The sequence below is a fragment of the Neovison vison genome, chromosome 2, assembly GCF_020171115.1.
Source record: "Neovison vison isolate M4711 chromosome 2, ASM_NN_V1, whole genome shotgun sequence".
Taxonomy (NCBI): Eukaryota; Metazoa; Chordata; class Mammalia; order Carnivora; family Mustelidae; genus Neogale; species Neogale vison.
In genome coordinates, this window is record NC_058092.1 from 195,530,178 (window position 1) to 195,602,266 (window position 72,089).

The following is a 72,089-nucleotide window of genomic DNA, read 5'->3' on the forward strand; positions in this document are numbered from 1 at the left end:
AGGTTGGCTGCCTCTGGATGGAAGGATGCTCTACCTTCTCTTCAAGAGACATCCACCCAGTCTTTTCAGAAGGAAGGCTCTCCACAAGGGAAACTGCTGTTAGAGAGATCTAGATAATATCTTCACTTCTGAAAATACTAGGCATCTTGACTAGCTTGTTTTTCTTCTCAAAAGTCAGAAGGCTAGAGAAAGCACACATTGGGAAACAGGATGGGAGCCAATGAGTATTCAGCTCCCACTTGAGGTCAGACACTGCTCTGTCTACTTGTTTCACATCAACCATGCAAAGTGTCATTAACCCTATTCTGCAGGTACCAAAATCAGGATCACAGGGTTAAAGTGAATTGCCCAGTTACTTCTCAGGTAAATAGTAAGATCAGATTCAAGTGCCTGACTCCCTGAATAAAAAAAAAAAAAAAAAATACTCATAACATTTTCCATCCTACCACACTTTAGCTCTCAATAGGCCAGGCTCCTACTGTTATTCACTCTGTTGCTCTTACTTTCCCTTCCCATGTCCTTCTGTCTCTCTTTGCTTCCTCTCCCTCTTTTTCTGTATGTTCTTCCCTCACTCTTGGCTATATCTAAGTGGCAAAGAAGTCACACTTGCTTCTCATTGCCTGTTATTTTAAATACAGCCAAATTTCTTTTGGGGGACCAAGCTCTCCAAGGAAAGTCAGAAGACAACATTGTGCCTTTCTGTCAAATTACAAGGATCATTAACTTTCTGATGTTCTTCTTTATCTATTTTTATTTATTTTTGGAGTCATTTATCACATAAGACACCAGTTTGTCAAGTGACACTTCAGTCATTGCTCCTAAAACATATATGGTAGTAAAGGGGCCATATGCTTGCAGGCAGTAGAAAATTGTTAAGGGAAGATTAAGTCTTTTACCACAATTTAATTCTATAGAAAATTTCTATTATATTCAAATCTGTTGATTTAGTCATGATTCATTTACAATGGCTGATAAGCATTGTGGCTGCCTTTCATTTGCCGACCACGTCCAAGACAGTATTTTATTATGATGACATGAAAGACAAGGTTAATACTAGCCAACAGGTCACATGCACCATTTGCTTTCCACCATCAAGAACTATGATTAAGATTTTAAACAACAGGCTGTCAGCAAAGAAAGTACATTGCTTTTTTTTAAAGGCACAACTTTGGTTTCATTGAAGAGCCTGAATGGTTGCAATCCCCATTAACAACACTATTTATTTTGGAGACTGGCAGTTTTTTAAACAGCTGTTGGAGCACAAATGTAGGTCAATGTAAGGAAATTATGCCGAAGAATTTGCTCCATACTTCAGAACTGGGCCATGCCTTGAGGTCAGCACAAACAGAATAAGGCCAACAACGTCACTCTTCATGGACCCGCTTTGCCTCCTGGCTAGCCTTGCGCCCAACTCCTATAAGCAGCCATGTCCAACTTTATAGATGCACCGAACACACAGAAAAAAAAAAAAAAAACCTACAAATCATCCTGGCTCTCAAATGTTCAACCTTGTCCTGGTGTTCAAGCCTGGATCTCCTTGGTCCTGACTTTCCTGGCCATAATCTTCTGTTCCTATCTTGTCTTCTCATCAGACTCTGGGCAGACCAGGACTGGATTCCCCAGGATTATGAGTATGGAGTTTCATGTGGCTCAGTGCTTCAAGACCTGCATGAGGATCTGTCTTCCTCCTTCTTACAAGTTAACAGATGAGCATGCAGGAAGTCAGAATGCAAGTTACTACAGTAGCAAGCAGATTGTCCCAGTTAACCAATAGGAAATGGCAAACCACTCCAAAACTTAGTGGCTTACAATCACTACATGTATCTTGCTCCCTGATCTGCAGTTTGGGAAACTGCAAGGGAAGAGGCAGCTAATCTCTGGTCCACTTGGGGTTAACCATTTAAAGACACTGATGCAGTCTATACAGGGGAGGCCTGGACCTCAGAGAAGGGCAGGGATGGACAATAGAACTGGAAGGGAAAATGTACAGATTCAAAGTCATTGATATAGAAGAGGGCAGGAAGGGGAGTAAGAGAAAATATTCACTGAACAGGTAAGCAAGTATAGTGTAAAGTGATTATAGATCCAAATGTGAATGTGAATATGTAAGTACACATTTTATCTATACATCTATATTCTACCTATATATCTATATCTATGTATCCAAAGCATCTGGCAAAGTTTATGATGGATAAGGACTTATTAAGGGCTATTTGGACAGCCAACAATAGAGCAAGAAAGTCCTTGCTGGAGTCCAGCTAGACATATCATGTCTCTATGACATGAATTTGAGAGAGAGAGTGCACTTTATCCTTGGGACAGTCCTTGAGACTGTCCTCTGACAGTCTCTTAGCTCTTTACTCTTAGTTAATAATACATCTAAAAACCATTTATAAATCATGCAATCATTTTGATTTTGTGTTTTAAACACCGTTTTCTCTTAATAAGAGGAACATTCTGTAATCATCTAGTTCTAATAAGTTTTGTTGAAACTTCAAAATGTGGGAAGAATAACTTTTGGGGAAAATATACATATATAGGGAAATATATATATGTATACACACACACACACATGGATACATATTTACATATATACACTTATAGTTTATATCCTTATATATGGAAAATTTTCTTTTGGCACAGAATTGTAGACAACAATCTGTACTTACTAGACCTTTTCCCCCAAAAGTTGTTCTCCTTATATTGTGTATACACACACACACACACACACACACACATGCTGGAGTGATAAAATCTTAGTCTCAATTTGAGGTCTCTACTACCTGCTTTCTCTGGAGTAGTGTCTATATGGTAATTTAGCTTGGGGGAGGGCAGGGGAGATATTTACTCCATGAGATGCACCATGTCATCTCTTAGGAGGTCTTTTGTTGACAAGCCATATATATCCCTGAAGAGGTGATCCGTGTTTTGATATTCAAGGATCTTTTAGTTACAGTGACATTTTCTAATACTTTTGTATTCTCTGGAGCACATATAAACATTCCAAGATGCCTGTACCACCTTGTAGTAATAAAAAAATGTCCCGAGGTTTCTAAGATCCCCCATACTTAGGGTCAGCCACACTGCTATTATTTCCTAGGAACGCTGTATTTTTCTCACACGTGTTTAGCTTAGTCCCTAACTGTAGTCCATCTCCTTAGAGGCTAGAAAGAGTGAGCAAAAAGTTCAATGCAGTGGTCCAGAAAACTAAGGATGGAAAGCATTTAAAAATTCACAAGAAAAAATAAGACGATAAGTGACTTCTCAAAAGAAGCGATGGAAGCAGAAGACAATGGAAAGATATGTATGAAGAACTAGAGAAATACAACTGCCAGATCTCTCTTTAAACTGAAAGTGAAGTATTTGTAGAGAGAGAAAGAGAGGGAATTAATTTCTAGAAAACTACCATTTTAAAAATACTAGGGAGAGTTTTCATGGAAGAAGGAAAATAATCCCAGATGAAAATCACTAAGAAATGATGGATGGTTTCATAGGAGAGTAACTCTTAATGAATATTAATCTTATAAAACTATAATAACAATATTTTAGAGATCTTAAATGATAGAATAAACAAATGTGACAACAGTAACACAGAATGGTGGGGGCTATAAATTAAATAAAAATGTTTTAACAAGGGGCCCCTGGGTGGCTCAGTGGGTTAAAGCCTCTACCTTCAGCTCGGGTCATGATCCCAGGGTCCTGGGATTGAACCCCATATCAGGCTCTCTGCTTGGCGGATCCTGCCTCCCCCTCTCTCTCTGCCTGCCTCTCTGCCTATTTGTGATCTCTGTCTGTCACATAAATAAATAAAATCTTTTAAAAAAAATTTTTAACAAGTTTCCATTATCTGGGAAGTGGTAAAAAGAAACTAATTTTTATTAGGCTCAAGTAAATCAAAGTATTGTACCATCTAAGCTAACTACTAACAAGACAGTAAATGCCTATTTAACAAGAGTATCTAAAGGGAAAGAAAAAATAACTTGATCACTAAAAAAAAGTAGACTAGCTGTAACAAGTTGAAAGCACATATAAAAATGATAGATTTAAAACCTAACATACCATGAATTTAAATAATTGAACGAAAAAAATGGTGAGATGATTAAAAACTTATCTTGAAAGAGATAAATTTTATTTTTTTAAAGATTTTATTTGACAGAGAGATATAGAGAGAACATGAGCAGGGAGAGAAGACAGAGGGAGAGGGAGAAGCAGACTCCCCACTGAGCAGGGAACCAAATACAGGGCTTGATCCAAGGACTCCAAGATCATGACCTGAGCAGAAAGGAGACACTTAACCAACTGAGCCACCTAGGTGCCCCAAAGGAGATAAATTTCAAATGTTGGACAAAAATGGGAGTAACTGATTAAAAATGTATAAATGCAAAAAACAAAGAATATCAGATAGAACTAATTTTATAAAACTTGATATTAAAACAAAAACCATTACTAGATTTGAAGAGAAGTCAGTTTCATAATGATAAAAGGGTCAAATACACAAAAATAATTTCTCAATTCCAAATCTGTGGATGCCTAACAATATAGACTCCAATTCCTTAAAGCACAAATTAACTATAATAAAAGGATCAATAAGCAAATCTCTGATTATTGTGGAGGACATAAACAGGTCCCCTTCAGAAAGTGATCTAATAAGTAGACAAAATATTTAAAAGCCTATGGAAAAGAATACAGAAAATTCTTTTGAACTTGACCTAATTGATATGCACAACACATAGCAAAAAGCAATATTCAAGTATGAATATTTACTAATATGGACTAATGCATGATCATAAGGAAATTTTAAAAATTTTAAATCATTCATAATATGTTCATAGCATATTCTCCAAACACAGTGGGATTAAGCTAGACACTGATAACAAAAAAATCTGTGGAGTCTCCATATATCTGGAAATTAAGGAAGAAGAATAAAATTAGAGAAACTATACTTCTGTCTATCAAGATTTTTGTAAAGGCATAAAGCTTCAGATAGTATGGTATTGGTATCACAGAGAAAAAAACTAAAACAGAGTAAAAGCTCAGAAAGAGATCCAGAGGGGACGCCTGGGTGGCTCAGTTGGTTGGACGACTGCCTTCGGCTCAGGGCGTGATCCTGGAGTCCCGGGATCAAGTCCCACATCAGGCTCCCAGCTCCATGGGGAGTCTGCTTCGCTCTCTGACCTTCTCCTCGCTCATGCTCTCTCTCACTGTCTCTCTCAAATAAATAAATAAAATATTTAAAAAAAAAAAAAAAAAAGAGATCCAGAATGAGATGTTCACTTGATTTATGGCAATGATGACTTCACAGCAAAGGAGAAAGGATATTCTCTGTCAATAAGGATTTCGTTGGCTAACAATATAAAAATCTTTATCCCTAATTCACATCATATGGAAAAATTAATTACAGGTAGACTACAGATCCAAATGTGAAAGGTAAAACAGTAAAGAAAATATATTCATGAACTTGATATAAGAAAGATTTCTTTAAAAAGATACAAAAAATAAATAGAAGAGTGTTAAATTGCACTACATTAAGCTTTATATTCATCAATAAGCACACTTAAAAGAGTCAGAAGCCAAATCATAGCATGAGAGAAGATATTTGCTATGTACACAGAGGAAAAAATATTTATGTGCAAAGGGCTTGCCAAAACAATAAGACCCCAATGGAAAACTGAACCAACTACTTGAACTGGAATATTATAGTTAAGAACCAAATGCCCAATAAATATTGGAAAAAGTTTTCAGTCATCAAACACATAAATTTTTAAAAAGCAATATAACATACCACAATTGGCAATTTAAAAAATACTAAAAATAACATTTGTTGGGGAAGCATGGGACCAATGGAAACTTTCATAGATTTCTGCTGGCAACATATATTAGTACAACCACTGAAGTATACTGATACTATCTACTAAAGCTCATCTCATGTACACATGCTGACATTGCAATTCTACTCCTCAATATATTCTATATGTATTTTCTTCACAGAAAGACATTTGCAAGAACATTTGTAGCAGCATTTTTTTATAATAATCTCATAATGCCAACAATGCAAATAACCATCAACATTTGAATGCATCAATACGTTGTGTCTTATTCATATAGTGCGGTCTTATACAGAATTGAAAATAAACTTTGAACACCAAATACGTGAACATGGGTAAGTCCTGGAAAATTCGAGCAAAAGAAACCAGGCGTAAGAGGGTACCTACTGCCTGAATTTCAGCAACACACAAAACCATCCAATGGTGTTAGAAGTCAAGATAGTGATTACTTATAGAGGGAAAATGATGGAGAGGAGCACAGAAGCTTTAATTTATGAAAATTAATCTAGCTGACCTTAATTTTTATATCACTTTAACCCTTCACTCTTATGATAAATCAAAAACTAAATTTAAAAAGAAAATTAATCTAGCTTTACCTGTGTGCCTTGTGCATTCTTCTGGGTATGTATGTATGTGTATATTTTTTTCTAGTTTCTTTAAAGGAAAAATAATTATAGCTAAAATTTATTTACTTTTAAAGATTTATTTAGTTAGTTAGTTATTTGAGAGTTAGTGTGCAGGAGCAGTAGGGTCAGAGGGAGTGGGAGAGAATCTCAAGCACACTCCATGGTGAGCCCAATGTGGAGCTGGATCCCGGGACCCTGAGATCATGACCTGAGCCCAAACCAAGAGTTGGATGCTCAACTGACTGTCTGCCCAGGCACTCCAAGCCAAAATTTAAAAGGTTCACTCTAATTTTGCTGTTAAATTTTATGTAGTTCTAAATTATTTGTTCAAGTTATATTTTGATAAACAGCAGGAGATCTGGGTTTAGGTAATTTTAAACTACCTCCCTTCCCACTCTTTCCTTTCCTCTTGGTTCTTGCTCTGCTGAATGTTAGCCACCATGTGCAGAACAACAAAGTCCTTCTTTTCTCTGAAAGTTGGTCAGCCCTTGCTTTTTTCCCTCAGGGATATCTTCACAGGATTACAGGGTGAAAGGATTAAGTGAGGGGCCACGGGACTCTAAAAGCTCTCCTCCCCTCTACATTGCCTGCTAGGGCAGTCAGACATGAGGGGGGCTTCAGCTGGTGCAGGGGTACATTTTATTTGGGAGGCACCTTTGCCCACTGAAAATTCATGGAAGCCCAAGGTAAGCCCTGAGGAAAGGGAGCAAGGCTAGTTGCTTAGGAGTGATCCTACATCTGGGACTGATAAGAAAACACTTGGGTCAGATCGTTAAGATTTCAACTTCCTGGGGCAAGAAAGTAAAGAGTTAGTGCATCCCACGGTCACAGATCCTGATGCCCAGATGGTGAAGAGTGATCATTTGGAAAGCTACGAACACAGATGAGGAAGGCAGACACCCACCAGCAGACTCCAAGAGTTACAGGAAGAGTAACTATAGAGACTTGGGCCTCACCACACTGTACTTCTCTGGAGAGATGCCTTCCCACATCTAAGTCATTTCTCCAGATGACCTGGAGGCCTGAATGTTAAAATCTGGAAAATCTGCCTGAGGCTCATTTTTCTCATGCCAGAATAAAATGAACCAAATACCAACAGAGAGAGTTGAAAGTACTTGTAAAACCTCTTCTTGACGTCATCAGGTCTAACTTTATAAATTACTTGATTTAACAAACTGTTGATAGGATATTAGTTGAGCGTCTGTGTTTTCTAGTGTGGTTGCAGCAGATGACTGTTGGAGCACCTTCCTAGCTCAGTGATGTCACTTTAATCCCATCACTACATCGGGGCATCACAATAAAGAATTCACAATCATGAGAGACTATGGACTCTGAAAAACAACCTGAGGGTTTTGAAGGGGTGGGGGGTGGGAGGTTGGGGGAACCAGGTGGTGGGTATTAGGGAGGGCAGGTATTGCATGGAGCACTGGGTGTGGTGCAAAAACAATGAATTCTGTTATGCTGAAAATAAAAAAAAAAAATTCACAATAAAGAATTCCTATTATGCATTTTGCACAATATGATCATACCCCCACTCTTGCCCCATCTACAGTTGACTGAGCCACATGACCCAAGGTGGACCAATCAGAATTTTAAGTATTAAAGGTTAGAGCTGAATAAAAAGCTACACTTCTTTGGATACCCAACGTGTAAAATTAAAAATGTAAGCCATTTTTTTTTTAATTATGTAGGTTTGGAAATAGAGAAAACTGGTCTGCAGTGGAGAAAAATAAGATATAATGAGAGAAACTATCAAGTCTCCCCACCAGGACTGAATACTTGCCCTCAGGTTTCAAAAAACACCCCTCTCTCCTCTCAAGAAATGTAGCCACTTATGGTGAGTGGTGAAGTGTAAGATCTTCTATCTGCTGTGAAGGAGTCCTAACATGCAGGTACTGTCACACTGAAGAGCAAAGGGTAGGAATTCCATCTTCGCACGAGCGCCGTTCACTCAGAATGTCTGCCCCTTCCAATCTATGGCTTGTCTTCAGGTGGGTTTTCTTGTCTGCCTTCTCTCAAAGACCTCTTTTATCCCACATGAAAAAGCTGAAACTTGCTTGCCCTCTGTTTTGCAGTTTCCCTCTAGAACCAAATGAGATCAAGGCAGTTATTTTGTTTCGTTTCATAATTGCCTTTCAAGATGATGAAAACTGTAATTTTTTTGTTTATTGGATTTTTTTCTTCTTGCAATTTGTTAATGTTTTCATTTGACAGCACCTTACCCTGCAGATGAGGGGGAAGAACAGCACCAACTTGTTTTCTAGTATCGTGCGTGGAGAGCTGCCGGTAATTCTCACTCCCCAAAGGGCAGGCACTCGAGGCTACCTTCCCCGGGCAGAGGAAAGAGAAGCAGCTTTCACGGGCATCCCAGACAGCAACAGAGGAAGTGTACGTATTACGTGCAGACTTGCCTTCCCGAACCGCGCTTATGTGATCAAGATCGATCTTGTAGGCAGCAATTACAGAATCACCAGGGAATCAATGTGGCTCAATTTACACTGACCTCAGCAGACTAGTTTATAGTGGAGTAAGTACCTTCAGGCTCTTGTCTGGGGAGATTCAAATAGAAGCAGACATGGATGTTCCTCAGACGGTCTTTTTCTGGGAACACATGGTGGGTCAGCAGGATAAAGATAGATCCTGGGCCATGAGGCATCTGCCAGGCCTTAATTTTTGTGGTTTAGTTTAGGCAGGGAAAGAGAGAGTATTGTGAAGTAATATTAATAACAGGCTAGCATTTATTGGGTCTTTCACATGTGCCTGGCATGGTTCTAATAATATTTTATGGTGCTACATGTTATTTTATAAGCACGAGAACATGGGGTAATATTTTCCTCGTATTTCACAACGACATGGGGGCTATTATTTTCCTCGCATTTCACAATAAGAGGAAAATATTGTTAGCCCACATGTTATTGATGAGCAAACTGCAGCTTAGAAAAGTTAGGTCACAGCCCCTGAGTATCAGAGCTGGGATTCAGGACAGGTAATCTGACTTCAGTGTTCGTGCTGAGACCTCCAGGTGAGCCATTCTCTCATCCATCTTCAGACTACAGCACATCTGCTAGTTTCTCCTCCCAAGGTCTAGGCAAGGGCTGACGAAGAATCCCTGGGCTGAGTGTTATCTGGAAAGCACAGAGAAGCCGGGCACAAGGGCCTGGAGAATCTTGCTGGAAGCTGAGTGCAGGAACAGCAAGTAGCCAAACATGGTCAGTGGCCAGGAGGGACGCAGAATGCATTTCAGTTCACCATCAGTTAAGATCATGAGTAGCAAGTGTGTCCAAACCCCTTTGAATTAGTGCGGGGGCCAGGAGTTGCTGCGTAACAAAGTCTTCACTGCTGGGGGTGCAGGGAAGGTGCTCAGGCACCCGGTCTCCTAGACAACGGAAGGAAGCAAGCATCCTCCTGCAATCACCCGTCCATTCCACTAAGCAGGGAGCTACTGCCTCGGAGGCAGAGCCCACGGCACAGTTCTGGCTGTGTCTTTCTGTCCCAATCCAGGTCACATGGCTTCCTATGAGAGACGGCAGAATCCTTACCTCCACGGCATTGATAGCCAAGTCACACAAGGAGAAAGAGTAGTATTAAGTAGAAGTAAGTAGAAGGGCTTTGCCTCTCCTATGTATCTTTTAGCCCACTTTGGTCTCAGAGCAGACGGCTCTATGGCTTCTTCCTGATTTCTTCTCTTGTCCCTTACCTTAGCATCCCTCCCACACACCTCAGCAGCTGGTTTCTCCCAGTCCAGTCTCACTGAGGAAACTCTTAGCATAGAGCAGATAGTCTGGTATTTTCACAGGATTTTCTTGGATTTGAACATTGATCAATAAGAATAAAGAAGTGCCGTAAGACTCTGGCTCATCATACAAAACTTCCTTGGCCCTATCTGCTTCCTCCTATCCAAGGCTCACGGGCCCTGCATGATCACATCTACCTCCTAAGATGCAAACTCATATCCCCCAAATCATCTTTACTTCTTTTGTTCCTTCCTCTAGGGTTCCAGCTCCACTGCCATACGCAGAGCCCCAGCTAACATGAGAGCTTTTCCTCCAGCACCCTTTCTCACATGGCCAAGAGAACATTCCAACCCTGATATCCACTTTACATTTAGCGCCTACCCACTCAAAACCCATTTCTGCCTGGAAAGACCTACAGGGGGACAGATTCTTTGAGTGAGCTTTCTCTGTAGGTAGGACTTATCCCTCACCCAGGGCATGGGCTGTCCTTTGCAGAGCCTTCTAAGATAGGAGTGTCATTATTGTGCCTCCTTTACCAATTAATGCTCGGAGGAACAAATAAATGATTTTTCCAAAGTCACATGACTCCCCAGTGGTAGGGTTGGGGTTTGAATCCATATAAATCTGCCTGCTAAGCCACAGTTATTCCCTGCTGGCATCAGTGGTCTCAAGTCCCTAATGCACATCTTATATTTTATGAAAACAAACGGTCATAATGAACTCCAGAGCTGCACTGGTAGGTTTTGAAGCAGCCAACTTTTATTTATTAAGATCTCTGGGTAAACCTGTTTAGGCTCACTATTTATTATTGCTATTCTTGCTCTGAAACGGACCTGGCTGGGAACTTGAAAAATGGATGGAGAATTGTATCATTGCATTCCAACTGGTAAAAATCCCTCCTTCCAGGCGGAACGCTATCAGTTCTTCTCAACATTCATCCTGGAATTACAGTGCAGACCATGAAGCTTGGGGGTATTCTCCATTCCTTGCAATTTTGAAAGCTGTGGAGGTCCCACTGAGCACACAAGGCTGAGAACTGAATATGTATTGTTAGTGGAATGCTTTGTGCTTCAAGACTCCCCATAGAGAAAAGCAAGGGGAGGGAGAATGTTAAACTTGGTTCAGACCAAAAATGATCTGTGAACCCTCTTGTTTGCCTTTACGAGATCCATCAATGCCTCCTCTCTTCCAGAGCAGCTATCAGCTGTGCCCTAAAACCCCTAAGCGAATGCCTTGTTCTCCAAGACCTCCTGGGTGGTGCTTCGGTCCCTTATACCTCACCAGGTCCTTCTAAGACCTCAGCTTAGCTGCTTGTTTCATGGTGACCTTTGGCTCCCTGTCTTCCGCTGCAGTGCCTTCAGACTTGTCCTTCAATTTACCTTCTCTCTCCCTGTGGCTGGACTTTCTGGCATCCATTTGTGGCATGCTCAATACTGACAGGAAGCTGGCCCTTTGCCTTCTATCGCTTAGCTCCCTCCTATCAAGCTGATATCCCTGAATCTCTCTTTCCCCATTTGGTATCCAGCGTGATTGATTGCCAACGTTGGTAAGATGTACAGACTACCCTGCAGCTCACTGGCTATGAGGACCACGATGGCGGGGCCATTCCTAGAGACTAGGGTTTTAACCATTACAGTCCTCTTCAAACCAATCATTCTGCCAACATGTCCACAATGTGCATACGTGTGTGCATGTAAATGCATGTGTGGGGAAGTGGGAAAGGCAGAGAGAGTGGACCCTTAACTAACTTTTCCTTAACATTACTGGATCCAGCATATAATTCTAGATAGGAAACCAGGGTCCTAGTGTGACACTGTGAATCCTCATGCGTGATTCTATAATTAGTTTTCACCCCCTTTGTCATATTGAGATGCTCCTTGTGAGCACTGAGATGCTTCTACTCCCTGAAATGCACAGGAAGCTGGTGAAGGAAGGTGGGGAAGGGGGGTCAAGCCTGGAGGCCTGAGGGCATGGATAAACCTTGCCAGGAAGTGCTTGTGGGCCAGAAATTAACATATCAGAAGCAGTTGGTAGCAGACACAAGAGATGATAGGATATTAGGAAATCACCAGTGTCCAGAATCCAGAAATGTGTGAGGGTCAACATATGACAGCGAATTGAAAAAAAAAAAAAAAATTAGCCACTCTTTATCACACATGCAGATCGACAAGGGGAAAGAAGGAAAGTGACCTCATAGATCCACACTCTGCACACTCCTTGTCCCCTCTAAGATCCATTTCAGCTCCTTAGGGGCCGTAGGTGCAGTGACGGTCCTTCACATCCTAATTCTGGAGATACTCTCAAAACACATCATGAGTTTCCTCAGTTCAGCATGAATGTCACATTAAAAAGCAATGGATGTGTCCAAGAAAAGCAAACTGAAGTATCAAATCAGCCAGAAAATTAGAAATTGTCTCTGTTTAAATGTATACAAAATCTACTTGCTTGTTCTTTTTAATAAAATTCAAATGTCTGGCCATGGACAACTGTAAACTTGAGCTCTGGCACACTAGCTCTCTGCCAGGAGCACTGACATCATCACACCCTTCCGGCCTCCCCTCTCAACCCTGCACACTCAGAGGCACACATTCACACCTGGCACTGCCTGTTCTCCCTCTGGAACACACTGGCCTTCTTCCCTCTCCTTACCTGTGCCCTGTGCCATCCTCCCCAGGGACCTATGCTTACTCTCTATCCACCTAGAATGGTCTTTGCTCTCTTCCTTGCTTCAATGAGTCTCTACCTCTGCTCACTTCTTCAAGACATACGCTCCTAAGTGCTTTCTCATGTCTGATACTAACCAGAGACAGTCACAGTGACATCAGATCTCTGGAAAGCCACACAGATGTATACACTACACCGTGAGCTACATTATTTTCTTGTGCTGAAGATCTCACGGCAACTGATAAAAAGTGGGGTTTGGGATGTGATTAAAGTTGTTTCAGTTCCTTTACAGTTCAGAACATTTTCTTTTTGATAAACTAAGTTGAAATTTCCTAATCCCCTATTGGGTCCTTCTCTCCTCTCTGAAATGTATTCCCCCTACCCCACCCATTCCCAAGGTCTTTTGGAGGTAAGATGAGGTTTACGCATGCCCAGGGCACAAGGAAGACCAAAAAGGTCACTTGTCCCCTGCTGCCCTCAAGGGCCTCACTAACCCCTTGACTATCTGCCTGCTGACCAGGCTCAGGGGAATCTAAGCCTTCCCAGGTTGTTGGGTGCTATGCTACACCCCCTGCCAAGGACCACACACTTGTCCTTACCTTCAGCCTGATGACCCTCTACACTCATGGCCTTTCTGTCCATCCCTAGGTTTTTCTGGTCCACTCTCTGGTCTCTTTGGTCAGTGGTGCTGTACCATTGAGCACTGGAGCCAATATGGGGATGAAGCTTTCAGATGAGGAGTTCTCCAGCCAGAGGCAGGCAGGGGAGTCTGCATTCTGACTTTGAGAGAAAGAATCACCAAACTTGGTTCTTTGGGCATGACCACTTTCCAATGCCATGGTGGTGCAGGATCACAGGAATGTCTTCAGACTGGCCAGATTTCTGGTCCGGCAGTGACAGTGGTCTCCTAGAGTTCCTGGCAGCAACAGCACCATATTGGCATAATTCCGAACTCCACTTTATCTACTAGCTGTGCTCTAATTAACCAGCATCCAAAGAGTACTTCTGAGTGCTGACTTAACATCATGAGAGCAACTGAACACTAACCACTTGGGGTCTAGGTCTTATGATAGGAATATGGACCTGAGAAACAAAGAAAGAAATTCTCATCATTTAACAAAAAGTTAAATTTTAAAAAAATTCTCATCATTTAACAAAAAATGTCTTCCAGGATGATTAACCCCAGGTGGAGTATTTCTCTAAGATATCCCTAAATATGTTGAAGAGAAAGGTGTGGGGCTCTGGACACACAGCTGGACAATGAAAGGGAAAAGGGCACTCCTTACACCTATACTTGGATGGGGGGAGGGGTCCCCTGAACCAAGACAGTATAAAACATACCCTCATAGTCATGTGTCTCTAAATTTACTAAATGTTCTGTCAGAATACAGATATTTTGGCAGATGATTTCCTCTTGCTGTAGATTCAAAGCCAAGGGCCTGGCATTGAGGAGCTCACATAGCAATGGAGGAGAGAAAAGGCAACCCAAATGTGATAGATATATTCACAGAGTATTCTGGAAGAATTGGATTTGGGGGATGAAAGCTCTTTACGTAGGCCCTCCAGAGGTGTAATTACTATGCACTGTTTTGTTGATATTTTGATTCAGACAAACTTTTAATTATGCCACTTTCATGAAATAAAATTTGGGCTTACGTAAACATAGACTTTATTCCAAATGATTGTTGCAGGAGGGATTACTGCAATAATGGGGAGGGACTACTCAGTAGGAAGAAGGCTCCCACCCTGAGACCTGCAAATAGCTCCCACCTCAGGCAGGAAAGGGCTTTTCTTATACAAGGAGGAGTCAAGTGGGACAGGAAGCACTGAGGGTGGAAAAGTGAGATGTGGATGGAGGTGGCAGGTGGCATGATCTGAGAAACGATCAGAGCGTTTTACCAAGAGAATCCATTCCGGGGAGGGGTCATTAAGGAGAGGCTGCATGCTGGCTCAGTGGGAAGGCAGGTCAAACTTCAGGGGTGTGATGGGGCAGGAACATTAACTAGGTTTGTTAACTAGGTATTGGAACAATACTGGCCAGTGAGTATAAACAATTCAGCTAGCTAATCATTTATAGGATAAAGAATGGGCATCTGGGCAGGCCACCTCTGGCCTTCTCATAGGTAAACAGGAAGGATAGCGGAGAGTCTTAGCTAAGTCACAAGGCAGTAAACCATTTTGCAGTAAACCACTCCCCGGAACACAAAAAGAGCAGGGAGATTTCTTTTCTTTTCTTTTTTTTTTTTTTAAAGATTTTATTTATTTATTTGACAGAGAGAGATCACAAGCAGGCAGAGAGGCAGGCAGAGAGAAAGAGGAGGAAGCAGGCTCCCTGCGGAGCAGAGAGCCCGTTGCGGGACTCGATCCCAGGTCTCTGAGATCATGACCTGAGCTGAAGGCAGTGGCCCAACCCACTGAGCCACCCAGGCACCCCGAGCAGGGAGATTTCTTAATTGTTGCTGTTTTTCAGGACTACAGGTCTCAGATAAAATTCAAGTACTTTCTATGTGATTTTGAGCCTCAGTCTTCTCAGGGACAAACCGGGATAAAAATGGTTGCCATATCATTGTGAGGACCTAGATAGAAACTTACATAAAAGAAGTTACCGTAGTACCACGCACATTTTTCAGAGTTCAATAAGAGTAATCATTATTATTCAGACCTTTTTTGTTGTTATTTTTACTGCATCCTGGGCTTTGTTTTTTTTTTTTTTGTTTTTTTTTTTAAAGATTTTACCCACTCATTTGACAGAGAGAGATCACAAGTAGGCAGAGAGGCAGGCAGAGAGAGAGAGGAGGAAGCAGGCTCCCCGCTGAGCAGGGAGCCCGATGCGGGACTCGATCCCAGGACCATGAGATCATGACCTGAGCCGAAGGCAGCGGCCTAACCCACTGAGCCACCCAGGCGCCCCGGGCTTTGTTTTTATTAAAGCAATTTTTATCATTTATTTTTAAATTGAATGCAAGTAACCAGTCTATAGCAAAGCATTTAACAAAAAGTGAGTATGTGATTAATCTTAATATGACCCCATTACCATCCAGGAGAGAGTAGATGGCACCAAAAGCATTTGACCAAAAAAGGACATAATAGTAAGGTCTTGTTAAACTGAATTTTAAGTATGATTTCATTCAACTCATTCCCCAGAACCCATGCAACATGCTGTTTACAATCTAAATGAGCCCAGGCCTCTGCGGTGCAGAGGCTGGAGATTTCTTTGCTAGCCTAAGGAGAGGCCAACTCTCCAGGGGTTATTCCCCTGGGTCTTCATGTGTACTCAAATTCATGCCAATGTGGCCCCAGCAGCTCTTTCTATGAACATTCAGATTCTTCCAGATCTTTCTTACACCAGGGATGGAGCTTCTCCTAACATCTTACTGGTTTAGAAAGGATTCCTTAAAGACTTTACACAGGAGCCTTAAATATTTCATGGGCTCATCTGCCTGTTTAATTATGTCTACATGCAAAAAAGGCTTCCTGGCTAGGCATACATTTTGCAATACTGTTATATAAATATTTAAACAGCTGGGCTTCTTTGTATCCTCAAGAAAAGCACTCAGTCTTTGCCTGGGAAGAGAGGCTCAAAGTGAAGAAGCTGTGGAAAGGTATACATAAGTAGATGTCCACATAGAAGTAGGGTGACTAGTTTTTCTTTTTAAAGCTGATTGAACAAAAAAGAATGTGCCCTTTGCCTTGACTATTTGCCAAGGTCGCTTCTAAGTATGCTATAGGGGGACCTTGGAGCAAGAGGCAGAAATTAGAGTCCTGGTTTTATGATCTTCCAAGTAGACAAAACTTTGCAAGTCATTTAACCTCTCTGAGCCTTATCTTCCTCATTTAAAAAATAAAAGGACTAATGGTGCAGTCACTGTGGAAAGCACTATGGCTGTTCATCAAAAAATTAAACATAGGCTCACCATGTGATCTAATAATTCCACCTCTGACTATACACACAGAAGAACTGAACGGAAGGACTCATATTCATTACACCCATGTTCGTAGCAACATTATTCACAATAGCTAAAATGTGAAAGCAACTACAATGTCCACTAACAGATGGGTAAACAAAATGTGACGTGTGTCTTCACACACACACACACACACATGCACACGGTGAATTATTATTTGGCCTTCAAAAGGGAGGAGATTCTGATATACGCCACAACATAGATGGACCTTGAAGACATTGTAAAAGGATACCTCAAAATGGAATAAGCAAGCCTAGGTAAGAGAGTCTGTTTTTTAATAAAGGTCAGGAGGCAATGAGGGAGGAAAAATTCATACATGTCTTCATTAGGGAAACCATGTTTTGTTTTGTTCCGTTTTGTTCAAACCTTTCGCCCAGCTCAGCCGGGACTTACCTTCCTCATCATGACAACTGAATCTTCCACATTCATCGCTTCAATTAGAAAGAGGTCGATGCATCTTAACAAGTTGCAACCCTGTATTTGCATATTACCTCAACCAATGGTCGTGAACTTGGTTTCAACCCCTGCTTTGCATGGAGGACCTGAATGAGAACTACACTCATAGCCTTCCACCTTTGTAACCCTTCCCCTCTTTGTCTTCCTTAGAACCCAATTCAGGTTTCTACCTGAATCCGTGTCTCCCATGTTGCAATTCTAATTGCCCAAAGAAATGTCTATTTGCTTAAATTTTAAGTTCTTTCTTGGTCAACAACATTATGCTAAGTGAAATAAGCCAGACCCCAAAGGACTTATACTGTGTGATTCCACCTCCATGAGGTAACTAGGTAGTCAAATTCTTATAGACATAGAATGATGGTTGCCAAGGACTGGGAGGGAAGAGGACTTTTAGTTTGGGAAGATGAAAAAGTTCTGGAGGTAGACAGTACTGGTGGCTATGCATCAACATGAGTGTACTCAGTGCCACTGAACCATGCACTTAAAAATGCTTAAAACAGTAAATTTTGTGTTGTGTGTAATTCACCACAATAAAACAATGGGAAAAAATAGATTTACCTTAAGGAAACATTTCAAGTGCTAAGTCAATCATTCATATATATATATTTTTTAAAGATTTTATTTATTTATTTGACAAAGAGAGAGACAGCGAGAGAGGAAACAAAAGGAGGGGGAGAGGGAGAATGAGAAGCAGGCTTCCCACTGAGCAGGGAGCCCATTGAGGGGCTCTATCCCAGGACCCTGGGATCATGACCTGAGCCTAAGGCAGACGCTTAACTGACTGAGCCACCCAGACACCCCAGTAAATCACATTTACTAATATGTGAAATACTTTGTTCAGTAGATGGTACTTCGAAGTTAACCAAAAGATAACAATGCCTTTGTTATCCAGGATTCAGGATGGTCTGGGTGAGTGCTTTGGAGCTTCCTACATTGCTTGTGCCGAGGAGGGCCAGTAAGGAGACCTGATCACAGGGAAACAATGATTATTCCATCATAGATGGCTTCACGATCTCAAAAGTAAAACTTTTCATGTATATTTCAGGTAAAGCAAACAAATTTTAAAAACCTAACCTTGGGCGCCTGGGTGGCTCAGTCAGTTAAGTGTCTGCCTTCATCTCAGATCATGATCCCAGGGTCCTGGGATTAAGTCCCACACCAGACTCCCTGATCACTAGGGAGCCTGCTTCTCTCTCTATGCCCCTCCGCCCTGCTCACCCTCACTCTCCCCCCACCTCGAAAATAAATAAAAATACTTTTTAAAAAACGAATCTTTTCCATGTGCCCATACATGCCTTTTAATTAAACTTTCAAGACGATTGTGGATTCACATACATTTATCAGAAATAATGCAGAGATCTTATGCATTTTTTACCCAGCCTTCCCCAGCTGGTAGCATCTTGCAAAACTTTAGTACACTCTCATTAGTAGGATATTAGCATCGATATAGGCAAGACCAGAACACTGCCATCCCCACAAGGATCCTTTTTGCTGCCCTTTAATAGCCACACCCAGCTCCATGTCATTCCCCTTGCCATATACACACCACCATCCCTAACTCCAGGCAATTACTAATCTGTTCTCCATTTTTACAATTTTGTCATTTTAAGACTGTCATATAAATGGAATCATACAGTGTGTAACCTTTGGGGGTTGGCCCTTTTCACTCAGCAAAATCCCTCAAGATTCATGCAAGGTTGGCACTAATAATTTAAAATAAAAGTATAACTGATTAAAGCACCAGAGGTCCTACTAGAGACTTCTTTCTCTCCAGATGGTCATACAAAGCAAACTTAATGAAGGCATTAGTGCTGGAGGCATGAGCAGCAATAAAGGAGCCAACAAGGATGTCGACACCCTTAGGACAAGTGCCAGTGAGGGTGCATGGCCACCCCCAAAACTGAAGCAGAGAAGGAGGAAATCACATTACCAGATCCCAGTGAGAAGGGGAGCAGTGGAGGAGGAAGAATGCCTGGCCGGGGAAGGGATCAGAAAAAGACGTAGCTACTATAGACCACAGCTAGAAAGACATGCCCTCAGATCCCCTAACTTTAAACTGGGCCCAGCAGGAAGCCAGTGGGCCAGGAAACCGAGGAAAAACAGCTTTTAGAAGCAAGCCTCCTTGTGCTTAGATTGGGGGTGGGGGGGGTCACAGGTGGATTTTTTTAATTTATTTATTTTCAGAAAAACAGTATTCATTATTTTTTCACCACACCCAGTGCTCCATGCAATTCATGCCCTCTATAATACCCACCACCTGGTACCCCAACCTCCCCCCCCCGCCACTTCAAACCCCTCAGATTGTTTCTCAGAGTCCATAGTCTCTCATGGTTCACCTCCCCTTCCAATTTCCCCTAATTCCCTACTCCTCTCTAACACCCCTTGTCCTCCATGCTATTTGTTATGCTTCACAAATAAGTGAAACCATACGATAATTCACTCTCTCTGCTTGACTTATTTCACTCAGCATAATCTCTTCCAGTCCCGTCCATGTTGCTAGAAAAGTTGGGTCACAGGTGGATTTAAGGCCAAACAATAAATAACCAGTACACCAAATAATGATAAAGTCGTGTCCATTCAACAAAAATTGCCTCAATATTGACTATTGCAAAGCTTTGTTTGTAACATTGGAGAAGCATAGTCAACAAGAACAATAAAAGTCTTTGTCTTTAATTTCAAGAAGGAATAGACAACCAGTATTTTCCTGAAATGATGCTTTTGAGTCGGGAAGAGCTGATGGAATCTAGTGCCTAAGAGGCAGGCTGGCCTTACAGGCCTGAGCAGTGCCTCTGTGATACTAGCTGGGCACACAGAATAAACGGGCCCAGATAACTATACATTTGTACAGACACAACTGCAGGATATAGAAATTCTCTTCTATTGGTTTCTATTTTCTCAGTGAAAAATGAAGCAAGCAGAGAGGGAGGATAATTAAGAAGGAGTCTGAGCTTGGAGGAAAGAAACCAAAAAAAGTCATCTAGGACAGTTGGAGTGTAAATGCATAAGATCACAGGTATCTTTTCAAAAATCCCGTCCAGACCACATCCCCAAACAATTAAATCACAACTGTTGGGAGTGGGGCATGGGCAGGAATGTTTTCTGAAGTTGCACAGTCGATATCAGTGTGCAGATAAGTTTGGTGAGTGTTGGGCTAGGAAAATGAGGCATGGCTGCTGGACAGCACTGAGGTCAAGGTCAGAGGTCATGCTATTAACAAAAAGTCCAGTTGTCAGGGTCAGTCTCCACGCCAGCTTCAGCGGCATGTGTGTACTTAAGGAGAGGGTTATAGGTTAGATTGAACCAAGGTTGGGTTCAATGAGATGAATATAATGGAGGGAAAGAAAGACCAGAAAGCTGAAATGTAGGGGAAAAGGTGATTAATATGATGGAGGCTGAGCTCTCAGCTCAGTAAGGACGGACTTAAGGGCTCAATGGGGGTAATAACAGTGAAAAGTCAATAGGGTAACAAGACTATAGGCTCCTCTGTGGTCACATTTTGGAAGATCACGATAGGAGTGAGCTAGAAAAGTAGAAGGTGGTGGTCAGGTTACAAGACACTTAGCACAGAGATTGCAAAGAGGATATGCTTACTGGTAATACTAAATTCTAGAGAATCACCATGGGAATGAGTGACTGATGAAAGTTTAAAGAGAAAATATCAGTGAGATCACCTTAGAGAACCATATGTTGAATATACTATAAAGGTCCTATATGTGAATGGTGTAGTCACCAAGAAATACGGCACAGATGGTATCAGAGTGACATTAAGACAGATACAAAAAATAATTCTATTTAAATGTACTGAAACAAATCTGAAGGGGGTGGGGGGAGAGAATACCAGGAGCGAATCCTGGCTCCACCATTTCTCCATATGTATTACTGGACTGATGACTTCCCCTCTCTCTGACCCACTTTTCTCACCTATCAATGCGGAGGATGATAACATCTTCTCAATAGTTCTGTTACAAGTTTACTGATGCAGAACTTTAACGTGCTTACAACACTGCCTGGCATTACCACACCTCTCCGTGATCTTTGTTCTCATTATGAAGTGGTCTCAGTCTCATGGCTTACTCTAGTAGAGAAGTTCTCAATCTTGAGCATGCATCAGAATCATCCCGAGTGCTAGAAAACATACTGGGCCCCTACCCCAAAGTTTCTACATAAAGTATGGCCTGAGAATTTGCCTTTCTAAAAAGTTCCCAGGGGAAGCTGATTCTGGTGGTCTGGGTCCCCAGGTGTTAAGAAAAACAGCTGGGGATGGAGACCAGAATCTGTGGTGGGTTTTTTTTGTTTTGTTTTGTTTTTTGTTTTTTAATTTCTTTTCAACAAAACAGTATTCATTGTTTTTGCACCACACCCAGTGCTCCATGCAATACGTGCCCCCCCCCCAGTACCCACCACCCTTCTCCCCCAGGTTATAGTTGGCATGGGCACTGAGAACTATTCTAAGGCTTATACACACACAATCTTTGTCTGGTTCACCTTAGCATATCTGTAAGTCCCCAGGCCGTGGTGGCATCAAAACTCTCCTTTTGCTCAGTAAAAACTGATTAATCTATTTCTGCTCAGGATCTTCCTTGCTCAGTTGCATAAATAATTTTCCACATGACTTGGTAAGAATTGGATAAGAATATTTATCACCAAATGGGTTGAAATGATTTTTGACTTTCAAAGGAAACATGCTCTTACCAGCAATCATCTTTCTAGCACTAGAACTGGTAAGGTTTAATCATCGAAGGCTTTACCATGACGTCCTCACCACTGTTTAGGAAGCTTTTCATTATCAGAGAAAACTCTCTAAAACTTGAAAATAAAAATGTGGGTCTCACATCCTTCCAATATCACATAGAGGCCAAGACCAAAGGATTGTTTAGGAGAATATACTTAGTTCATCTCATTGTTTAAGACAACTTAAAAGTTACCACCTTAATGAAGTTACTTGTTAACATATGTACTTTTGTTCAGTAGTGATGCAGATAATTTGTCAACCAGATTACCCTCACAAACTGATGGTCTCTTAGACACTAAACAGTTTATATCCAACTTAGCAATGGTGTCTTAACATTTCTTTGTTCAACTACCTATTAACACTTTGGCTTCTTAAATGCTTTTGAACCAGTCACAACGTTTACTGGTTCCCTCATTAATTAATGAGTTAAAATCCCTGACATATGCTCATTTTATATTTGCCTGAGAGTCATGATTTTTTTTAGTCCTGAAAATTATACTTTAACATTGTTCATTGAAGAACACGTTCAAAAAATTCTTTCAGGGGGACTGGGCTTGAACCTTGGTGAAAATGACCACCCTGTGGCATAAACTCATGACTAGTAATTAGCTCAAAGATACTTTGCAACAAAGGATATTCAAGAGTGTCAGGATGGGAGAGCTAAAGAGCTCTTTTTGTTGTTGTTATCATTCCAGTTTCCTTGTCAAGAGGTACTACAGTGGTGGCTGGTCAGGTTGCTACCTTTTTAGAGGAAAGTCTTGCCACGTGTGGTCACACTGTAACCATGTAATAACGACCAGTTGGGGCATAAACTAGAATCTCCTGCATTCTGAGGCAGGGAGGAACAGAGCCCTGTGGGCCTGGCCGCATCGTATTTATTCAATCTTCTCTTAATTAAATCCAAGCTTCCCAGATGGAAGGAACATTTTTAAAACAAAGATATGAAATTATTTTTCCGAGAATGGAGGATGTTCACTGAAACCTCATTTTCTGAAATGCAAATTAGCAAAGATTTCAGAAGATGAGAAAAAAGCAATCCCAAGAAAATATGAAGGAATGAAATAATACATGGAAATGCAGAAAAAATGCAGAACTAAGTAAAACTGATGAGTAAATTCAAAATACAGTAGCTTTAAAAGTCTTAAAAATAGAAAAATGAGTTTATTAAAATAAGATCAGTATTAGAAAAGTATCATGGTAGACAGGATGATTAAATTATAATGAATTACTATCACAATTTTGTGATAAAATGTCACTGAAAGACCTTTTTTCTATAAAATAGACTAACAAGTACTACAATAAAAGCACAACAAATCACCAAAATTAACACAAGAAGTAGTAGAAAGCCTAAAGAGAGCAAAAGAGGAAACAGAGAAAATTATTAAAAATTATCCACAGCACTGAAGGTTACCATTGTGAGAGGGATTTTCCAAATAATTCTTTAAAGATCTCATACTATCATCTATGCCAAGACACGGATCAGGAGGAAGTTTATCCAAGATAACTTTACAAGGTAATGAACACCTCAATCCCTAAAGCCGATAACGTTTCCACAAAACGAGAAATGAATTGATCAGCTATTTATATGAAAATTTAAATAACCTACCAGAAATGGACACTAATAAATCAAATTGGGGATTCAAGCCTGATGTAATATGAAAAAAAATTCATGTATATCATATGGTAAATAAGAGTAGTTTAAAGAAAATAGATATTAATTTTATAGGTATAGAAAAGAAACTGGATTATTTCCAAATGCATGTCAAGAGGTAAATAATTCTTTAAAAGATAGGATTCTTCCTTTTCAAGTTAATTTTTTTCAAAATGGAAATGTCTTTAACTTTCTGAATAAAACCACAGAACCATTGTTTAGTCCAACTATACTGATACAGATGCACAAATGGAACAGATCTACAACTTATGGGTCTTCTGGCTGGTGTCTGAAGCTCTGCAAGTGTGGATGCCTGTCCATCAGCTCCTTGGATCAAGTGGTTTAATTACCAGGGAAAACTATGCAGTTAGAGGCAGAAGCTCATGGAAGAGACTGTGGAAATAAGAAGAGCCCAGAAGAATAAGCAGATGCTGAAAGGAGAAAGATAAGTTTTTTGTTTGTTTGTTTAATGGTACCATTTTGCCACAGCAAGAAAGTAAATGAATGAAGGCAACTGGTCTCTTGGTCTGTTAAGGATCTTGTAGGAAGAGGCGCCTGGGTGGCTCAGATGGTTAACTATCTGCCTTTGGCTCAGGTCATGATCTTGAGGCCCTGGAATTGAGCCTCACATCCCTCACCCTCTTCTACTCTCTCTGCTTGTGCTCTCTTGCTCTCTCTCTGCCAAATATATAAATAAAATCTTAAAAAAAAAAAAAAAAAAGAATCTTGTAGGAAGAATAAACAGTAGCAACTGGCAAAGCCAACTGCAAGCTACCCAAACTGCTAGTAAACTTCTTCCAAAGAAAAATAACCACCCTCTCCACTGATGGAATAAACTAGACTGGGCTGATTCCAAAATGGGCTGTGTGTGCGCCTGTGTGTGTGTGTGTGTGTGTGTTGTAGACAGGATCATACTATTATTTCATTTACATTCACTCAGGCACTAAGCAAGGCTGCTGTGGATCATTAGACCCAAACAAGGCTTAGAGGATGATCTGACAGCATTGTTTTGTGGGCATCTCCTCAAGCTCACATCAGTGAGTAAGTACCCTGGACTCTAGGGAACACTGCAGGTAATGGCTAAGATTCTGACTTGGTCTTCAAGTCTGGATCAATAGATCCCTTATCAGCTTCACTTGTGTATCCTTATACATCGTCTTAAAAATGGGCTTATGGTCTTACCTGGATAATTTTAAATGTCTGTTGCAACAAAATCACTCATCTCTCATTACAAACTCTTGAGCAATTTCCTTTTTAATTTTCCTGTTTTTAAAAATAGTTTTTAAATTTTTTTTTGCAAATACATATCCAGTAATTTCCACATTAATGATGGTCTAAACAAATCAATTGAAATAGGTCTGAAAACAAAAGTTGTTTCAAAATCAGTGGGTTCCAGAGGTCTACAGAACATCTGAGTCCTAGGAAACAGTGCCACTGAGACCAATGACCAAATTCAGGTCATGTTAGATATATGAGAAACTAAAGTATTTCCTAGCCAATTAACAATTAAACTAACATCCAGAAGGAAGCTGGATATCACAGGGAGATAATATCACAGCTGGCTGTCGAGACAGATCCAGCCAGTTGTCAGTTACGATCTCACTACTCAACAGTGTTCAAGAAGAAACTTTAAGAATGATATTAATTTTCAAGTGGAAAGAACATTTGAATAAACTATGTGTTTTGTCTATAGATGTACGGTTATGCACTATTGATAAACCTTCTAAGAAAAATACCAAATTGCTCTGATTTTTAAGGACATCATTTGAAAAATCTTTCAAGCTGCTGAGAAAATAGGTGAAATTGAGAAACTGGGTGCTATGATTGAAGAGTGTGAAAGACTAGACAAAATTGAAGCCCTTCAATCTATGAGAGAAAATCTGTAGGGAGGACTATGTAACTGATTGAAAGTGTTTTTCTACAGAGGGGGAAGACAATCAGAACAACATGCCTACAAACTAAGATTTTTACAACTAAAGCATAAAGTCTTCCTAGATATAAAATTGTTTAAGATTTAATTAATTTGGAAAAAAGCAAAGAATGAAGGAATAAAGAAAAGTAGCTTATAAGAAAAAAATACTAATACAGAAATTTTAAAGTAGAAAATAAAAGTATGTCAACTTTATCCTCTCTGCACTTCAAGAATGCAATTTTGTAATAATTTGATATTTATGCTTCATTTACATGGTATATATCTTTATACACTATAACTAATATATTTCCTATATGTAATATGGGAAATTTATTTGGGTTTTTTCTCTACAAAAAATAGGCACATACCATACATATTATTCTCTAATATCAGTGTATAAAATTTATTTTGTTATTATTGTTATTGTTGTTTTAAGATTTTATTTATTCATTTGAGAGAGAGAGAGCAGGCAAGTACAAGCAGAGGAAGAGACAAAGAGAGAGGGAGAAGCAGACTTCCCACTGAGCTGGGAGCCCATCATGGTGTTCCATCCCAGGACCTGGAGGTCATGACCTGAGCTGGCCCTTAACCATCTGAGTCACTCAGGCACCCCTAATGTATATATTTTAAAAATATATCACAGACTTCTGCTGGTGGGAAGCTGGAATAGATAGACTTTTCTCTATTCCTCTCACTAAATACAACTAAAATCCCTGAACATTATATGTAAAACAATGCAAAATGCTCTAAAAGATGGAAGAATGCTGACTGCCTAGGGACCCCAGGATCCTAAGAACAGTAAGGTGGTTTTATGTGGTTTGTTTTGCTTTTTTGTCTGGCTTGGCTTTTGGTTTTGGGAGTGGAGGGCAGGAGTTGTTGTTGTTGTTGTTGTTGTTGTTGTTTGTTGCTTCATGTAGCCTAGACTTGAAGCCAGGCAACCTAGAGGTCCCAACAAAGCCTACTCCCTAGCTAAAGGACCAGGAAAGGAACAGCATAACAAGATAAAAAAACCTTTTAATCAATAACTCCTCTACTTTGGCTACCACACACCACAGAAAAGTCAGTAGCCTTACTCCTACTCTTGGCAACAAAGGCTGAGTTGGGAGCCTAGATATCTGCTCTTGCAAGGCTGCAGCAAAACACCTCCATACCACCTCTACACAGGTTAATTTTAAAAATAGAAACAGAAGGAAGCCAGCATTACCTTGATCCCCAAACCAGGCAAAGACCTCACCAAAAAGGAGAATTTCAGACTAATATCCCTGATGAAGATGGATGCCAAGATTCTCAACAAGATCCTAGCTAATAGGATCCAACACTATGTTAAAAAGATTATCCACCATGACCAGGTGGGATTTATCCATGAGATGCAAGCATGATTCAACATTTGCAAATCAATCAATTGTGATAGAACAAATCAATAAGAGAAGAGGGAAGAACAACATGGTCCTCTCGACTGACGCAGAAATAGCACTTGACAAGATACAACATCCATTCCTGATTAAAATGATTCAAAGTACAGGGATAGAGGGAACATTCCTCAACTTCATAAAATCTATGAAAAACCCACAGCAAATATCATCCTCAATAGAAAAGCTGACAGCCCTCCTTTTGAGATCAGGAACACGAAAAGATGCCCACTCTTGCCACTGTTAATTTGACAGCTTAGAAAAATGGACTAACTCCTTGAAAAACATAAGCTACCACAACTCACCTCATACCCAACACATCATTTTAATAGCTCTCTGACAGTTAGAAAATCAAATTTGTTATTAGAAATTTCCCAAAAAAGAAATCCCCAAGATCAGATGGTTTCATTGCAGGACTCTACCAAATGTTTAAAGAATAGTTAACACCAATTCTATATAATCTCTTTCATAAGGAGAGAAAACATCCCCATTTATTTTATGTAGCATTACTCTGATATTGAAACAGACAAGGACAGTAGAAAAAAGAGAGAGAGAGAGAGAGAGAGAGAGAAAACTCAGACCCATAACTCATGAATACAGATAAACAAACAAACAAACAAAACCTTAACATAGTATTAGCAAATAGAATTCAGCAATATACAGAGGGACAAAACAGGGTTCATTCCAAGGATGCAATTTTGGTTCAATATTCAAAATCTAATCAATTTAATCCACCACACCGATAGGCTAAAGAAGAAAAAAAAATCACAATAATATTAGTCAATGCAGAAGAAGCATCTGACAAACTTTAACACCACTTCATGATAAAATCTTTCAGAAAAATAAAAATATAATTTCCCCAACTTCATAAAGACCATCTTTTAAAAAGCTGAAGTTAACATTATGCCTAATGTTGACAGATTGAATGCTTGGCCCCTAATATTGAGAAAAAGGCAAGGATACCTGTTTTCCCCAAACTTATTCAACTTAGTGCTTGAATTTATAGCCAGTGCAATAAGATAAGAAAGGAAATGAAAGCAAGTTGGGAAGGAAGAAATAAAGCTGTTTTTATTAGTAGACGACATGACTGTCTACATAGAAATCTACAAAAAACTTTGAAAAATAAGTGAGCTCACTAAGGTCACAGGATACAAGGTATACATACAAACAAAGAGTACAGAGAAATACTAACATTGAACATGTGGACACTGAAATTTAAAAGTTAAAATGCTATTTGAAATCTTTAAAAATATGAAATACTAAAATACTTTTCTAAGAAAACATCTGTAGGATTTGTGCGCTAAAAACCACAAAAAACTGATAAAAAAATATACCTACTGTCTAAATAAATAGATACACATACTACATTAATGGGTTGGAAAATTTCACATACTAAAGATGTTAATTCTCCCTCAAACTAATATACAGGTTTGGTACAATCCTATAAAATTGTCAACAAAGTGTTTTTTTCTGACACACAATAATTATCCTAAAACTTGAAAGGCTCAAAAACCAGAATACTAAAACAATTTTAGAAAATAATAATAAAATGAAGGGGGCCAATCTACACAATTTCAAGACTTATTTTACAACTATAGTAGCAACACTATGTGGTTTTCTCAGAGGCGCAGACACATAGATCAATAAAAAAAAAAAAATACAGAACCCAGAAATACACCTACACACAGATGTCTGGTTTTGAAAAAAAGTACAAATCAGTTTGATGAAAAGAAGATGGGCTTTTCAACCAATGGCGTTAGACTGAGTGGACAAGCATATACAAAAAATAAATGTCACCTTAAACCTCACACCTTACAAAAATTAACTCAAAATGGATCATGTATTTATATTGAAATCTAAAATTATAAAACTCTTAGGGAAAAAAGAGAAACTGAGATCTAGGGCTATACTATTCTTTTACTTGGAGACAATATCATGACTCATAAAATTGAAATTGCACTTCATCAAAATTAAAAACTTTTAAATTATAAAAGATCTTATCAGGACAATGAAAAGTTAAAGAGTGGGGGAAAATATTTGCAACACATATAGTCAACAAAAGACTTGTGTCTAGAGTATATAAAGAACTCTCAAAACACCACAGTAAGAAATAAAAAGAACAAAACAAACAAAACAAAAAAACAAATAATGCAATTAAAACATGGGCAAAAGATATCAAGAGACATTCCATTGGAAAAGATAAAAAAAAATAAGCCCATGAACAGATACTCAACATAACTGACCATTAAGGAAATGAAAATGAAAACCAAATTGAGATACCACTATATACTCCTCTCAGAATAACTAAAATAAAAAATAGTGACAATACCAAATACCAGCAAGGATGTGGTTATGATAGAAAATGAGTGGTACAGCCACTCTGGAAAACAGTTTGGTAATTTCTTATCAAACGACCTCGCAGCCCAGCAAGTGCCCTCCTGGGCATTTATCTTACAGAAATGAAAGCTTGTGGTCACAGAAAGATCTGTACCTGAATGTCTATAGCAGCTTTATTTTTAATACCCCAAGATTAAAAATGCCCCAGATACCTTCCAACAGGTGAATGGTTCAACTGTAGTAAATTCATCCATGAAATGATTTCTCAGCAATAAAAAGGAACTACTGATGCATATAATAACCCAGAAAAATCACCAGAAAACTGCTGAGTGGAGAAAAAAAGACAATTCAAAAAAAATCACATATTCAGTGATCAGATATACATATATGAACTGGATGGATATATCCATACTATCTAACTACATATATATATATATATATAAACTTGAAATCACAGAACTATAGAAATGAGGAACAGCTCAGTGGTTGCCATGGGTTAAGGATGGGGTGGGAATGAGAGAGGAAGTCGGTGGCCATAAAAGGGAAACATGAGGGATACCTGTGATGATGGAAATGCTCTGAATACTGACTGTTTCAATTGCAATATCCTGGTTGTGATATTGGACTCCAGTTTTGCAAGATGTCATCTTTTTTGGAAACTAGGTTAAGGATATAAATGAGCTGCCTAGATTATTCTATAACTGTATGTGAATATAAAATTATTTTAAAATGAAAGTTTAACTTAAACCCTCAATTGACAGAAAGTCATAATCAAGAGATAAATTGTAATACTAAGTCTTCCATTCCTTTCTGGGACCCAGACATGGGTCATGTAAGAACTACAACAATATGTTTTATCCCAAGTTTTCCTATTGTCTGTTTTACCTTTTGTATTTATTACACACACACACACACACACACACACATACACACACACACATGTCAATATAGATAAATTGTGTGTGTGTGTGTGTGTGTGTGTGTGTTATATACATATAGATGCCTGGTTTTGGAAAAAAGTACAAATCAGTTATATAACACACACACACATATCATACATATTATATATTATAATATACTACATTTTCCTTTCCATTTCTCCTTATAACCCAGTGCTGACTAAAAGAATATGAACTCTCTCGGTTCACAGATACCAGTATTTCATGTCAGCTGGTTCCACAAATCTTTCTCTGAATTTCTCTATCTCTAGTGATCTCCAAACTCTCAGAAACCCCCCCAAAAGTATTATGATATTTTCTAAGAATTGCTTCCTAAGAGCATTCCTCAGTATTAATTCTTTAACATGTACCATCTTAATGAAAACACCACAACAATTATTTTCCATGATTTACTTTCTTGATGCAATTGGGCTTAACTGTTATGAATTTGGAATGAGTATTAGTACCTAATCTCTTATATCTCCTCTTTAGAAATTTTGTGGAAGATACTCACAAATAATAATAGCCAATGAGAAACAAAGCACTACTTTATTCAGTATTGAAAAAGCACTTCATACATTAAAGCAATGTTCTGCTATAAAAGCTTTTTGGTAAAATATGGTAGAGACTAAAATCTTCAGCCATGCTTCTGTTTCTTCCCAGCTAGGTCTTCAGAAAGAATATGACCCTACAAATCCATTTACCAGATATGGATAAGCCATTACTAAGAAGCAATGAATTGGGCTTGACATGGAAACAATCATATTTCATCTACAGAGACCATTGACTTTTTATTTTAGCTGTTAATTTTTTCTCAATGCTAGATTATCTTTCTTCCTCATTATGTAAAAGTAACTAAATGAACAACCTAGGACTATTAATATATTTCTCCCAAGAATTGGAGGTGATACCTGTTAGCACTTTACCTGGGTTATTACTCAGTCTATAGTTAGCAATAATTAAGCATTTTGAAAATTCAAATGGATAACATTAGAGATGATAGATTAAAAAATTATAATCCTATGTAAAAATACAGCAAAAAATTTTAGAGAACATTTTCAACATCATGTAAAACAAAATGTCCACTTTGACTAGTACTCTTCAACACTGTACAGGGAAGGAATGAAATATATCAGAATTAAAAATAAATAGTCTTCAGCGCTTTCAAATATTGTTCCATTTAATTCTGAATAACTAAAACAATCATTAGTGTACAAAATTCTGGTGTGAAACACTATATCGTGAAACATCTCTCTCCTATTCCTATCTCTGTTCTGTTTCTCTCCCTGGAGGAATTTATATTAATAGGCTCTTCTACATCTTAACAGATATAATTTACATACACATATTCAGGATAGAAGATTATTTAAGGATGAACTTTATATCTGAACAATACATTTTCTCTCTGTAGCCAGTTTCAATTCAATGAGAGCTGGTGCTTAGAATTACTCTAAGGAGGTATTTCAAGTAATACCAGGTCTCAGTTGGGAGAAACAATTTATCTGATTAACAATGTCTGCTATGGGCAAGACACCCAATATGTGGCAACCTGCAGTGTATTCCTGAATTGTCATTCTTTAGTGGTCAAGGGGAACTAAACAAAAATACAACTCCAAGAGAACAGCCCACATAAAAAAATAGTTAAGAAAAACTTAAAACCATAACATAACCAGTGATAAAGCCAGATAAACCTCCATACCTAAATAACTTCTCCCTTCTGTTACAAAAGCTAGGAAAGGGAGAGAGATCAGAAATCACTGGGGGAGAAAATTGTCTCATATCTAAAGAAAGAGAATAATGAGAGAGTATGGAGTATTCCCCTGCCCAGGATTTCTTAGTGTTTATAGTTAGTAACAGATAAAGTAGTGCTCTTCCCCAGCTTCAGGACTTTTGCCTTTTGAAGCTGCATCTCCAATATTTATCAATGCGCCTTGGGTCTTCAGTGAAAGGCACAGTTTAGCTATTGTCCACAAAAGTCTCTAAAGTAAATTGAAATTAAAAATTAATTAAATTTACTTCAAGGTCACATGTATCCTTGAATCGAAGGGAACTTAAATAGCCAAAACTTACTACAAAGTTATCCAAGTATAAAAACAAACATAGAGACCAAGGAACTAGAACAGGAACCCCAGAAGTAAATCCTCACATATATAGTGCCAAGACCTTTTAATGGGAAAAGGCAGTCCTTTTTATGGTGCTATGAAAACCGGATATCCACATGCAGAAGAATGAAGTTATATCTTTACCTTATACCATATACAAAAATTAACTCAAAATGAATCAAAGGTCTTAATCCATTTGAATGTATTTTTGTGTATGGTATAAGAAAGTGGTCATTTAATCCTTTTACATGTTGCTATCCAGACCTAAATGTGAGACAGGAAACCATTAAGATCCTGGAGGAGAACAGAGACATCAGCCTCTTTGTCATCAGCCATAGCAACTTTTTACTAGATATGTCTTCTAAAGCAAGGGAGACAAAAGCAAAGAGAAACTGTTGGTCTTCATGAAAATAAAAAGCTTCTGCACAGCAAAGAAGACAACCAAGAAAACTAAAAGACAACCTATGGAATTGGAGAAGATATTTGCAAATGACATATCTGATAAAGGGTTAGTATCCAAAATCTATAAAGAACTTATCAACTCAATATCCAAAATATAAATAATCCAGTTAAGAAATGGGCAGAAGACATAAACAGACATTTCTCAGAAGAAATGGAGGAAATGGAGACTTAGAGAAGGCCAACAGACCCATGAAAAAAGTTGTTCAATGTCACTCATCATCAGGGAAATGCAAATCAAAATTACAACGAGGTATCATCTCACACTTGTCAGAATGTATAAAATTAACAAGACAAGAAACAACAGATGTTGGTGAGGATGTGAGGAAATGGGAACCTGCTCCCACTGTTGGTGGGAATGCACACTGGTGCAGCTAGCTATTTGGGAAAACAGTATGCAGGGTCCTCAAAAAGTTAAAAATAGAACTACGCTCTGATGCAGAAATTGTATTATTAGGTATTTGCCCAACGATACAAAAATACAAATCAAAGGGGCACGTGCACTCTAATGTTTATAGCAGCATTATCAACAATAGTCAAATTATGAACACAGTCCAAATGTCCATCAACTGATGAGTAGATAAAGAAGATGTGGGGGATGTGTGTGTGTGTGTGTGTGTGTAACTATGAAATGCTCAGAAAAGAACATAAGGGAAAAGTTTCATGACACTGGGTATAATAACGACTTCTTGGATATGACACCAAAGGCAAAAGCAGCCAAAGGAAAAAATAAATAAATAAATTGGACTACAGCAAACTTTGAAACCTTTGCCCATCAAAAGACTTTTATCAACAGAGTAAAAAGTCAACCTACATAATAGGAGAAAATACCTTCAAATCATGTATCCAAGAAGGAATTAATATCCAGAATATATAAAGAACTCCTAAAGGTCAACAAAAAAACCTAAACAATTAAATTTAAAAATGAGCAGAAGACCTGAATAGAATGAATTTCTAAATCATTCATTAGAAAAATGAGTATAAAACCCACAATTATGATGGATATTATTTTTAAAAGTTGGCAAGGATGTAAAGAAATTGGAACCCTTTTGCATTTCTGATAAGAATTTAAAATGGTTCAGCTGCTATGGAAAATAAGGTGATTCTTCAAAAAATTAAACATAAAAAAGTATCCATGTGACACAGCTATTACAGTTGTGGGTATATACCCAAGAGAATGGAGAGAATGCTCTTGAATAGATATTTGCACACCCACGTTCACAAAAGCATTCCTCACAGTAGCCAAAAGGAGGTGGCAATTCAAGTGTCCATAAATGTATAATACATAATCAAAATGTGGCCTATATATTCAATGAAATAATATTATTCCACCTTAAAAAGGGAGGAAAGACAGGCAATATTAAAAATAAGCAAACTTAGAACTGGCTACATAATCTGCAGATACAGGGCCCCTTGTTCAAAAGTTATTAAAAATTTCAAGACGGTGATAGCAGAGTGGAAAACCAAGCATGGGGGCATGAAACTGACCCCCCAGCAAAGTGATAGGGAGTGGTAGAGCGTATACAGTAAGTGTAAAAAAGTCTGAACGAGTGATATAAAGTAATAGGTGTGAGATTTTTAAGGATGGTGAAGAGGAAAGTCCTCTCTGAGAAAATGACTTCTAAGTAAAGATGTAAAGAATGGAGGGATGGTGACATGGAGCTTTCCTGAGAGAGGGCAAAATCCCCTAAACAGAAGTAGATCTACACCCAACCTACTGAAGGAACAATGGCTGGAGTAAAGAAGGGGAGAGAAAGAATGGAAAATCTGAAACCAGAAACTTTTAGACACGTGAAGGATATAAGGCAAATATCATTTAAGGCCCCTAAGGTCATACTAAATACTTTGGCTTTTACTATGGGTGGCATCACATAAAATACCACATATGCAGGATGGCTTTATACCTTTGTTTATCGAGTAAAAGCTAAAACACTTTTCATAATTATCTCTTAATGTATCTTGACCTTGAAAGAAAAGGAAGTGGATAGAAGAGATATATTGATCTCCTCTCAGAAAGCTAAAATTAAACAATGAAGTGACTTCATCAAGTTCTCTGCAAATACTATCATTTGCACTTTACCATATCTACCTTATGGGGTGCCCCAGAGCCCAAACATCCTCTTGGCTCGCAGGACCATGGCTTGTCTCATTCCCTCCTCCCCACCCCCTCCCAGTACATTCATTTAGGCCCCATGATACCTAATGACAAATGCAGTGGTTACTCTGGTTCTAATCTTATAATATCTAAATAATAAGTATCTTCTAAAATGATGTTTCCTTGGAAATTCACCCTTAAAATAAATCTTTCAGCACAATATTGAGATCTATTTGTAGCATTTTCACAGCAGATAGAAACTTGTAACTTCTGATCACATGAAATTGCTAGATTAACCATTCTATATGTACAGTCAGAAATATTTATTGAATAAATGATCCTACCAGTTGTAAGCCATTATGCTAAGATTTATGAAGGACACAGCGGTGGGAAGGCACCATCCTTTTATGCAAGAAACTTCCTTGTGACAGAGGAGAGCAGAAAGGCACTCAGCTTGCTTGAAGGAGAGAGGCAGGGACAAATCAGAGATTGAATCAAGTGTGAGGCAAATCCAGGGAAGCAAGAGATCACTTCTGACTACAGAGTAAGGTGAGCTTCCTGAAGAGTGGCAAACCCTGGGCAATCTTAAGTTGGGTATATGTCAATTGGTAAGAGAGAGAGAGAGAGAGAGAATAGGAAATGAAGAGAAACTGGAATAAGAAGAGATAATGAAAGGATAGGTAGGGGAGACATAATTGGGGAAAAGCAGAAAAGCTGACCACACTAACATTGGAGAAGAATTGTAATTGAGAAGATATATACAAGGAAGAAAAAGGGAAGAGGGAGAAGAGGAAATAGGAAAAGGGGAAAGAATTTGAAAAGGCTGAGGGAAGGGAGACATAGACAGAAAACACCCAAAGTGAAGAAATGCCCTGTGCAGTAGGAGAACTGCCTACACCAAAAGACATGGGGCTGTGGGTCTCTATCCAAGAGTTCCCCTGAACACGTAGCCTTGGGTCTGATGTCTTAATCTCCATGTAGTTCTAGACCCAATCAGATGAGCATCCGTTTACATTTTGCTTCTCTTCAACACAGCAGCAGCAAACACTCTCACTCACACTGCTTCAAACACTCTCAGGGCCAAATCTCAAGAATTCCATCCCAAGAGGCACTTGAGTTTTTGCTTGATGGCTGTTTCTTATTTTTTGAAAGCCACAGAGCTTCTGCACAAAGGCCCTTGCAAACAGAGCTAGGAATTGAACGGATAATACTTTCACGTGCCCTGAAGCTACCCAGCGGGTCTAGAACTAAAAGTGAAACTTTCCCAGCTACTTTTTCATATACAAATAGTGTTAAATTTGAAACCGGCAGCTGTGCACTTTAACCACTTTCTCTTGCGTGATTTATTCCAATTGCACTTCTTAAATAAAACTTTCATTTTAGATATGGAAATAGATTTCCTTCCTGAACAACTTGTTCTTCTAGAAATAAGTGTTGAGTCAGATATGTGACAATGATTCCCCCAAAAGAAATATGCACCATAAACAGCATCTTCCTATTTGTAGTTGACTCGTGTTCCTCTGTGATGGGAAAGCTTCTTCATCCACATTTTGGGGATGAAAAGGAAGTGTCTCGTGGAAACAGAATAAAAGATTTCTGAGGAATGTGAATTGCCTATGGAACAATTTAAAATATCTTTCAGAAGCAGGAAAATGCAATTTAAGATATCGGTAGGTACTCAAGCAGGTTCCATGCACCAGTTCTCACAGATATAGAAGCCAAAGTATATTTTATAGTCATTAGCATGGAAAGAGCAATTTTCACATCAGAATTTTCCCTGCTTTATGTTTCCTAGAACAATCTTTGCTTTCACTATTTCATAATAACCGAAAGCTACTCTTAGTGAACATTTCCCCTACAGCTCACATTATGGTAAACATTCTATGTAAATTATCTCATTTTACCCTTATAACAGCCTTAAGAGGAAAGCACACAATGCCCATTAAACGGACCAGGAAACTGAGAATTAAGAGACTTACATTAGTCTCTTAGGTCATATGCTGGCAAAAGTTAAGACTTGGATAGGCACCAAGCCTAGATTACTCCAAACACTGGGCACTTCACCATTATCTTCTGTGGCCTCTAACTGAAGCTTCCTTGTCAGATGATGTGTTCAGCATGTTAGAGTCCCACCTGGGGGGCTAGGTAAGGTAGGAAGCTGGGCTCTTGAGGGGTCAATGTGGGCAGGGCCTGTTTGGTGAAGCAAGAAAAAGGTGAAGAGGAAAGAGTTCAAAGCCCTTGAAAGAAAGGCAGAGATAACAGTTGTGTGGACCAGATGGAGAATAAATGTACTATGACCAAAAGCCAAGTTTGAAAACTATATATGAATTTGAAATAAATAGGAACAGGTCAGAAATAAGTGAGGATTTTCTGGGAGATCTGGTTTAGTGCCAAGTAGGTTGTCCATGGGTTTGTGACAAATGGGTGAATAAGGGTAGATTAAAGATGATCATCCTTTATCAGACAGTAATTAACTCAAGATAGTGGCAGGTCTAGAAGCAGCAGATAGGCAGGAAGTTCTACAAACTGTAGTGCTATTATCATAATTATCATCCTTCATTATGAGAAGCAATATATGAAGTCATAAATATGCTACATACATTAAGAGGTGATATTGGAAACTAATATTAAATCAACCTCATGCACCGATGTGTCTGTATATAATATCTTTTCTATAGCCTTGCAGATTTTCAAGTTGTATCTGCTATTATATACTTAAATATTTTTTGTAGAAAATAAAATACAGTAATATTAAAAACAATAAAATTATCTTGACATTCATAAATCACCACTAATATGTGGTGCGTATTATTGCCCTTACCTCTCATATACATGCATAAATAGAAAGGAAGAAAGAAAGAGAAGGAGGGAGGGTGAAAGGAAGGAGATAAGAGAAGGAGAAATGATAAATGTAGGAACAGTAAGAAGATGGGAAGGGAAAAGGAAATAAAAACCTAAATTTATAAACATTATATAATTCTCTTCATACTACATTTTAACTATCTCAGTTTATATCTCAAGCTATAAACTAGTGTTAATTTTTCTGAATAAAATTCTTCTGGGGATTGATGTGCTTTTTGCCTGGCAGATAACAGTGTTCTTTGTTTCAGAAGAAATTTTCTTCAAGTTTATATATTTCATTACATTTTATATTGTCTTTGGCCTTTTCCAAGGATGCCAATTACATATGTGTCATATCTCCTCTCATCTGTATCTATGATCACTTCCATAATAAATGCTTTTTAAGTTTTATTCTATTTTGTGTTGATGTTCATGACTTTCATCTCTCTGAAAGATTTTGTTTTTCTCCCATTTGTACCTGCCTTTTGACCCCTACGTCTCAGCTCATTTCACAGATCGTTTTTCTTCTCCTCTTGACCCTTTTATTTCTTTTTTGAGGTCTTTTGTAAAAGAGAACATGTTGGCCACCACATCCTGGAGTGAAGATATTTAAACATCCAAAATTCAGATATACAAAAATGTAACTTCCTTTATTGTATGTAGGTGATCTCATAGAGGCTGAAGCCTCTCCGTCTGCCTAGAGCAGAAAACATATTCCATATGACATACTCATATGTTTCCTTAATTTATTAATTTTAAACACAATCGACTGATTTTCTGTTAAGGTTATTGGTTATTTAGCTCTCTTACAAATTCACCATGAGATTAAAAGAAAAATTCACAAAACATTAGCAAATATGTAGAGAAGAGAATCAAGAGACTCCTCAGCCAAACCCAGGTTCCTCTGAGCTCTCTTCTCATCTAGGCTCTGTCCCTCAGATACCACAGCCAACTTAAGTTGCTGCTTGGGAAAGCTCAAAGCAGCCAGAAGAATTTTTTTTTAAAGATTTTATTTATTTATTTGACAGACAGAGATCACAAGTAAGCAGAGAGGCAGGCAGAGAGAGAGAGAGGAGGAAGCAGGCTCCCCACTGAGCAGAGAGCACGATGCAGGGCTCCATCCCAGGACCCTGTGATCATGACCTGAGCCGAAGGCAGAGACTTTAACCCACTGAGCCACCCAGGCGCCCCTCGGCCAGAAGAATTTAATGATAGCTCCAGCCAACACCTAAAGATGGCATTCTTTCCTGTCTCCTGGTCTCTGTGGAAAGGTAGAAGCCTAATGTCAATATGCACCAGTTAGCAAATCCAGATGACCTAATTACACTGATCAACCTGCCAACCTGCTTTCTGTAATTTTTTATTTCCCTGACTTTGCTGGAACCCCTGATCATTCCTCCTCCCTCATTCTCTCACTAACATGGCCAGTCACCTCTTCACAGATTGAAATTAAGCTGAATTTTCATTCCCCACTCTCTTCCCTTCTATAACGGTTACTGCCTAAAATCGGACTACTGCCTATAACAAGTGTCTGGCTTTGTTTCTCTTTGACATATGCATCAAGATATACCACGTACATGAATTTAAAGACAGAACTATCATAATGTCAGTTCTGTCCAAATTATTCTATAAATTTAATATAATCTCAATAAAAATATGCTATGTGTGCATGTAACTTAATCCTATTCTAATATGGAAAATAAGAATTTCAATAATAGCCACTATAATTTATTGGAATGTAGAAGGAATGGCCTTATACAATATCAATTTTATTATAAAGCTATTTTGACGAAGACAACATAGTACTGACAAGGACATGCACTGAAACCAATGGAGTAGATGGGAATTCTAACTCAAACCCTCACCTATAATTACACTTGATACATGACTGGGATGATCAATCAATGGGAAAGGATGGACTATTTAGTATATTATTCTGAGACAATTTGTTATCTGCATGGGAAACAAATTAGGTTTTTAAGTTTACCCAATTCATAAAAATAGAATATTATCATTTGTATAAAGTTTTAAGACACCATACTTACACATTTTGTGCTTGCTCTTCATACACAGATATCTAATTAAAATGTAGAAATGCATAGGAATGATGAGCAAGTGAGAGTTACTTCTAGGGAAGGCAGGTGAAAGGTAGTCAGAGATGGCACACAGAGAGCTCAGTGCCTATAATAGTTTATTTCTAAAAAAATAATTCGAGGTAAATTTGACAAGGTATTTACCATTTTTATTTTTTTAAAGATTTTATTTATTTATTTGACAGACAGAGATCACAAGTAGGCAGAGAGGCAGGCTGAAAGAGAGAGAGGAATAAGCAGGCCCCCTGCCCAGCAGAGAGCCCGATGCGGGACTCGATCCCAGGACCCTGGGATCACAACCTGAACTGAAGGCAGAGGCTTAACCCACTGAGCCACCCAGGCGCCCCGGTATTACCATTTTTAAATGGCTGTTTTATTATTCTCTATATCTGTATATGTGTTGGAATTACTCTAATTGGAAAAAAGAATTAACATTTACTGAACTTTTACTCCATACCAATCATGACACCTAAAACTTGCATTTACAATTTTATATATTCCTCACAGAAATTCTAAGTGGTCATGATTTAGGTCCATTTTATTTACAAAGAAACTGAATTTCAAAAAAGGTTAAATTTCTAAAAGGTTAAAATATCCAGAAGTGTCTAGTTCCAAACACTGAGACACTAAAGGATAAATTTTTAAATGTGTCTCTGATGGGTATGCAAGCTGGTACAGACAGCCACTCAAGAAAACAGGATGGGGGTTCCTCAAGACTTTAAAAATAGAGCTAGCTACTCTATGATCCAGCAATTGCACTCCTGGGTATATACCCCAAAGATACAAATGTAATGAAAAGAAGGGTCACATACATCCTAGTGTTCATAGCAGCAATGTCCACAATAGCCAAACTGTGGAAGGAGCCTAGGTGCCCTTCGATAGATGAATGGATAAAGAAGATGTACATATATACAAAGGAATATTACTCTGCCATCAGAAAGGACGAATACCCACCTTTTGCATCGACATGGATGGAACTGGAGGGTATTATGTTAAGTGAAATAAGTCTATCAGAGCAAGACAATTATCATATGGTTTCACTCATATGTGGAATACAAGGAATAATACAGAGGATCACAGAGGAAGGGAGGGAAAACTGAATGGGAAGAAATCAGAGAGGAAGACAAACCATGAGAGACTCTCGACTCTGGGAAACAGAGTTGCAAAAGGGAGGGGATTGGGGGGATGGGATAACTGGGTGATGGACATTAAGGAGGGCACATGATCTGATGAGCACCAGGTGCTACACAACTAATGAATCACTGAACACTATATCAAAAACTAATAATGTACTACATGTCAGCTAATTGAACTTAATTAAAAAAATTTTTAAATGAAAATAAAGTGTCTCTGACTCAAAGTATGATAAACCCATAGCTCTTATTCTAGTGTAGCTTGTCTCCATAAGTGCCTTTAGTATTTATTAATATAACATGAAAATACAAAATGTTTCCAATTTTCCATGGGGCCTTAGTACAAGTTTTCAACACAATCATAAAGACTGTCGCTAATATGATAAAAATTCTACCATGCATTTGCCAAATTGATAGAGTACCACAAGAGAATGGGAATGATTTCTGAAATATTTTCTGAAGTTATTTGCCATTTTGTCCTTCCGTGCAATTAACAGAAAATTTGCCTAGGTGAAAGTCTTGCTGTGATGATCTCTGTCCAAATTCCTCGGTTTCTGGCTAGCCTGACCAGACACTTAAGCCTAGAGCAAGGGTTTCAAATTGGGGGAAAAAAAAGGGGGGGGGGACTGGAATAACTGTTTTCCTAGGTAAAATCAGCCAGTAAGGATGACTACAGATAATGGGAAAATCCACTGCATTTTTAAGCAATCTTTTTCTGTTCCTATATCACAATTTCTCTGAGATACTTACTGTAAGGTGAGATTGGTGTTGTGTCACAGGGAATACAAATATGTAGTATTAGATATTTTCAAAATCCTCCTTAGAATGGTCATACTTACTCATTCTACAATAACAGCATATGAATTTTTCTATTTCACCCAAATCTAAGTAGTAGCTGGAATTATCAACCTTTTTAATTTGTGTGAATCAACAAATCTGATTAGTGTGAAATGCTATTATTGTTTTAATTTGTATCTCCTGATTGCTGAAAAATTAGACAGGCATCTTTTCTTTTCTGGCTATTTTAATTTCCTATGTGAATTGCCTACTCATATCCCTTAAGTACTTTTAAAATTGGTTTATAATTTTTATTTTGACTTCTAGGAGTTCTTTATATGCTCTAGATACCAACTTTTGTCATTGTATATATTAAAATTATTTTCTCTAAGCTAATAACATACTTGACATTTTGTTTACTTAGAAGCTCTTCCACATTATCTTGTTTAAAAAAAGAACTGGAAAATATAAGCACTGAGGGGGATATGATTGATGGACCCATTCATTCCAGGTGCTCCAGTGGCTTAATTAAAAACTAAAACTCTCAGTCCTCTAGCCCTCTCTCTGACAAACTTAAATGACCAATGCTAGAGTTCTCAGAAATGTCCATTTCTTATGGCTTCCAACTCTCTGAATACTGCCTTTTGCCTGACACACCATACCTTCTATCAACTCCTTTGACCTTAGAAAATGTGTTTCACTACTGAAATCACATTCTCCTTATGTGTTTTCTCATCTATAACAAACCACATATCTAGGACCCAACATAGCCTATCCCATCAAAGAAAGTAAAAATACATTAACGAGATTCCTCCAAAGGCAAAGGAAACAAAAGTGAAAATGAATTTTGGAGACTTCATCAAGATAAAAAGCTTCTGTACAGCAAAGGAAAGAGTCAACAAAACAAAGAGGCAAACCATGGAATGGAAAAAGATATTTGCAAATGGCACTATGGATAAAGAGCTGAAATCCAAGATCTACAAAGAATTTCTCAAACTCAACACCCAAAAAAACAAATAATCAAGTCAAAAAATGGGCAGAAGACATGAACAGACACTTCCCCAAAGAAGACATACAAATGGCTAACAGACACATGAAAAAACTGCTGATCATCATTAGCCATCAAGGAAATTCAATTTGATACCATTGAGATACCACATTATACCAAATAAAATGGCAAGGATTAACAGGACAGGAAACAACAAATGTTCCAGACGTTGTGGAGAAAGGGGAACTCTCTTACACTGTTGGTAGGAATGCAAGTTGGTGCACCCACATTAGAAAACAGTATGGAGATTCCTCAAAAAATTAAAAACAGAGCTACCCTATTATTCTGCAGTTCCACTAGTGGGTATTTATCACAAAGATACAGATGTAGAGAAGAGAAGGGCCATCTGTACTTCAGTGTTCATAACAGCAATGGCCACAAATGCCAAAATGCCCTTCAACAGACCAACAGATAAAAAAGATGTGGTCCATATACAGAATGGAATATTACTCAGCCATCAGAAAGGATGAATACCCAACTTTTGTATCAACATGGATGGGACTGGAGGAGATTATGCTGAGCGAAATAAGCCAAGCAGAGAAAGTCAATTATCATATGGTCTCACTTACTTGTGGAACACAAGGAATAACATGGAGGACATTAGGAGAAGGAAAGGAAATGTGAAGGGGAAGAAATTGGAGAGGGGGACAAACCATGAAAAACTGTGGACTCTGAGTAACAAACTGAGGGTTTTAGAGGGTAAGGGGATGGAGGGATGGGTAAGCCTGGTGGTGGATATTAAGGAAGGCACATATTGCATGGAGCACTGGGTGTGGCACATACGCAAGGAATCTTGGAACACTGAAAAAATGAAATTAAATTTTTTAAAAAAGAAGACATGATATAGAAGAGAAATCCCTCTATTTGAGAATGAACATCTATAAAACACCTACAGCTAAATCATACTTAATGTTGAAAAAGAGAATTCTTGCCACCTAAGACTGGGAATAAAGCAAAGATGTTCACTGTCACCATTCATATTTTACATAGGAATTGAAGTATCTAATATAATAAAGCAAGAAAAGCAATGCAAGTTATACTCATTAGAAAGGAAAAAACCCGCAAAACTTTCCTTCTTGCAGATAGTATAATTTTTTAGTAGGAAATCACAATAAATTTATAGAAAAAACTCCTAAAATTAAGAACTGATTTTTGATAAGGTCATAAGATATAATATTAAAACATAAAAATCAAATATTTCTATATTCTAGTGATGAACAACTGAAAAGCAAAATTGAAATGTTATACCATTTATAATCACTACAAATAAAAAACCCAAGTATATATTTAAAAATGTACAGGAACTACATTATAAGTAAATCTAGAGACCAATATCTCTCATAAATATAGATATAAAAATTCACAAAATATTAGGAAATCAACAGTATATAAAATTTTAAATTAAATATTAGTAGTAATAAATTAAAATTTATTAATAAATAAAATTACACCATAAGTAAGTTAAGTTTATACTAGTTATGCATAGTTGGTTCAACATTCCAAAATCAATTAATGTATTCCAATGTATCAACAGGCTCCTGGGGGAGGGGGAATGTAAATATACCAAAAAAGGTATTTGACAATATCCAACATCAATTCTTCCAGCAGAGTAATCCCAAGCATGGTCCTTTCCCTGCCAAACTCACAGAGGTTGAAAAATCAACAGATTCTATATTTTTATCATAAGTCTATATGATAACATGTTATTATCACATAAACATATAACTATATTTATACTATATAAACCTTACAATTTTTTATGGAATATTCCCTGGTGTCAGTTTCTTCAATTTTTTTATTCCTAGGAAAACTTGAAATAAAAATCAAATGGTCTTGTCAGATATAAAGATGAAAAAGGCCCCTCGCATTTATTTATATCTTCATCGAATAAATACTGAGTATTTCAAAGTGAACTTCAAATAAGAAATGGATTCTTTTTACTCACAAATCCTGATGCTGAAGTCTTTTCCAGAATAGGTAGAATAGGTAAATGAGATCTGGGAATACACTCCACTGTTTGCTTCTCCTGGGAGTTGAATACACATGTTGAACAGTGAAAACAGCTAGAAACTCCCTTTCAGCTCTACTTCAGGGTTGAGACTGAGACCAAAGTACTACCTCTTTGGGCAACTGCAAAGACTGAATGAGTAAAGGGCCTAGCATAGTGTTTCAGTAAGTGGTCAGAAAGCATAAATTCTTATCACCATCCTTTGCATCAGCAGAGATACTACTACTCAGAGGGCTTGTGCTAGGATTGCCTCGTTTCCAAGGCTCAAATTGGACATATAATCTTTTACTTGTCTTTACCTAAGACCTGATACAAAAGCATCCCAGAAGGTCTCTCACATGACACCAAAGAAAAACCCATTTAATTCCACTTGCTGGTTCTCCTGACCACATTTCTATCAACTGTTTCTTCTGGTCAAAAAATCCCTTCCTTATCATGTACCTATGAAAGCTACAGTGATCTGATTGCCATCTATTATTTTCATTGGTGTAAGGAATATATCCCCCAGTTTCAAATGTGACAGTGCTAAAAAAAAATATTCTAGAGGACTTTCCAAATATAACATAGGACCAGAAGTGATCAATGTTACCAGAGCCCTTTTCCTCCATGGAGAAGTGATACTCCTTGGAATAGCTGCCTGGATCATTCTCCTGCTCTGAAAAGGACCACCAGTACAAAAGAAGACCCCATTTGATGGTGTCTCTGCAACATGGTCTTTCCCCCGGAACAAGATGGTAACTAGTGACTCTCATAAGGAGGCCCAAACCTGACAGAGACACAGACACCATGTCATGTGCAGTAAGTCACACTCATGGTGATGCCAGGAGAGAAGGTTTATGAACTTCTGCTGCTGAGGTTCTTAAGAGATCTCCTGATTCCTCCTTTGTGACTCCATATCCAGGTTTGCTGTGATTAAACATGACATGCCAGGAGGCTTCCTATAATATTGCTTACTTTCCTTAAGCTAAGCAGAGTTGCCCTCTGTTGATTGTAACCAAAAAATAACTAAACAAAAACATCAAATCTTTTTGCCAGGGAGACCAAAAAAAAAAAAAAAAGGCAAAGAATTTATTGGACTATTAAATGGGGATAAGGACAATTTTCAACCACTTTACAATTTTGGAAAGTCTTGTAATGCTTCAGCCTCTGAGGTAATCATGGAGGTTTGTGATGAAAAAGTGAATTTGGGGATTTTTAATCCTATGGTTCTTCAGTTGGCTACGAATCTCTGTCCTTTGATTCACCTTCTCCAGAGTTTACCATTATTATATCTTTTTGTTTTGCAATAAAGAAAGTGAGCAATTAATTATATTCCCAGCAAAGTGAGTATATTCATTTATTAAGAAGTAATTATTGAAGAACTATTAAGTAGTAATTAGAGTTTATAAATTCATTTCAAATATATTACTTTCAGTCCACATGGACTATTTAGGAGATAAATATTGGTAAAATGAGGATAGTAATAACTACGTTCTCATTAAATTTATCATTTCATAATTAACTAGTATAAGTAAATTCTAACATTTTAAACTCTGAGAAATAGCCTGGAGGTTCCTCTGAATTAGGGATGTCAAAGAATGTAATAGGTATCTAAGTCTTCTTCCAACCCCTCAACTCTCTTTCTATTGAAATCATCCCAGGAATAAGAAAAGGCCAAAGCATTTATTTATTACTAAATGAAAAAGGCCAATCTGAACGTTAACGTACTACATTATTTCAACTATGTGGCATTCTGGAAAAGACAAAACTATAGAAACGGTGAAAACATCAGTGGTTGACGGACTTAGTTGAGGTGAAAGGATGACTAGATAGAGAAAAGAGGATTTTTAGGGCAGTGAAACTACTGTATGCAAGGGTGCATACACGCCATTATATATTCATCCAAACCCCAGGGATATACAACACCAAGGGTGAACCCTAATGTAAACGATGGTCTTTGTTGTATAATTATGTGTCCATGTCAGTTCATCACCTGTAACAAATGTACCATTCTGGTTGATACTTTGTATGATATGCATGAATGGAGGCAGGGGAAATCCGGGAAATCTCTGTATCTTTCTTCTCCTTTTTACTAAGAATCTAAAATTGTTCTAAGGAATATTTTTTAAGATTGTATTTACTTATTTGACAGAGAGAGATCACAAGTAGGCAGAGAGGCAGGCAGAGAGAGGGGGTAAGGAGGCTCCCAAGAGAGAGAGCCTGATGGTTGGTTCAATCCCAGGACCCTGAGATCATGACCTGAGCCAAAGGCAGAGGCTTAACACACTGAACCACCCAGGCACCCCTGAATGCTATTAAAAAAAAAAAAAAGTTGCAACTGAAAGCCATAAACTTCTGTGAAATTTTATGAAATTTTGTTCCCTGCAGCATGAGTATTACCAGGCTAAAGACTGAGGTAAAAAAAAAAATTTTTTAAGACAAATGAGCCTCCTTCCCAGTAAAGTAGCCTATCCTCACAGGAAGAAAACTGAGGAGATCCTGATGCAACTACATCTGAAAACCACCTCAGTAAGGAGAGTCAGGCACTGACTGGAAGAGCTGGGGAAGTTCTCTCAGGATCTCTCCCACCTCTACGGGTGCCCCAGGGCTCACACATCGATATACCCAGGAGAAAACTCTCAGAATATCACCTGGAGTTAAGCCAAGGTTACTCAACTTTTATTAGGAGAAAAAAAATGACTTGAATTTAAAAAATAAGAATCATTGGACTGAATAATACACAGGCACCAATGGTTTTGACTTTCTTTACACTATACATTGACAATGATGGTCGTCACTCTCTGATACTTCCAGATGGCCCCTGAAATCCCATAGCAACTTCGGTCAAAAGCCCAGACAGTGGATGGGAGCTAGAAGGTATTATGCTAAGTGAAATAAGTTAGCCAAAGAAAGATAAATACTATATGATTTCATTCATATGTGGAATTTAAGAAACAAAGCAGATGGACATATGGGTGGGCGAGGGGGGAAGAGAGAGAGAAACAAACCATACGAGACTCTTAATGATAGAGAACAAACTGAGGGTTGGTGCTTTGAAGTCCTTTGAAACATATTCTGATGATAAAGAATCCCAAAAAGGGGAAGGAAGCCCATAAACCCATAGCTCTCTTTCTAAAATGTCATCATAATAAACATTTACACTACCATTTAGTTAGTTAGTTAGTTAGGCTTTTGTTTCCTTCACCATCACTAGAGTTATATCTGGCAAGGGCCACTGCAGTGAGGGACTCAAGTTCCCGTTACTACTAGTTGGTTATTTATTCAGCTGTAGTTATAATGTAGTTGGCCCAGGAAGGAACTATTGTTAGAGGTCCGTGGATTAAGTCAGTTTGATTTTTAAACTTATTAGTTCAATATTCAATAAATATTTGTTTTTACTGCAAATGACATAGTAGGCAACAAGCTTCGTTCTGAGAATGAAATAGGCAAAAATAACCTATTGTGGGAGAAACACACAAATGAAACAATTTCTTAAATATGCATTTACAAAGTACACCCTAGTCCATGGTGGAAAATGAAGAGAGTCTACTAGGAAGCCCAGGTCTGGAATTCAGTCTAGGAAGACCAAGGCTGATATGAAGATCAAAAGAATGAGCCAGAGGGAGCTCATATATTTGCACCATGGTTGTAGGCATTACTGTGCAGAGCTGAGCAAAACACAGTGCTGAACCCTAGTGCTTACAATAGACAGAGGTACTCAATCCTTGAAGAATGAGAAGACTTTCAAAGACAGAGAACAAAAAAAGGGAGATTCCAAACCAAGGGAGCCAAGGTATGGTTTTTCCACTTCCTAAAATGTTATCTTTAAAAAACAAAGAAAGGAACCAGGCTGGGAGCAGGGAACACCTAACTCCCATGACAAAAAGAAAATCCTTCCCATGTTACATGTTAATTGTGCCTGCTACAGGCACAGACAAGGTCAGGGCTCGCTTACACCTGTGCTTTAGGTTCTTAAACTCAGATATTTTTATCCTGCCTTCTGTGGAAACAAGTGAAACAAAGGTCCTTGAGAAGGTGCTCTTGGCCAGTGGGGGACCCCAGAATATCACGACAGAACCCTCCACTACCCACCCTTTTCTGAAGAATGGCATTTTCACAGAAAGAGGGAAATTATCACAGACCTGCTTCTGTCTATAGACCTAGTTATTGTTCCCAGGCTTCAGTTTTAAATTCCATTTCTTTTCAGTTTTCAGTCAGGAAGTCAGATATATATCCTGTAGTGTGTATGAAGGGGCCATTATGGCAGGATAAATTTAACCTTAACAAAGGACTGTGCAGGTTTGAAGGCTGTCTTAATCCTGATCCATTTTATTGCTTCCTTCTGTGGCCTGATACACGGCACTAGGAACCGACTGAGAATGACTGCTGGTGAGGAAAGCTGTCCTTCGGTTTTAAACAGAACTAACATCTTTTTGTTTCTTTGTTTCATATACAATCACTCCAGAAAGAGAACCTTGTAACTGGACTATTTATATCAACAGCTCTGCAACAGAGCCAGTGTTATCCTCTCCGTAGCCAAGGGGGACCTCAAACACCTTGATGATGATCAACTTTCTTTACATGTGGAAAATACAGCAGCTTCCCCTCCCATGTTGAGAAGCTAGTTTTATCTGTGGTGTGTCTGATTTAAAAGGTGTTAATTGTGTAGCAGAAGAATATAATCTCAAGAGGCAAAGAAAAAGGAGCATTTGAAAAACAAGAAGGTGATTGTGTTGGTGAATGGTGTCCAGGTAACAAACATTTATCTGCATTGGAAGTGTGTCTGTATCTGTAATACAATCTCTACCCTTCAGGGTAGAGATCAGTTTACAAACAACATTTAAATAAAATTAATCTATATGTTAAACATGGGAGCTGAGTGGAAAGTCATTTTTATTATTAATTGGGAGATGTTTCCTATTAATATCTCTTTAAAAGTTACCATTTAGGTAGAGAAAAAAAAAATCACAAAATTTGGGTTTACAGAGACCTGGTTTTGAATCCTGACTCTGTCCTAAGGATCTGAGTGACCTTAGGCAACTATGTAAATTTTCTGTTATAACAAATTCAAAACTAGGAATTTAGATCCATGCAATCTGAGATTGACCCATTTTTCCTGACTCCTCCCTACTAAGCAAAACTATGAGTCTCCAAATGGCTCAAAAGAGAACTAAGGGAGAACTCTGAAACGAGGTTAAGAAGAAAGCAAGGTGTTTAGGACCCCTCAATTGGATGAATGGCACCATGGCCAGGCACCTTACAACTCACACATACCAGAAGGTAGGACCCCAAGTACTGTGGTTCATGACTTCCAACCTAGCAATAGAAATAAGCCCAGTTGGGCTCATCCCTTCCCCCAGACTGACAGGAGTCCCCTCAGAAAACAGGTAAACCCAACACCATCAACAAGGGGGATAATTTGAGACCACCAGCAAAAATAAGCAGCAGGAGGAACAGCAACCTTCCTCATTAAGCCTGAGGACTCTACTTTCCCTTAAAGAGATATCAAGAGGGGCAGACAGAACAGGACAAAAGAAACCCAACTATATCGAGTACACTGGTACAGGAAATGTCTTTGTCCATGTGTTCTAAAGTCACTCTGCACCTGTCTAGACACACCTGAGCAGCATGGGGGAAAGAGCTTGAGAGGGACCCAGGAAAGAGATTCCATCCATCCCACCATCCAACAAGAAACACCCAGAAGATGGGCCTGGAAAAACTCCTTTCACCTCTCAGGCAGCACAAACAGGACCAATGGGAGCCCCAGGGGCTCCAGAGAAACCAAACAAACCAAAATAGTGCTCCAAGTTCTATATGTTAAACTGTCATTGGAACCACAGTGCATGGGCTAGGACCCTCATGCTAAAACTCAATGGAGTGACTGCATGCAGAAATAATGGATTTAAATAGGACCAAGAATCTCTTAACCCAATACAGTGTCCATGGTACAATAAAAAATTACTCAGCATACCAAGAATTGGGGAAATCACAACTAGAATGAGAAGTCAATCAAGAAAGAAGAAAGATGGTGGAGGAGTAGGAAACTGAAATACCATCAGGTCCCAGGAGTTCAGCTAGATAGTTATCAAACCATTCTGAACACCTACAAACTCAACATGAGATAGAAGAGAAGAGCAGAAATTCTATGAACAAAAAATCTGAAAGGTAGGGCTTGTGGAAAAGTGAATCCAAAGCAAAAGAAAGACAGACCATAGAGGGAGGGGATGGCTCCTGGTGAGAGAGAGAGAAGCAGAGCACACTGAGGGACATCACTCTAGAGGCTAAGTGGTCAATATGGTCTCAGGACCCACGGGGTCACAAAAAGACCGGGGGTGTCTGAGTGTGCACAGCTGCCAGGTATCAGAGGAGGGAAGCCAGCTACAGAGAAAGAGCCGAGGAGGGGCTCTCACCTCAAAGTTACCTTAAACAATGATCCAAGTCATAGTTGGGCCACTGCTCTTGGAGCATGGACTCTACAATTGGCAAATCCAAAGAGAAACCCCTTCCTCCTCCAGGAGGAGTAACACAGGACTATGCTAAAGGAATTGGCTGGGTTTGGAGATTCCAAATGGGGCCATGCACCAGAGATTGAAATGCTTGGTCACAGGTTGGGTGAGCACGGAGTGTAGCCAGAGAGCAAGGAGACAGAAGAGATTGACTACTTTCTTCTGAGGGCACATGGAGGAGGGGAGCCCTATGCTCTCAGCTCCTGTGAGCTGGAGATTAGGAGGTTGTCATTTTCATTCCCGTCCTCCAAAGTTATATGGTAAGCACTCAGGCAACAAAAGCTACCGAGAGCGAAACTGAGATTACTTAGCCTGGCCCTTGACAAGGGTGGTGCAATTTTGCCTTGGACAAAGACAGTTGAAATCACTGCCACAATCCCCTCCCCCAGCAAATCAACAAGAGCATCCAGCCAAGACCAAGTTCACCGAACAATGAGAACTACAGAACTCCAGAGCTTGTGGAAAACAGCACCTAGAATTCATGGCTTTTTTCCCATGAAACTTTAATCTTTCAAAGGTAAATTTTTTAAATTTTGCTTTTTCCTTGTTGTATTTTAACTTTTCCTTTCTTAACATTTTTGAACTATTTTATAAATACCTTTAAAAAAAAACTCTTTGAATTTTCATTGTTATAGTCATATTTTATCCCTTCATTATTTTTTTTAAAGATTTTATTTATTTGTTTGACAGGCAGAGATCACAAGTAGGCAGAGAAGAAGGAAGAGAGAGAGGAGGAAGCAGGCTCCCCGCTGAGCAGAGAGCCCAATGTGGGGTTCGATCCCAGGCCCCTGGGATCATGACCTGAGCCGAAGGCAGAGGCTTTAACCCACTGAGCCACCCAGGTGCCCCATATCCCTTCATTATATTTAACCTTATTTTTTATATATATACAGGTGTTTTGTTTTGTTTTGTTTTGTTTTTGTTTTTAAATTTGGGGATACAATTTCTTCTAATAGATCAAAATATACCCTAAATCTAGTACAGTACATGGCTTTGTTCTTGTCTCTAGCCTGATCACATTCTCTTTCTCTCTCTCTCTTTTTTTTTTCTTTTTCCAACCAACTTATCAATTCATTTTTTAGAATCTTTTTAGATTTTCATCTTTGCAGTCATATTCCATCCCTTTATCATGTTTGCCATTATTTTTGTAAATATATAAGTTTTTCTTTCTTTAAAATTTTGGGAAGTAGTTTCTTCCAAGAGACCAGAATACACTCAAAATCAAGTGGTTGGCTTGCTCTATTCACCGTGTGTGTGTGTGTGTGTGTATAAAATTTTCCCCTTTCTCTTCTCCCCCCAGTTTTGGGTCTCTTCTGATACAGTTAGTGTATATTTTTCTGGGGTCTTTGCCACCCTTTTAGTATTTTATTCTCTCATTCATCTGTTCTTATTTGGATTTAAAAAAAGGCAGAAAAACTCACCACAAAATAAAAAAAGAACAAGAAGCAGTACCAATGGCTAGGGACCTAATCAATACAGACATTAGTAATATGTAAGTACTAGAGTTCAGAATGATGATTATCAATGTGCTAGCTGGGCTCAAAAAAAGCATGGAAGATATTACAGAATCCCTTTCTGGAGACATAAAAGAAAATATAACCAAGATCAAACAAACAAACAAAAGCTATTAAAGAAGTACAATAAAAAATGGAGTATCTTACTGCTAAGATAAATGAGGCAGAAGAGAGAATTAGTGATATATAAGACCAAATGATGGAGAATAAAGAAGCTGAGCAAAAGAGAGACAAGCAGTTACTAGATCATAAGGGGAGAATTCGAGAGATAAGTGATACCATAAGACAAAGCAACATTAAAATAACTGGGATCCCAGAAGAAGAAGAAAAAGAGAGAGAAGCAGAAGGTATTTTAGAGTAAATTATAGCAGAGAATTTCTCTGATATGACAAAGGGAATAAGCATCAAAATCCAGGAGGCATAGAGAAATCCCAAAAAAGAAAAAGAAAAAGAAATAGGTCCATACCCCATCATCTACTAGTAAAATTTACAAGTCTCAGCGATAAAGAAAAAAAAAAATCCTGAAAGCAGCTTGGAACAAGAGGTCTATAACATACAATGGTAGAAATATTAGAGTGGCAGCAGATTTATCCACAGAAACCTGGGAGGCCAGAAAGGACTGGCCTGATACATTCAGAGCACTAAACAAAAAAATTATGCAGCCAAGAATACTATATCTGGCTAGGCTGTCACTGAACATAGAAGGAGAAATAAAAACCTCCCAGGACAAATAAAAACTAAAAGAATTTGCAAACACCAAACCAGCCCTCCAGGAAATATTGAAAGGGTTCCTCTAAACAAAGAGAGAGCCTAAAAGTAACAGACCAGAAAGGAACAGAGACAATATACAATAACAGTCACCTTACAGGCAATACAATGGCACTAAATTCATATCATTCAATGGTTATGAATGAAGTGTGCTGAATGTCAAAAGACATAGGTTATCAGAATGCATAAAAAAAACAAGACCCATCAATATGCTGTGTGTATGAAACTCATTTTGGACTCAAAGTCACCTCCAGATTTAAAGTGAAGGGGGTGGAAAGCAATTTACCATGCTAATGGACATCAAAAGAAAGCTGAGGTGGCAATCCTCATATCAGATAACTTAGATTTTAAGCCAAAGATTATAAGAGATAAGGAAGAACACTATATCATACTCAAAGAGTCCAACAAGATCTAACAATTTTAAATATTTATGCCCCTAACATGGGAGGATCCAATTATATGAACCAATTAATAATAAAAATCAAAGAAACACATCAACAATAATACAATAATAGTAGGGTACTTTAACACTCCCCTCACTGAAATGGACAGATCATCAAAGCAAAAGATCAACATGGAAATAAAGGCTTTAAATGACACACTGGACCAGAAGGGCATCACAGACACATTCAGAACATTCCATCCCAAAGCAACAGAATACACATTCTTCTCTAGTGCACATGGAACATGCTCCAGAATAGATCACATCCTGGGTCACAAATCAGGTCTCAACCAGTACCAAAAGACTGAGATCATTCCCTGCATATTTCAGATCACAAAGCTCTAAAATAGAACTCAATCACAAGAGGAAAGTTGGAAAGAACTCAAATACATGGAGGCTAAAGAGCATCTTACTAAAGAATGAATGAGTCAACCAGGAAATTAAAGAAGAATTAAAAAATTCATAGAAACAAATGAAAATGAAAACACAACTGTTCAAAATCTTTGGGACACAGCAAAGGTGGTCCTAAGAGGAAAGGATATAGTGATACAAGACTTTCTCAAGAAACAAGAAAGTCTCAAGTACACAACCTAACCCTATACCTAAAGGAGCTGGAGAAAGAACAGCAAAGAAAGCCTAAGCCCAGCAGAAGAAGTAAAATCATAAAGATCAGAGTAGGAATAAAAGAAATAGAAACCAAAAGAACAGTAGAACAAATCAATGAAACTAGTATCTGGTTCTTTGAAAGAACTAATAAGATTGATAAATCCATGGCCAGACTTATCCAAAAGAAAAGAGAAAGGACCCAAATTAATAAAATCATGAATAAAAGAAGAGAGGTCATGACCAACACCAAAGAAATACAAACAATCATAAGAACCTATTATGAGCAACTATATGCAAGCAAACCTGATAATCTGAAAGAAATGGATGCATTCCTAGAGACATATAAATTACCAAAACTGAACCAGGAAGAAATAGAAAACCTGAGCACCAATAACCAGTAGGGAGATTGAAGCAGTAATCAAAAATCTCCAAAAAAAAAAAAAAAAAAACAAGGGTCCAGGGCCAAACAGTTTCCCAGGGAAATTCTACCAAACAATTAAAGAAAAATTAATATCTATTCTCTTGAAACTATTCATAAAAATAGAAATGGAAGGAAAACTTCCAAACTCATTTTATGAGGCCAGCATTACTTTGATCGCAAAACCAGACAAAGACCCCATCAAAAAGGAGAATTACAGACCAGTATCCTTGATGAACATGGATGCAAAAATTCTCAGCAGATTACTAGTCAACAGGATCTAATAGTACATTAAAAGGATTATTCACCAGGACCAAGTGGGTTTTATTCCAGGGCTGCAAGTTTGGTTCAGCATCTGCAAATCAATCAGTGTGATACAATACATACATTAATAAAGGAAAGAAGAGGAACCATATGATACTCTCAATAGATGCTGAAAAAGCATTTGACAAAGTACAGCAACCTTTCTTGATCAAAACTCTTCAAAGTGTAGGGATAGAGGTTATATACTTCAGTATCATCAAAGCCATGTATGAAAAACCCACAGTGAATATCATTCTTTTTTTTTTAAAGATTTTATTCATTTATTCGACAGAGAGAGATCACAAGTAGGCAGAGAGGCAGGCAGAGAGAAAGAGAGGAGGAAGCAGGCTCCCTGCTGAGCACAGAGCCCGGTGCGGGACTCGAGCCCAGGACCCTGAGATCATGACCCGAGCCGAAGGCAGCGGCCCAACCCACTGAGCCACCCAGGTGCCCCGTGAATATCATTCTTAATGGGGAAAATGGAGAGTTTTCCCCTAAGGTCAGGAGCATGCATGGCTGTCAACTACCACCACTGCTATTCAACATAGTAATAGAAGTCCTAGCCTCAGCAATCAGAAAACAAAAAGAAATAAAAGGCATCTGAATCAGCAAACAAGTCAAACTCTCACTTTTTGCAGATGATATGATACTTTATTTAGAAAACTCAAAAGATTCTACTCCAAAACTGCTAGAGCTCATACAGGAATTCAGTAAAGTGTCAGGATATAAAATCAATACACAGAAATCAGTTGCATTTCTACACACCAACAGCAAGACAGAAGAAAGAGAAATTAAGGAGTTGATTCCATTTACAACTGCACCCAAAACCTTAAGATACCTAGGAATAACCTAACCAAAGAGGCAGAGTCTGTACTCAGAAAATTACAAAGTACTCATGAAAGAAATTGAGGAAGATCCAAAGAAATGGAAAAATTCTCCCATGCTCATTGATTGGAAAACAAATATTGTGAAAATGTCTATGCTACCTAAAGCAATCTATACATTTAATGCAATCCCTATCAAAATACCACCCATTTTTTCAAAGAAATGGAACAAATAGTCTTAAAATGTATATGGAACCAGAAAAGACCCTAAATAGCCAGAGAAATGTTGAAAAGGAAAGCCAAAGTTGGTGGCATCATAATTCCAGACTAAAAGCTCTATTAAAAGCTGTCATCATCAAGATAGTATGGTACTGGTACAAAAACAGAAACATAGATCAATGAAACAGAACAGAAAGCCCAGAAATAGACCCCCAACTCTATGGTCAACTAATCTTTGACAAAGAAGGAAAAAATGTCTAGTGGATAAAAGATATTCTCTTCAACAAATGTTGTTGGCAAAATTGGACAGCTACATGCAGAAGAATAAAACTGGACCATTTCCAGGTTGGGTTATGCACATTAGGGAGGGCATATGCTATGGTAAGTGCTGTGAAATGTTAAAGCCTGACAATTCACAGACCTGTACCCCTGGGGTAAATAATACATTATATGTTAATAACAAAAAAAAAAAAAGAAGTCACCTAAATGATGCCACTACCAAGATGAATCCATTGATGAACTATCTGACAAGGATCTCAAAGTAGCCATCACAGAAATGCTGTGACAACCAATTATTAATTCTCACAAATGAAAAAAATCTCAGCAAAGAACTAGAAATTTTAAAATATATATATAAATTATAGAATTGAAAAATAATAGTATTACATTCAACCCCAGAATGGTGCATTTGTTATTTGGATTTTAAATAAGATGTTACATAGCAAAATGCACAGCATGGTCCCTACTATAGAATATAAGCCCAGTGAACCTTAAAATAGTTCCTTTTAAGTAAGTCTTATAATTTTTGAAACCAAGAGATGCTATATTCTTATAGCTAATCACAGATTCAGCCAAAGAAATCATTCCAACATAAACCCAAGCAAACTATTTTCCCTTAACTCTGCCTCTTGTAGCTTTTTTTTTTTAAAGATTTTATTTATTTGACAGAGAGAGATCGCAACTAGGCAGAGAAGCAGGCAGAGAGTGGGGAGGCAGGCTCCCTGCTGAGCAGAGAGCCAGATGTGAGGCTCGATCCCAGGACCCTGAGATCATGACCTGACTGAAAGCAGAGGCTTAACCCACTGAGCCACCCAGGCACCCTGTCCCTTCTTGATTTCTATAGGCAACAAAATTTATCAGCAAATAATAATGAAGAAATCCTGGACGATTTTACTGATCCTTAAATTCATAATTTGATATTACCATTATTTACATTGTGGGAACCAACAACCTCATTTTATATAAATAGAAGCAGGGACTTGAGACTTGTACATTCACCGTGATTACTACTGAGAAGCTCATTGCATAAGTCTTATGGTTTCTTGAGAGCCTGGTTTTCCCCACCCAACTCCTCCTCCGACCCTTCCACCAATTTCAAGTTAGAACCATCCAGTGAAGCTCAAAAGCCATAGTTCCCAGTATCCTGTTCAATAGTCAGGTCAGCCGCATCTTCCCATTCAAAACTGCTGCTATCGCTCTGGTGTGGCACGTGAATGGGAAAAAGGTGCCATACTTAGACATTACACAAATCTCTATCACCTTTCTAGTATTGGAAAAACTGGCTCACTCGCAGTGAGACTAAACCAGTTCTTTCTTAATTGCCAGCACTTTCTATGAGCTTAAAATTCCCAATCCAAACTCTGAGTAAATTATCTGACCTTTTTGGATTTAACACTATGAAAATTCAAAAAGGAACAAGGGATGAGGCTCTGTTATTTCATAGCAGACATTGGTGAAACTGCTAATTATGTTATAATCTGTGATCATCAGAATTAAAGTGCCCAATGAAGGTAAAATTTTGGGAGACTGAATAGCCATAGCCACAGACCAGTATGAGAGGCATAAAAAAATACCAAGTGTTATGGGGCAGAATGTTTACTATTAGCAGCAGTAGATAGGTTTATAAAAGAGAAAAGTTATAATCATCAACTCAAGAATACTGAGAATTTGGGACTTGTTATGAGTATACTCCGAAAAGTAACATTGGCAGTTAGAGTTGAAATAGCAAAAATTAAACTGAAGTTTTTGAAGAGGGGGTTGTAAATTACAATATCACTTAAATCCACAATCCACCAGGTCTCTCATATGGAAATTAATAATTCAACTGAGAAACATGGAATCCTAAGAGTCAGCATGAGGATCAACCCAGGAAAACTTAAACACCTAACATTGACTGAACTCCATGTGCCACATCTGATAAGTTATCCCTCACATTCTCCAAGAGCCTGTAAACACCCTCACTCATGGAGTCATTTTCATTGCTTCTCCTATGCCCCCGTCTTCTCATACCATTCCATCAAATATCCCTCAGTGTGTGCAAACCTAGATATGGAGTTAGAATTCAGCACTCCCCAAGGGCCAGTAACGATGTCAGACCTACGAAAGAAAACTTATCCTCTCAAAGAACTGAAAGGCTTTGTTTGTCTCTATCTGAAACATTCTGGAAATATGTGTAGAATGAATTCTGAACACGCCAGGCAAAAATGCAAAAACAAAAAGAAGAGCTTAACTTTAAATTCCACTTAATAAATCTATTACATGCTTTGAAGCATTTTTGAATTCAGTGTGTTAGCACAAACAGCAAGGAGTAGTTTTAACTGGTTGCTTGGTTGATTAACTGAAACCTGGGTCTGACAAAGGCCCACACCAAATAAAGATGCCAGCAATTTCTTAATGCACTATTAAAGAAAGACTCCAGAGATTTAGCCAGATGCAAATATTGGAGTGGATTTCACATGTCCAATCCTCTGCCTAAACCAAGCTCTTCCCTCAGGGCCAGGGATGCTGCTGGGAGCTCCTGTGACTAAAATAGGTTCCTTAATTAGAGTAAGACTAGCACAATCATCAGTGGTTAGTGCCAGGCAATGGTTGCCAGAGTCAGGAATGTATGGGGGCCAAAAACATAGCATTAGGGATCAGAATGACCTGCTGTGAAATAACCTTCATGGAGGATAATTAATCAACAGACAGGCATCCCACTAAGTTCCCCATGTAACTAGGGAGAAAACTAAATAAAATAAAAGTCTATGAACATAAGGCAACCAAAAGATTCATAATCCCTCATCTAATACCCTAGTCTAAGCCAATTCAAAGACCCCAAGGTTTATTGAACAAAGGGGAGGCTGGGTAAGGGTCTCCAAAAACATTAGCAACAAGCACTCTGAATCTTACTCTTAGACTCTCATAAAGGAGCATGTGGTCACTTTCCAGGATAACTATGCAATGAGGAAAGGGAAATATTCACTCTCTTTGGAATTTATTAATCACTGGTTCCTGGGTAACACTCATTCTTTGGGCCATTAATAGCACTACATTGCACATTCAGAGTATGGATCTGGTTCTATTAGTCTCCATTATTCTTATCTAAAGTTATCTATATACTGTCTACCATAGAACCACTACAATGCTGTACACATGCCAAGTACACAGAATACTTAATGGTAATGGATGTCCTCAACAGCTACCAAAGCCTACATACTAACTCCTTGACACACAAAGTAAGGACCAAGTGAAAGCAATCTGACCATAATATAATATCAAATCCAAATTCATACCCCCGAAGAACTGTAGAAATATGTTCCACCATGGAAAACTTGGGATATTCAGGAGATACTGATCCAGAACTTTGAGAAAAGAGATATATCTTAAAGGATGACAACACAAACATTATCAGATTGCGATTATAATCATAGTTATCTGTTTTAGATGCAAACTATTTTCCAAAACATAGCCATATAATTCCTTGCTCCTAATCCTGAGTGACTGCTCTGGTAGATATTTTTCCTTGTTATGATTGCAAGGGAAGACCATTCAATAAGTGATCCTCACTTGTTCTAGAATTCAAGGTCTGGCAAGAAAATGGTGGCATATTCAAAATGGGCAGGAAAAGATGCTGATAGTGTTACGAATAACACTATTTACAAATGTCTAAACAGCATTAAAGGGCAGCAAGGAGAGATGTTGGAGTAACCCATGGTTAACAATAGCAGGAAGCCATCGTCATTCATTCCCCAGATCTGAAGACACAGATGGAAGACAGGTTAATAGGACCCAGAGTGGTATGATGGGGCAGTCAGAGGAAGCTGTGTCCTTTGGTGGAGTAATACAGTCATGGCCAACTGAAGGTCTGGTGGGAGAGAGCCAGGGGAAAAGACCACCTTGATCTCTTTCCTCCCTACCTTCAGTATCCTGCCAGTACATACTGGTAGCTAAACCCAGCTGGAATCCAGACATCGAAGGAGGCTTCGAGCTCATCCTCAAAGGCCATAGATCAGGGTGGAGAAGCAGAGAAAACTGATTTATAAGGGACGGCGAGAGAAACTTCATCATTCTTGTCTATTGTAACGATGACATTGTGGGAATGGGCTGGGAGTGCGGGAAGCGACAGATTTCCCAGATCACATGGTAAGAGTCACACATGCCTGAGCATGGATGACAGTCTACACAAGGACAAGAGCAGCCACCTCAGTGCTGCTGTAGTGTCCAGTGACCTGGGACGGATCAGAGTACATTTTCAAATTGAAAGACAAACTGCTACATGCACTGCAACCTCTCACAGAAGAGGTGGCATCATGGCAACCCCACTTTAATTTTTGAAGTGACATATGCACATTTAGATGTGCTGTTCTGATGAATTTACCTGGAGAACAGAGACTGCCAGTTTTGAGAGGGACCTAGAGCAAGGCAGGGTATCCAGGCTAGCAGTCAAATTTTTATGACCTGGAGGATCCAACGATGCTTAAAATGTTTGTGTAAGATCAAGAAGTTTCTCAGAGCCCAGGTTCATCCACACCAGGGCAGTAGGGATACTATCGGATCCCAAGGCCATGGGGTTAGGGACCTGAGCCCAGAGTGGCAGCAGATGTGGCAACTATGTCATCATCATCTACAGGCTTACAGACTGCATGCTGAGATGCAGTAGGAGGTCACTGGTCCCTGGAGCCCCTTATGGTAGTCTCAGCACCAAGTATTAACTCTACCTTCCATACAGGGAAGAAGCGCCACTGCTCAGGCAATAAACTTTGTCAGTAAATTATGACAAAATAATAGTGGCTGCATGGACATTGCAATAAAACATATCAGGGAGTTATTTAGATTCTTCAAAGAATTTAGAATCTCCAGGTTGGAAAATTATTGCATATTGCAAAGCAAGTAGAAATTAAATTTAAAGATCATGGCATTCCACAGAAAAGAATGCTGTTTCAAAAGAAGCTTCAGTTGAACCAATTATTAATGAGGAAGACAATTTCAAAATGAATGTTTTCTTTTTAATTGAAAATGCAGTGATAGACTGCATAAACAGGCATTCTGAATTATAGACAAAGCAGGAAGGCACTTTCGAGCTCTTGTCCAATCTCCATACACCACAGAAAATGTCAGAAGAGAGATTAAAATGCCACTGTGCAAATTTACACTTAAAATTCAGACTTACACTAAACTGATTTTAGCAAACAGTATTCCATGAGAATCAGCTTCAGATGTACTAAAATTTATATTTCAAAATAACTCATCAAAAAATCTTTTCCATGTTGTCACTGTCTATGAAATACCTTTAACAGCTCCAGTGACAGTGCCAGCCGCAGAAGAATAGTTCCCCAAATTAAAAAATTATCAAAAATTATTGGGAATTAAGACAACACTTATTGTGATGAGCACTGAGTAATGTACAGAACTATTGAATCACTATATTGTACACCTGAAACTAATAGAACACTGTAGGCTAACTATACTGGAATTAAAATTTTTAAAAAATTATTTGTAGTCTTGCATGTGCCAAGAGAGACTGCTGTTGCTTTCAGTGCAATTGACTGAAAGTGAACTTGCTGTTAGTATAAAATCTGGTGACCTAATAAGTTAAAGTGCAGAAAAACAAACCAGAAAATTAGTATAATCAATTAAGATATCACACTAATTATTGGTATTGTTTTATATAAATATATGGTACCAAAATGGGTGGGGTTTTTTGGCAATTGGTAAGTTTATGTTGTTACCCATATATCAATGTTATTTTTTATAATAGAATATTTTTAAAGGAAAAAGCTTTATTTTTCAAATTAACACCTTTAAACATTTTTTCCTACTTCATGAACAGGGGCTCCACAGTTTCCTTTTTCACTGCTCTTATCAATACATAGTCAGCCCTGATAGACACTGCCATTTTTTTTTTTAAATTCTGACTTGAATGTAGATGTGTAACCCAGAAGTACAGGAGTCATTCTGAAATCATGAGAAAATCCAACATGTTAAAAATGAACCATCAGAAATAAGGAGTCTGGTTTTTTTTATTTAATTTTTTTTCAGTGTTTCAAAATTCATTGTTTATGTACCACACCAGTGCTATGGAATCTGTTTTTTTTTTTTTAAAGATTTTATTTATTTATTTGACAGACAGGGATCACAAGTAGGCAGAGAAGCAGGCAGAGAGAGAGGAAGGGAAGCAGGCCCCCTGCTGAGCAGAGAGCCCGACGTGGAACTCGATCCTAGGACCTTGAGATCATAACCCGAGCCAAAGGCAGCAGCTCAACCCACTGAGCCACCCAGGCGCCCCCGGAATCTCTGTTTTTGATATTGCCATTGAACTAATACATTGCTCCTAAACTCTTTACCTCTAGATATCCCATATATGCCCAAAGGTAAACTAAAATGCCAATAATTTGAGGTACTAACCACCTACTTTTCTGTAATGTCTATGCATCACTCAGAAGTCAGTTTACATGTCCTGGTTCGAAGAGAAATTCTCCGATTTCTTAAAAATTTACCCTCCCATGTCATCCCTCCCATTACCATTTATTACATACATTATCACATTAAATGATCTCATTGTTTGAATGACTATCTTCTCTGAACTAAATTATGAGAGCGCCAGAAGGATGGAACTATTTTGTCTTATTTACCACTATCCACCCAGCCCCTGACACAAAGTACCTACTCAAGAAACTGTTGAATGAGTGACTGAATGAATTAATCAAAGACTTCCCTCAGGCAGCACACCAGGCTCAGATCACAGAATAGGAAAGGGAAAAATCTCTCTCAATCATTTCTTCAGCAGTGAAAACAAAAAAAAAATATTTTTTTTCAAATACAAGTGTAAGTTATTGTGGGCCCTAAAGTACTGTATCCTTTTTGGGGAGAACACCTCTTACCTAAGTTCAGAAATGTACCAAACTGGGTTTCTGTGAAGGCAGAGGGAGTCTGTTCTCTCCCCTTCAGGGTTGGACCTGTTGTCATCATGCCACCAGACGGTACCACCCCACCTGCCACTGTTACAAGGTCCCCAGAGCTGCAAATGCTCAACATCTGGGAGAGCAGCCTGCAGATACTGATGCATCTAAGATTGTCTTCTGACTACCATTTTTCAGCTGTGATAACCACAACTGCATTCTGGGGAGCTAAATTCATAAGACAGGAACAAAAGGCTCATTCTTATCATTACCTTTTCCTCCTTGAAGCATAAAGGGCTCTCACAACCCATCTTCCTGAACACACATGTACAACCTCTTCTTTATTCCTCCATCCCAGCTGGATCCTGAGAGGTGTGCTTTCAGTTATCTTACTTATAACCTCAGTATTTGTCTCTGCTTTGAATCCATGATTTATTTCATCTCCACATCCCACAGGACCTCCTTGCCACTTCCATTGAGTCAAGTTGAGATTCCTCTTCACAAAAATTCAGTGTTCCTTCATTCACACCAGTAAAGGTTCACTTCCAATCTAAGGGTCAGAATCTCCTCCCCAAGTGACAGAATTAGTTAGATTTGAGTAGGACTACAAATCCGTTTTCCTACCACCACAGATCAGGCATGTGCCTTTCAGCAAGGCATTTTAAACATATGAAGGCCCAAGCTACACGCAGAAAAATGAAACTGGATCATTTCCTTACACCACACACAAAAATAGACTCAAAATGGATGAAGGACCCCAATGTGAGAAAGGAATCCATCAAAATCCTTGAGAAGAACACAGGCAGCAACCTCTTCGACCTCAGCCACAGCAACTTTTTCCAAGGAACATTGCCAAAGGCAAGGGAAGCAAGGGCAAAAATGAACTATTGGGACTTCATCAAGATCAAAAGCTTTTACACAGCAAAGGAAACAGTTAACAAAACCAAAAGACAACTGACAGAATGGGACAAGATATTTGCAAACAACGTATCAGATAAAGGGCTAGTATACAAAATCTATAAAGAGCTTAGCAAACTCTATACCCAAAGAACAAATAATCCAATCAAGAAATGGGCAGAAGACATGAACAGACATTTCTGCAAAGAAGACATCCAGATGGCCAACAGACACATGAAAAAGTGTTCAACGTCACTCAGCATCAGGGAAATACAAATCAAAGCCACAATGAGATACCACCTCACACCAGTCAGAATGGCTAAAATTAACAAGTCAGGAAATGACAGATGTTGGCAAAAATGCGGAGAAAGGGAACCCTCCTACACTGCTGGTGGGAATGTAAGCTGGTGAAACCACTCTGGGAAACAGCATGGAGGTTCCTCAAAAAGTTGAAAATAGAGCTACCTTATGACCCAGCAATTGCACTACTTGGTATTTACCCTAAAGATACAAATGTAGTGACCTGAAGGGGCACGTGCACCCAAATGTTTATAGCAGCAATATCCACAATAGCCAAACTATGGAAAGAACCTAGATGTCCATCGACAGATGAATGGATAAAAAAGATGTTGTGTGTGTGTGTGTGTGTGTGTGTGTGTATAAAATATATACTTACATACATACATACAATGGAGTACTATGTAGCCATTGAAAGAAATGAAATCTTGCCATTTGCAGCGAAGTGGATGGAACTAGAGGGTATTATGCTGAGCAAAATAAGTCAATCAGAGAAAGACAATTATCATATGATCTCCCTGATATGAGGAAGTTGAGCGGCAAAGTGGGGGGTTTGGGGGGTAGGAGAAGAATAAATGAAACAAGATGGGATCGGAAGGGAGACAAACCATAAGGGACTCTTAATCTCACAAAACAAACTGAGGGTCGCTGGGGGAAGGGGAATAGGGAGAGGGTGGTGGGGTTATGGACATTGGGGAAGGTATGTACTATATATAGTGAGTGCTGTGAAGTGTATAAACCTGGTGATTCACAGACCTGTACCCCTGGGTCTAATAATACATTTTATTTGTTAATTAAAATATATATATATATATATATATATATATATATCTCCAGGAGACCACATCAGGGTGATCAGCATTCTGATTTAGAATTGGCAGTTAGAAATGGCAATATACAAATGCAATTTAAAGTCCTGCAAATATATATATATATATATATATATATATATATATATTCTTTGAAGAAAAGCTAGCCTTCCAAAAGAGCATGCACGTGCACGCACCCACACATGCACACGTGCGCACACACACACACACAAATGATAACCATAATGATCAGGATATTAGCAAGTGTCTCAAATTTCATATAGTCAATATTTATAGGAAAACAAGAGTCCCAGGAACAAAGATGGCTATTGAAATTACCTGTTGGCATTGCTTCAGCACAGACTTTTGTTAAGGGATGTAAGAAGGCATTTGGTAATGCGCATCTATCTTGTGGGATAATACACACACAAACAATTTCTACTTTGTCATTTTTAGAAGTCCCAAAGCTCTTTCCCATCCATTTTATTCTTGGAATGCCCCTGTAAAGAGCCTACATTATTATCAACCCAATTATATGATAAGAAAGCTGAGATGGGATAAGTTTAAGTGACTTGCCCAAGTTTCCTCAAGCCCATGTCCTTCCTCCCACCATGATGATGAAGTGCCTTTCTCAGTTTAAAAACTCCCTAGGATATAGTAAAGTTGAATTTGGTTATCATAGAGTTCTTTGTGTTAAGGGGTTAATTTGAGAGTCTTTTTTTTTTTTTTAAGATTTTATTTATTTATTAGAGAGAGGGAGAGAGAGCAAGCACAGGCAGACAGAATGGCAGGCAAAGGGAGAAGGAGAAGCAGGCTCCCTGCCAAGCAAGGAGCCCGATGTGGGACTCGATCCCAGGATGCTGGGATCATGACCTGAGCCGAAGGCAGCTGCTTAACCAACTGAGCCACCCAGGCATCCCAAGAGTCTTTTTTGTATAATAAAACACTCTCCCACCCTAGTATGTGGCAGTATGTGTGGGATCACAGAAAAAGGAAGGTAACAATAGGACAAAGTATTTACATGCCTCTAATTCCTCAAGCTCTCAGAATTTGAGAGCTACCCCTACTATCCCCACACATTAATATGCAATATTCCTATTTGATGGATTGGTCCAAAAAGTTTGTGGATTTGAAGAAGTGAAGCTAGCAACATGGTGACAGAGCGAAATGCAGAGTTTTCGTCAAATGCTTCATCCGGTTGCAAGAGCTGATGTTAATAGCAGGGACAAATTTGTTTGCAGTTTTATTTAAGAAAACAAAAAGGCTGAAACTGCAATATAAATGTCCTAATACATCAAATTTTTATCTTTGAAAAGGCAGAAAACCAGTAACAGTGAAATCTCCTGGTTGAGAGCAGCCTTTTTTTTTTAAGATTTAATGACTCTGAGACCATTGGAAATATTGACCTGGAGCCCAAAACTGTTATTTGATGAAGACAAACATACCAGGATGGACAGTATTAAGAGGCCAAATCACTCACTCATCAATTCATTTAATAAATACTTTCTGAGAATGCATTTTGTTCTGTGAATTGAGAAAGCCAGGAGATAAATTAGATGAGTTTGCTCAAGGCGAGTAGAAAGAGAAGTACACTAGGGACAAAAAGTTGATGTATCCATTTGGAATTAATTTAGCTTCAGGAAACAGAAAACATTATAATAACTGAAAGAAACAGGGTTGATTTTTCTCTACACAATAAAATATCCAAAGAAGGTAGTTGCTTGCATTGATTCTGCTGACCAGTGATACCATCTGGGACACCTATTTTTATTTACCTTTCTCTTCCACAACATTTAGCATTGTATCTGTTGATTTTCACTACATTTTTTAAAAGCCTCCCCCAAACATAATGGCTTGATCAACAACTACTGATTGCCTCCTGCATGTGCAGGTCAGTTGTGATGTTCTGGTTCAAGTCCAGACTTCCTCAGCTATCATCTGTGGGATCCACCCAGGTATTTCCCATCAGCTTCATATCACTTAGTGGGGGGGGGGGGGGTTTGGCTTTGCTGATGATAACTGAGCCCCCTTACTTGTCTAGCATCTTGGCTGAAACACCTAAGCTCATTGTGTCTCTAATGATTTCTAATCACCCAGTAGGCTGACTTGGGCTTGTTGGCATAGGTGGGCAGGGATTTCAAAGACAGAGTGAAAATGTATAAGTCCTCCTGAAGCCTGGGTGCAGAACTGGCCCACCACACTGTGTTGAGTTCTACTGGGAAAAGAAAGTCACAAGGGCAGCCCCAACTTAAAAGGAAGGGACATGAACTTCAAATTTCGATGAGAACACCATTGTGACCTGAATACAGAAGGAGAATAGTTGTTGCCATTTTTTCTTAGATGATTTTATTTACTTGAGAGAAAGCAAGTGAACGAAGGAGCACAAGTGTGGAGGAGAGGTAGAAGAAGGCTCCCTACAATGTGGGGCTCAATCCCAGGACCCTGAGATCATGACCTAAGCAGCACAGGCAGATTCTTAACTGACTGGGCCACCCAGGTGCCCCAGTTGTTGCCATTTTTGTAAATAACCTACCAATCTCCCCACTGGCAAAATTATTAAAAACCTACACACATGGAAAAGATACTCATTCCCACCAGACATCTGCAAAAGCCTCATGCAATCATGTCATCACTCTTCAAGCCTGGGTTTTGATGATCTACAGCTAGAATACAGGTTATTTGCCTCCACAGACTCAGCAAACAATGAGACAGAGAATAGGAAAAGCCGCAATAGATGGTTTTATTTAATAAGGGGAAATGAGAGTGCATGGCATTCTCTGGTCCACAGCAATTTTAAATTCCCACCCAACAAATGTTGCCAGATCCTCAAACACCACAGTGGGAATGTTTCTTAATTACAGCTCAGTTGTGTTCTCTGGGGCTGACCTCTCATCCAACGTGCTCTATGAATTCTAGGAATGGCTCCTAAATTCATTCTCTATGCAATTCACTTTTCCCTCCAGGTTCTTGATGTCACCTTCTGAGATATCCTTCCGTTCACGTAAGAAGTAGCCTGTGCCTGTAGCTGAATATCCCTTTTCAGCCTGCATCTTTCCCAGGCAATTGCTAAAGCTTGAGTCCCTCTGAACTCAGCTAATGATGTTTCTGTCATTACAAGTCCCTTAAAAATGTTGTGAGCTTTCTATATGTCTGAGTATATTTTATTCCATTTGGGCAACATCCACACCTACCACTAGTTTTTAAAAACATGCCTCTGTCTCTCTTAACTTACAGCACTTTGGGCATGAAAGATTCCTGCAGGACCGTGCCCTTAAGATTCCTATAAAACATTTTTCTAGCTGAAATTTTCTTCTAGATGTCTCCTCAATTCCTTCAGACATCTTGGCAAAGGGCCCTAGAGACACCCTCCTGATTTGCTAGATACCCTTAGGCTGTAGTCTACCTTAAGAACCTGTTACTGGCTGAGAATACTGGAGGTAATGGTTTCATTTTCTATCCCTTCTAGTCCTGGTTCCTCCATATTCTCTCTAAATTTCACTTGCCAATTAATAGTTCTTATTTTAGCTTATGTGTCCTCTGTAGTTCCTTATTACATGCAGCGAAAAATAATCTGACTGACAAATTCATTAGACACATTTTTTTAACCTTTCAAGTTACTAAAAGCAACATTTGCCAATGATTTCACAACTACATAACATAGAGCTTCACTTTCCAGACTCCAGTTTTCAGCTTCTATTAATTGCTCATTATTTTCCTAGCTATTTGTAGCTTCCTGGCCCCAAAGCCCATGTTTCTACTCTCCCGGGCCCATTTCTGAAATCAGTTAGACTTTTCTCTGTAACAAGTCACCTCAAAAATCTGGTAACTGAAAAGCAAGGAGTGCACAGGTCATCTGGGTAGACATTCTGGCATGCTGGCCTCAGGTCTTTCGGCAAGGCTCACTCATGCACCTGTGAACAGCTACAGCTTGGCTAGTGCTGACTTTGCTGATCTTAGCAAGGACATATTCTATGTCAGAGGCTTTGTTTTTAACAGCTGGACCAACTCCCTACTTGTGGTCTCTCATCCTCCAGCAGGTTAATCCTGATGTGTTCTTATGGCATGGTAGAAATCCATTCAAATGAGCAGAAACACACAAGCCTCTTGAGACCAAGGCTCAGAACTGAACAGCCTTCTCCCTTCTGTGTTCTATTGTCCAAAGGAAGTCATAAATTCAATTCAGATTCAAAGGTGGGGGAAAAGACTCCACATCTTGATGGCACTTGCTGCAAAGCCAGATGCACAGGGAAGTAGACAGGGGGAAGGAATCAATGTTGCTTTTGCAAACAATTTCACAGAAGCATGAAGGGTTTTATTCTGTTATGTGTCCGCTTCATTATTCCTGACAACTTTGGTAACTTTAGCAATAATCTGGGGGTGATCCACTGCCACCATGTGAATAACCTGTTTTATGTACTTTCATGAAATGGGTTTAATATTCCCTGATAGCACATTATTAAATTATCACACTGGAGTTTTCAAAATAACAATTTCGTAATTATACCATGTTTTCTCCATTTACTAGCTTGTAGATTTTGGTAAGAGTGCTTTCCTTTTTCTTTCATTCCTTTTCACTCTCTTAGTTTCTGTGTGACTGAATACATGGATAATTTCATTCAATGTGTTATAATCAGTCACAATTCTTACAGATGTTCAAATTGTTCTAAACACGGCCAGTGGCAAGTGCATGAAGCTGGCTTTTTTGTAATTTTGGCACGACTCACTGGTGTTTGAAAACCTCCTTGTTTTGTCTTTAGAGTGCATCCCACCAAAAAAGTACAGTTAGAGTCCTCTGTTCAAAAGTTATTTAAAGTAATTCCTTCCTTCATGTAATTAGGTTATCAATTTGATATAGTTAGGTTCATTTGTTTTTATTTATATGCAATTTAAGGGTTTGATTTTTTCCATTTTCATTTAATTTTGAACATGTAAGACATTTATATGGTTTAAAATTAAATTCAAAAATATCCAATATACACTCATTCCTAACCAGAGCCTCTCCACTGCATTCCTACCTATCACTATCCTAATACATGCTCCCTGTGTTTCTTTTTCAAAAATAAGCAAATATAAAATGTTGCTTTACCACTAGACACCACTTAGAAAAAGATAAATTGGATCCATATCTCAAATGATACTCATAATAACCAAATGTGAAAATGAAACCATACAAATTACAGAAAGAAAATGAGTAAATTTTTTCTGTATAATCCAGAGGTAGAGTTTTTTTAAAATGTGACTCAAAATCTAAAATTAGTAAGGTAAGAGAGCCTGGGAAGATGGCAGAGTAAGAGGACCTTAAACTCATAAAGATACTCACTAGACTTGAGAAAAGAGTGGAGGACGTCAGTGAGACCCTTAACAAAGAGATTTTAAAAAGAACCAATCAGAGATGAAGAGCACAATAAATGAAATTAGAATATACTAAATGGAATAAATAAACTAGAAGAAGCAGAATGAATTAGGAACCAGGAGTACAGGGTAATGGAAAGTAATCAAACTGAGATGGGGAGAGAAAAAAAAGTTATGCAAAATAAAGATAGACTTAAGGAACTCATTGACTCCATCAAGTATAAAAACAGTCACTTTAAAGGGATACCACAAGAAGAGAGAGAAAAGGGGACAGAATATTTACTTGAAGAAATAACAGCTGAAAACTTCCCTAATCTGGCAGATTAGAGAAAGAAAACAGATATCCAGATCCAGGAGGCACAGGCATCCCCTAAAAAAATCAACCCAAGTAGGTCCACACCAAGATATGCAGTAATTAAAATGGAAAAAACTGTGATAAAGATGGAATTTTAAAGGCAGCAAAAGAAAAGGAGACAGTTACATACAGGGGAAACCCTATAAGGCCAGATTTTTCAGCAGAAACTTTACAGGTTAGAGCAAGGTGGCATGATGTTAAAAAAAGTTAACAAATGTTAACAAAGTGTTAAAAGGAAAAAAAATCTGCATCCATAATACTATAGAAAGGCTACCATTCAGAATAGGAGAGATAAAGTGTCTCTCAGACAAACAAAAACTAAAGGAATATAAGACCACAAAACCAGCTCTATGAGAAATGTTTAGAGGGGACTCTGAATAGAAGAAAAGACCAGAAGTAAGAGTATAAACAGAGGAAACACAAAAGCAATAAAATTGAGTGTACCTGTAAAATCAGTCAAGGGATTCACAAAATAAAGGGATGTGAAATACAGCACCATATACCTAAAACATTGGGGGGTGGGTAGTAAAGAATGGGTTCAATATTAAGTGATCTTCGACTTAACATAGACTGCTATATGCAGAAGATGTTATATATAAACCTAATGGTAACCACAAATCAAAAACTAGTACAGATCTGCAAAGAATAAATAGAAAAGAATCCACTAAATAAAGCCAATAAACCATGAAAGAGAACAAAAAAAGAAAAGGTCAGAAGAAAAACTACAAAACCCACCATCACAAAACAAGTAACAAAATGGCAATTAGTACAAATAGAGATCAGATATACCAATAATTACTTCGAATGTAAATGGACTAAGTGCCCTAATCAAGAG